General features: G+C 39.8%; 3 protein-coding genes across 5 annotated transcripts in view; 2 read left to right on the top strand and 1 right to left on the bottom strand.

Annotated features, from left to right (window-relative positions):
- Nucleotides 1-78, top strand: part of tbata (thymus, brain and testes associated) — a 9504-nt gene extending 9426 nt beyond the window's left edge. Inside the window, exon 9 of the mRNA XM_057359086.1 lies at nt 1-78. This exon is cut by the window's left edge and continues 479 nt beyond it. The gene's annotated coding sequence lies outside the window, so the exon portion shown is untranslated.
- Nucleotides 79-18445: 18367 nt separating this feature from the next.
- Nucleotides 18446-24628, top strand: star2 (steroidogenic acute regulatory protein 2). The gene is made up of 7 exons (XM_057358634.1): nt 18446-18509; nt 18580-18699; nt 21416-21546; nt 21630-21785; nt 23278-23462; nt 23530-23623; nt 23720-24628. The coding sequence occupies exons 1-7, from the start codon at nt 18446-18448 to the stop codon at nt 23837-23839; spliced, it is 870 nt and encodes a 289-aa protein (XP_057214617.1). The 3' UTR covers nt 23840-24628.
- Nucleotides 24629-25490: 862 nt separating this feature from the next.
- LOC130569222 (A disintegrin and metalloproteinase with thrombospondin motifs 14) lies at nt 25491-65636 on the bottom strand. Of its 3 annotated transcripts, none has more exons than XM_057358716.1 (22): nt 65368-65636; nt 64473-64837; nt 54704-54860; nt 50259-50455; nt 46825-46908; nt 44898-45054; nt 40156-40261; nt 39338-39481; nt 39129-39261; nt 38828-38941; nt 36676-36824; nt 36415-36587; nt 35540-35673; nt 34539-34662; nt 34164-34244; nt 32587-32750; nt 32312-32477; nt 31654-31786; nt 30820-31027; nt 28613-28742; nt 28433-28528; nt 25491-27234 (listed from the first exon to the last, which is right to left on the bottom strand). In XM_057358716.1, the coding sequence occupies exons 1-22, from the start codon at nt 65444-65446 to the stop codon at nt 26705-26707; spliced, it is 3624 nt and encodes a 1207-aa protein (XP_057214699.1). In that variant the 5' UTR covers nt 65447-65636; the 3' UTR covers nt 25491-26704. The 3 variants fall into 3 exon arrangements, with proteins under 3 accessions (XP_057214699.1, XP_057214700.1, XP_057214701.1); XM_057358717.1 differs by having other exon boundaries at nt 44907-45054; nt 65368-65635; XM_057358718.1 differs by lacking the exon at nt 39338-39481.
- Nucleotides 65637-72089: the final 6453 nt, after the last annotated feature.

Genomic DNA, 72089 nt, shown 5'->3' with positions numbered 1-72089 from the left:
AAATCAGATGCAGGAGATCTAAAGGTCTACACCGATCGCTGCAGGAGACAATAGAACGCATTAGAGCCACTGACTGGATTGCGCCTTTAGAACGCTAAAACAACGGCAGGAGGTGAAGCCACCGGTGTTATGCCGAGAAATGCTCCCCTGACAGATTTTGTTAGGGGCGGGGTTAGGATTAGCCAATCGGACAGCGTGTTATTGAAGGAGGTGCAGAATCTGGCAGGGGTGCATTTCTCGGCACAACACCGGAAGCGATCGCGCCGCCATCTTGGTATGCCCAACTGACAGAGAGCGCCATTGACTTACAGTCAACACGACCATCTGAAACAACCCGTTTTTCATCTTATTAGGCGCACGGTCAATTTTTATTTCAAATGTGTGTTTAAATTAATTGTTACTTTTGATGTTTTTTTACAATGTTTATATTTATTTTGAGCAGAATAACGAAGTAAAGAAATCAATATAGAAGGTGTGTGCTTTCTATTGCACACTGTTGTAATGTTTAGAAATAAAGCTTCATGACTTAAAGAACATATACAGCCTGTATTTATCTGTATTGAGACTTCAGAATAAGCACATTTGTCATATGTGGAGGTGTCTTGTTAGTCTGCTGATCTGATATGTGCGCTAACGTACTGAAATGAAAATGAACGTAACTCACTCTATAGCTAATAAGACGGGAACACTCCCGACTTTAAATGATGAACCATTTACATGCTTAAGACATTTGTGTTGTAAGAATGTACTGTGAGTGACTGTTTTATCATTAATACGTGATTAATTAACTTCCTATTCATTGAATTGAACGTTTGGGCATACTAACATGGCGGCGCGGCGCGGCAGCTTCAGTGTAATGACGTCATGAGCAATCCACTCATTACATAGATCATTGATTAGAACCCATTATAATTGTAAATTTTGTCCACACTGGATAATCCCATTAGAAGAAGCCGCGTGTCGTTTCGCGTCCGGTGTAGACACGATGTCAGTCTCAGCTCATTTGTGAGTTTGTGACCATCTGTTGGTTTTCTGTTTCTGAACCTCCATACCTGTAACCATGGTGATGGATTCAAGCGTCATGCATTGCATGTTGTTGCTGTTTCTAGAATAAGAAAACATTATTTGGATTGACTTTTTGCTGAAAGCACAGTTTCACGGCTGATAGAGAAATGAGAACGGTACTTCCACACGAAATGGAGGCCTGTCACATTCAACCTTTTCCAATTTCTTTCTAAGACCTGTCACTTACTGTATAATTATCAGTTATTATCAGTCAGAGACTTTCATACACCGACTGACTGCAAACTTCACACAGCATCTCTAAAGAACTCCAACATCACACATCAACAAAAAATTGCAGCATTCACTGTTGTAAACTTGTCTAAAATAATTCAACTTTAGTACTATACCATAGTTTTCTGTAGTATTGACTAGTGAATTGATGGACTGTAAAACTAAAGTAGGTTCATAATATCTATAAATTATACTACAAGTTATTATAGTACACTACACAAAAGTAAAGTCCTTTTTTAATGTCATTCTCAAGTTTCACAGCCTTGAATATGTAAAGCAGTCAAACTGCAGAACAGACATGCACCTACAGTCTCACGCATGCGTGTTGCAAATGGGAACGAGTGATGTCAACCTCAAACTAATGTCTTTCAAATATCATCATTAGAGTTGTCCTGATATGTCGGTTTTGGTCAATATCGTGGCATAAAAACAATGTTTATCGAGACCATGTTTTACACACATGATTATATCAAAAGTAATTCAGCATCTGTTTAAAGTTTTGCCTATAATGGTTAAAACTCTGTCTCTAAAAAAAGAAGAATTTGACTTATAGCATGTTTTGTTCATCTTTTTGAAAAAGTATATCTTTATAGTATATTCTTTTGACTTTGATAACCGTGGCGTAAAAATCTGATATCATGACAGTCCTAGCCCTACAGGTCACCGAAAGACCAAACTTAATTGATCTGTAAACAAACATTTGTTTCATATGCTACAGTAAGATGTAAAAATGGAGTGATGGAGACAGTGTGAATGTATTCGTTTTAATTTGTTTGTATGGATGTGTATACAATTTTCAGTTTTCTCTTTTGTATTCTCTTGCATTCACATTTTTTCCATTTGCGCAGTTAAGGTTTTGTAAACTTCACTAACAGCTTTTGAAAAGTGATGCATTTAAGAAACCTCAACTAAGCCAACTGAAAAATATAGATATTACCAGTCACTAGAATATTTTGAGTTGGGCTTCGGTTTTATTACAGTGTGTTGTTTGTAAAGTAACACTAGAGTAAGGAATAATTTTCAAAAACTAAATATACATCGCTGGGACTTTTCATTCAGGCACACATACACTGTAGATTTTTCTAATGTGAAGTTTCTCGCATCCCTGTAGGCAACAGTATGAATGATGTAAGCGTGTTTGACACAAGAGTGTCCTTTGCATTTCCAGACAGGATAGACGGTGACAACTGAGGTGAGATAGACACGAGATGCTCCACAAAATCACCCCCTCATTCATTTACAATGGACGAGACAGAGCTGAGGTGAGACAGATGATGAAGAGTGAGGGGAGACAGATGATGAAGAGTGAGTGGAGACAGATGATGAAGAGTGAGGGGAGACAGATGATGAAGAGTGAGGGGAGACAGATGATGAAGAGTGAGGGGAACAGATGATGAAGAGTGAGTGGAGACAGATGATGAAGAGTGAGGTGAGACAGATGATGAAGAGTGAGGTGAGACAGATGATGAAGAGTGAGGGGAGACAGATGATGAAGAGTGAGGGGANCACTGAAAAAAAAACACACACACAGACATTTCATAAGAACATCTCTCTCCGTGTGACACTGCAGTCAGCAAATAAATTACACATGCACACCTGCAGTCTGTCATTTCACCACCAACTGTCACCACATGCATATATTGCCCTGTCGTAATGCAATGCACAGATATGTTTGATGCAGCTATTAATATTTATGGTTACGTTTGTACAGCAGCACTAATTTAGACTCCTCAAAAATCTATTTACAATGGCTTTGTATTCTTTTTGAAGTGAAAACTTTAATTAAAACTCTGAAGAACACACTAGCAAAAAATTAATAACACAACTGCTCAGAAACCCAAAGGCTACTTGATAGTCTGGGTTGTCAAAATGATTGAAATTCAAGACGAGATGTATAACCTCTCACTATCTCAATATCACATCAATGAAAAGTGTAATTTTTTGAGCGTTTGAAATTTCACACACATTTTTGAAACAGTAAGACAGATGAACTATGGGATCTTGAAAGACAAAAATATAAACTGCAATAAGGGGTAAAAAGCAAATGCCACCAACATCTGAATGTATTTTTTTACATTTACATTTATTCGTTTGGCAGACGCTTTTATACAAAGAGACTTACAAGTAGGAGAGCATATAAACATTTTGTCAACACGCCAAACAGTACCGTTAGTTTACAAGGCCATGCTACTAGGAGGATTAAAGCTGGAGTAAACAAGGTAGAGAATGAACAACAAGAATTTCTTTTTTTAGACACAAGACATAGACAGTTATTGGTTAGTCAAATAAATGCGGAACGGGTATGTTTTGAGCTGTTTTTTTAAAGTTGTGAAGGATGCTGCAGTTCGTGTGGAGGCTGGCAGTTCATTCCACCACAGGGGAACTGAATGAGTAAAGGTTTTTGCAAGCGATTTGGTGCCTCGCTGTGATGGAACAACCAGGCATCGCTAATTTTCAGACCGAAGATGATGGGCGGGGATGTAGACCTGGAGCAGTGAGTTGAAGTAAAGGGGCGAATTTGAATCCGTTATCGTTCTGAAAGCCAGTGTCAGCAATTTAAACTTTAAATTTTAAAACCAGTGAAGTGAAATCAGGAGAGGTGTTACATGGGTTCTTTTAGGCTGATTGAAAACTAGACGCGCAGCTGCATTCTGGATCATTTGCAAGGGCTTGACTGCATTAGTTGGAAGACCGGCCAGTAGAGAATTGCAGTAGTCCAGTCTTGATATGACCAGAGCTTGGAGCTCCGACAGGAACGGCCTGATTTTCCTGATGTTGTAGAGCACATACCTGTAAGTTCGAGAGGTTGCTGCGATGTGAGAGGTGAATTTCAGCTGGTCGTCAAACATCACCCCCAGGTTCCTCACAGACTTTGTGGGTGTTATAGTTGAGGATCTGAGCTGAATGGTAGTGTTAGGTGGTGTTAAATTGATGGGCGGGCCGGTATAACCAGGAGTTCTGTCTTGGAGATGTTGAGTTGTAGGTGATGCTCTTTCAATTCAATTTCAATTTATTTTATTTATATAGCACTTTTCACAATGTGCATTGTTCCAAAGCAGCTTTACAGGAGAAAATAAGAAAAACAGAAAAACACTGTCATGACTCGGAGAGGAACAAGAGGTTCGGAGACTCAAATGCGGGAAAAAGGTCTTTATTGAGCAAAATATGTCCACAGCAGATCACCAGAGTCACTAGCCACAGGTACCTCGTGAGCCCGTGGGGAGAGAGCTCGACCCAGCGGTACTCACGGTAAGAAGCAGTATTAGAATCCGGACAGGAAACCTTGACTCTACCAGACACTCAGCGGGAGCAGTCTCGACCCGCTGGAAGAATCCGGACAATAGAGGTGATCCCTTGTGAGGAGGTGCCGGGAGGTGATGAGAGCGGAGGTCCGAGACGCCAGAGAACACTGAGGGGCACAGAGGAAAAAGTAGCAAAGAGCAAATGCACTGGAGCACTACAAAAACAATAAGCAAGACTAGGTGGTAACTAAGACTAAAATAAACAGAACAAGACTATGGCAGTCAGAGCTGGCATTTAACACGCAACGGTCTGACAAAGGACTGAAGAACAGAAGGAAATATAAAGGGAAGGAAATCAAAACCCAAACTAGAAACAGGAGGGGAGAGAACGAAGACAAAGAGCAAACCAGGTGAGAGTCATCAGGGAAACGAGGTAGGAGAGAAAAGAGATAAGACACTGATTAGTACCGTGAGCAGACCTAAACGATAACGAGGAGACAACAGGGTAACGAGGGGGGCGGAGTTACACCAAACTTAAAGGGAAAAGCACATGGCAAGCTGTAACCCATACCATGTGCTCAACAAGAGACAAAACATTGACATAAAGGGAAAAGCACATGGCAGGCTGTAACCCATACCATGTGCTCAAAAAGAGACACTTGACAGGAACCCTGACAAACACAGAAAGGTCAAACACAGCACAGTGCATGGTGTTTATAGACCAAGCAAGATATAAAATATCAATTCTATAATAAATAAATAAATGCTAATAAATAAATAAATGCAGTCTCCTGGTGAGCAAGCCAACACTGCACGCTCTGCTGTGGCGAGGAACCCAAACTCCAATGATGAATAAATGGAGAAAAAAAAAACCTCGGGAGAAACCAGCTCAGTCAGGGAGGGCAGATCTCCTCTGACGTGTCATAGCTGCACTCAGTGACCCCGACCAAAGCCACCGAGCAAACGTCCACGAAGAACAGGGAGAGCCCACGAGCGCGACCCAGGAAGCCCCTCCCGCCGAAAACGTGCAGGTCCAACCGGTCCCATTCCGATCGACACAGACAACAGAGGAACAACCAGGACCATCCAAGAAGAGATGTCCAGAAGGCAGGCAGAGACACGGCAGAGATGGTGGGGTCATCTGGCTGAAAAGAGAAATGAAGCTGTGTATCATCTGCATAAAAATGGTATGAGAACCCATGTGCCTTAATAATTGGACCCAGGGAGGTGGTATAAATAGAAAAGAGGAGGAGCAAGAACTGATCCCTGAGGAACTCCAGTTGTCAGCTGGTGAGATATGGATGTCTCTCTTCTCCAGGATACCTTTAAGGATCTGCCTGTGAGACAAGAGTCAAACGAGTTGAATGCAGTTCCAGATATGCCCAGTTTGGAGAGAGTGGACAGCAGGATCTGGTGGTTCACAGTGTCAAATGCAGCAGAGAGATCAAGCAAAATAAGGACAGATGACAAGGATTTAGCCCTTGCCTGCCATAGGTTTTTGACGACAGACAGGAGAGCGGTCTCCGTAGAATGTCCTTTCTTGAAGCCGGATTGTTGACTGTCCAGAAGGTCGTGCTGTGAGTGATAGGCAGAGATTTGGTTAAAAATTATCCTTTCGAGGGCCTTGGAAAGGAAAGGCAGGAGTGAGATTGGTCTGTAGTCGCTGACCACTGAGGGGTCGAGTGTTGGTTTCTTGAGTAAAATTATGGTTTTCCAACATCTCTAAATCTTTTCTCAATTGTCTGGAGCATTTAAAACAGTTTATTTTGAATCAGTACAGTTTAGAGGGTTTCACCTTACAGAACGGCCAAGACTTTGGCTGAAATTGAGCCTGAGCTGTTAAACATGCCCCTTATTGCTTGGAGTGTTTCCTAGAAACAGCCTTTGTATTTGGGCATCATTTGTATCTGTGAGGTGGTATAAAGTTTCAGATCTCTCACTGTGCAAGGACTTTTAGTAGAGCATTGTTATGTAGGCTTAGAATCTGGACACACAGATCGATACTGCAGCTTTGAGGCTCCTTTGTCATATTGCCCGAAATATAACCTCTGGATCTGTGCTGGGCACTCTATTTCAATATCACTTGCTTGTTCCAGATTTATTGGTCATAAGAACTATAGCTGTGTGTATAGGTTTAGGGCTCAGTAAAGAAAACAATGTACCGTATTGAAACTGACAAGTTTTTCAATGAGTCCAAGTTCCTTCTCCATAACCTGCATTAAGTAAAAGCCTATTAACAGCAAGGGTCAGATTTACTAACAGCTTGCGGCAGCGCAAATGCCTCTTTTGGCGTAAAAAACACTGTTGGTATATACTAAAGACACGCAGTGAAAATGAGCACTGAAAACAGCTGTTTTTGCGACTGACCTTATGCTTTTGTAGGAGTTTCCTCTTCAGGCGCAAACTTAATGGGAGATTTTGTTGTATTTAAATGAATCACGTAACGCGATTTACTATGGTTTGCGCTCGTCTTTGTCTTTTACAGCTTTATTTAAACCCTGGGCTAATGTGCGCTGCTCTTTTGCGTTAGTAACTATGGGAATGAGATATTGCACCTGTGTTTTTTAATGTGTGCCTTGTTAATAAATCACCCGCAGAAATTTCAACTCCCAATGGCGGTTTTTTGAAATTGCATTGTTGCAATATTTTGCCCTGTTTAGTAAATCTGGCCCCAACTTTAGCATGTAAAACGTGAACAACATGATTTTAAGACAAAACAATCAGCCTGATCTCACAGAAATTCTTTACTATTTTACAAGGTGGCTAATTCGTATGAATTTGTACGATGTGAAGGCATACTGAAGCCCCTCCCCTAACCGGCTAACCGCACCCCCCTTAACCTAACGTCAGTGGCACAAAAGCAAATATGAGAATATGAGTGTTACTCTCATAAAAAATATGAGATCATATGAATTCATGCAAATTAGCCACCTCGTAAAACAAATCACACGAATATCTGTGGAAATGATACTGTAAAGATCCATTTAAACTATTTTTCATGTCTGGCCCAGAACCACGTCATATTTTTTTTTTTAACACTTGACAAATATTAGAACAAAATACAACCAACAGAACATCAAAATGTTAAATGAACATCTTTAAGATGTAGTTATTTATGTAAAAAATAAAATACAAAAAGGTCTGTACTTTAAAAAACAAGTTTTAAGCAGGGTATAAAATATTTTATTATTAACAGTAACATTTTATTATTTTTAATATTTTTATCACCTGCTTAAATGTTTAATACAATGTTTTGGAGTGCTTTTTTGTATTTTCTTGACTATTAATTGGAACCAAATTAGCTGAGAGAATGTCTTGATTTTATGGAAATAAAAATATGAGACAGGAAGTGCTTCTGGAAGTTTTAAATGAAAACTTCAATAGGGGAAATTGAAATTCAGCATCCGGTTTATTTGTAAATACTTTTTCTAAAACAAATAAAAGCTATTTAGCAGCACTGGGCCTTAATATGTGTGTAAAACAAGAACAACAGGCAAAAAAAACAGAATCATAATGTTGTTAAGATGGTTCAGAAAAAGGCAAACATAAATGTAACCAACCAATGAACATGAACATCCTATAACTGAAACATTTAGCAAGCTGCGACAGGAATGTCTCTTTAAAGATCCCGTATCGCAGTTTCAAGTAATCTTGAGTGCCTATACAGTAGTATTGCACACGTCATATCTTCGAAGAGTATTTAGTTTGATCAAATTTATAAAAGAGAGATACAGCTGTACGATTATTTCCGGAAAAACACGAACTGCTAGTGGTGGGACTAGTGGGATGAGTGGGATGGAACTACAGCACGAGCAAGCAACACATCATCACATTAATCCCTTTATGTTTTATACATTATGCACGTACACGCCGATTGCCAACAAAACACAGATGTGTGACTTAGTTTGACTTACCGCGTGCAGTTCATGCATCTTTTAGCACTGGGACCGCACCATCTATCAGTTTCAAACGATCTCTAAATACAGCGTTATATCCACCGTTTATATAACATCCATCACTGAAATGCAGTGAACAAACAGACACATCTAAACTTCACTATCGCAAGAGTAACGAGCTGCAGTGCAGCGCAGCCCATCTTGACGCAGCGCAGATAATATTGATGGTAAGCGGGTATCGCTCGTGGGCTTTTTCTTTCGCCTTGCCGTGCTTTTCTGGGAAAATTACCCAATAAAAGTAATAGGATCCCTGTGACGACACAGGGATCCAGAATTATAAAAAACTTTCCGAAACAAGTTGGGAGTGCTGGGGGAGTGTATCAAGTACAGAAACACTATGTCATACGTCCAACTCGTTTTTTAACAAGTTGACCATGTTAAGCATGAGAAGCCAGCACGTTTAACAGCGTTAAGATGTCAAAATGCATGACATAGCATGATACCCGATCTTTAATGTTGTTCTAGCACATCTTTTACAACAGAGCATTCTTTATGTTGGTTTATGGAACTGATCTGTCCTTTGGTGGCTGGGCAGCACATGGCGCAGCAGCCAATCAATTCCTTTCTGCACAAATTAAACCATCCTGACTGGGTCAAAATGGGGGCTGACACTGCTGGTCAACACCCTGTAGTATGTGTGTGTGCGTGAAATGTGAAAATGTCAGCCGTCCCGAGAGATCGACTCCACAACTGAGAAACGATTCTTTCCATCATATTCTTTCTCATCATGCATCTCACTAACAGCAGTGACAGGGCATTTCATTTCTGTGTTCCCAACATGATGGAATTCCACGATACGGCCCCTTAAGATTTGAATGGGGACACACAGTGAAGCAGTTCTCTCTCTCTCTCCGCTTGCTCACTCACACACAGCTATACAGCGCCTGGAAGGAGTTTGGGTAGATAGGGGTTCTGTATGTGTGAATAATGACTTGTGTAGGGGGTGTTTGTATGAGTGCTTGTCCTGTGGGACCTTATATTTCTTTCTTTCTCTCTAATTCTCACTTTCCTTCCACCCACCATCTACTTCCTCTCTCTCTCCTGGGTCCATTGTTTCCCTCTGTTTCTATGCCTAATTTGGAACAATATCTTAAACAATAACCTTAGGCGGTTCTTATATTTCAGTCTTAGGTGGGTTCAAGCCCCTACCTGAATATAAGCTACTGTACCTGTATTATGGCTTAAAGGAATATTTCTTGCCTTGAGTGGATGCAAGTTCAGATCCCGTTTGGCTGTAAAGTTTGTTGGTAGATGTATATGAGCATATGGGTGATGATGAAAGCTGCCCCCTTTACTTTTTACGGCAATAACCATTGTTCTTAATTTTTGCTTGAACCTAATATGTTCTCTTGAGGTCTTCCCACCGACTTTCTTCTTATCAAACTCTAGCGGATTGAAATGTCAAGTTGTAAATATTGTGAGGGTTGGATCCTCTCAGTCGGTGGAATTATATAACTCGCTCATTTCACACAGCAAAACCTGCAATTTGGGACGAAGACATTGTGTAGCTCAGAGGGAGAGCCAAATGCAAATATTTGTGCAAGTGGAATGAGGGGCCTGCGTCTCTTCTGTATTGTGAGCGCATGAGAGAAACAGGCTTGATTCGTCAGAAATCATCATAACGCAAGAAAAATTTGCATTCTGCACTTTCCTAGTCACAAGAGAGGCTGTTAATTGCTCAGTATGTAAATGATCTGTTCACTGTGTTCGCCTGCTTTACCAAGACAGCTCACTCAGTCTCCAGAAGCTTAGTAAGCCTTGGGCTCTCATTTCAAGTCATTTCTCAGGTTAGTGGGCTCTATGTTCAAATGACTCTCTAGGCTGAACAGGTCAAATAAATAATAGCAGCATACAGCACCCTTCTAATAGTACTAAGAGGCATTGGTTTAAAAAATACAGTTTCTTAAAGGAACAGTTCACCCAAGCTCCTCAACATTTTTTCTGTAGGAACAAAACTACAAACATGTGAAGAAAGGTTTCATGGCTTAACAATGTAATATAATATAATATAGTATAGTATAGTATAAATTATATTATATTATAAAAATTATATTATATTATCATGGCCATAGCCAGGGTTGAAAATTAGTGAGGTCCGTAGTTTGGTGTCAATAATTATACCTAATATTATCAATAATTGCTATAAATCATTCAACTTTAATAAATATAATTAATAGTAAAGTTAACACATTATAAATTATTTATACCTATAAACAGGGCTTGATACTGTGGCTAGTGGTTTTCCAAAATAACTAACTGGTCCTACTCGAAGTGGGTCTCGTACCAGCATCAGTCCGGTATGGGAGACGAGCGCTCTAACGAGGATGCTAAGCATCTGTCGCTGGAGTCTCTCTTGCACAGCTCTCTCTCGCTGGCCTCCGTTACACTAGCAGTCAACAATTGTCAACAATTTTGTTTTGGGGAAATCATTTTATATGACTAAAGTTGACAATGGCCTGCTGTGAGATCATGCGTCAAAAACATGCCCAAAATAAAAACGAAAATGTTCCCATACGCATCTCCCCACTATATTAACTTCCTGAAGTGTGTCATTACGTGAAAACGGGAAAGCAAGTGTGTCATTACGGGTATGCAGTGCGGAGATTGCATACCCACGCACGCTCACTCACAACTCTTTCAATCGGGTGACGCAGCCAGCCTCCCGCATCAAGTGAAATGAATCCATCTTTTACACCACTGACAATAAACAACTTTGTAAACTGTATAGATGTGTAACGCAGACACTCAGAAGAGTTTTAAACAGCTGAATATTCATTCAGAGCTTCACATTTTATTTTTCTATGAAAAATGACCTAGGTCCGGACCTCGGTGACCTCATAGCTGGCTACAGCCATGAATATCATATCATATCATAATATAGTAAGTAAAATTTATTTATATAGCATTTATCTCAGCAGAGCTGGCCAAAGTGCTGAACAGAAACAGAGTTAAAAATATAAGACAAGCAAAAAATAAATAAACGATATGTTTTCAACCTTGTTTTAAAAGTTCAAATAGAAGGTGCAAGGCGGATGTTGGGTGGCAGTTGATTCCAAAGACAGCGGACGGCAAATGATAAATCCCTATAATATCTCTGTTCTGTGCATTCGGATTCTGAGACGTTCTTTACGTGAAAAAGTCTAGCGCAACCTCTGCCGCAAACCTCTGCATCGCTCCGTCAGACTGCCATCTAGTGGTAGGCCGTAGTTTATGCACGGTTGTGCGTGGATCTGAAGTTGTTTGTGTGTGGATTGTCCAATGCAAAACCGCGTAAAGAACGTCTCAAAATCCGAATGCACAGAACAGGATGAATGGACGCGCGCTGCAGGATACACAAATGCACAACTTCTCATTGGTATGCGCAAAATGATTATACATGAACACAAAATAAAACATTATATTCACAAATCTGTCTCTATTTGTACAAATCGCCTCATGTTTATTACAATCTAAATTGCACAGATTCAAATCATACGGCATTTGTTTGTGAATACTAAAATACAAGTGTAACTTGTATCACGTTCACGGATGACTGTGCATGCATTTGTTAATCATTTTGATATTAAATTCATCCCATATATAACCATTTGTTTTTAAACGTGAACGCTAGACAACTAAAAAAGCCCTGTCAGAAGATCTTAAAGGGGTCATAAGGGGTCAACCACACCCCCACGAATCTACATCATTTTGTGGTATGACTTGACTAAGACCGCCCAAATCTATATGCAATTAAGGTGGGCGTACTTGTAAATCTCATTGTATGGTCGCCGCCGCAGCCATGTCGTGGAGACGCTGTGTGTTTCGTTGCGAAAAGAAAGCCTCTTTGTTTGCCCTTCCAAAAGATGAGACAACTAAAAACGAGTGGTTACATTTCATTTACAACACTGTTCCAGAACAGTACAATCCGAATATTCAAGTGTGTGCAGCGCATTTCACAGATGATTGCTTCATGAACCTGGGAGAGATCAAGGCCGGCTGTGCACGAAAGCTTTGGTTAAAAAGTGGGGCAATTCCAACCATTACAACTTCGCAAGGACAGTCTGGCACTTCAGATTCACAGCCTGTAAGTATATTTTCATTGTAAAAGACTTTGTTACGGACTAACGTGAGTTGAGTTTGTCGTGTGTTTGTAGCGCATGTTGTTTCTTTGTGTGATCAGCAAATGCAGACACGCGCGCAACGTGAAAAAAGACAACATAAGTCCTAATAATCATAATTATGTTCTAACTAGAGGCAACAAATGTCGTGTTTATAATGGGGTTTATTGTCTATGTTGAGTCGCGACGAGATGTGGCGTAACACTGGTTGATCACTAACGGCAAATCTTTATAACGTCATATACAAAAGGTAAAACGGTTAGCTACAGTTTTTAACTATTTAACATAATATATTTTTTAAAAACCTTACCAATCCTTTACATCCTGCTCAAGTCACGCTGGCAAAGTTGATGTATCGGCTTGATCATCTTCATTTTCTGGATCAGATTCAGGCTCAAATTGATAAGGAAAGTACCGATGACATTTTATCACCAGTCAGTACAATTGCTTGGGAAGATGATGTTCCGAATATGGTAAGAGGCGTTAAATTTCCATCACACGCTTGCAGTATTCGACCAATCACTACGCACTGGTTAACTGGCCAATCATAGCACACCTCGCTTTTCAGAGCTATGATCTTTGTAAAAAATCTTCGTGTTTCAGAGAGGCGGGGCAAAGAGGAGATACAAACATGCACGGTATGTGGAAAATACAGCGTTTTTCAACCTTAAATCTTGTATACACACTGCATTACATTAGATTAGATTAGATTAAACTTTATTGTCATTGCACATGTACAAGTACAAGGCAACGAAATGTGACCTCTGCATTTAACCCATCCAGAGAGTAGTGAACACACGCACAGCAAGTGGTGAACACACGTACCCCCGGAGCAGTGGGCAGCTATCACTGCAGCGCCCAGGGAGCAAGTAGGGGTAAGGTGCCTTGCTCAAGGGCACCTCAGTTGTTACCCGCCGGCCCTGGCAATCGAACCGGCAACCTTCTGGTCACGAGTCCCCTTTAAATATCTGGAGGATGAACGAGGAGTAAGAACATCTGCAAAATAAGATGGAGCTTGACCATTGAGAGCTTTAAAAACGAACAGCAAGATTTTGAATTTAATTCTATAACAGACAGGGAGCCAATGTATGGTGGCCAGGATAGGTGTAATATGATCAGTTCTCTTTGCCCTGGTCAACAGCCTTGCAACAGCATTCTGTACTAACTGTAAACGTGAATTGGATGACTGAGGGAGTCCCAAATACAATGAGTTACAATAATCAAGGCGAGAATAATGAAAGGATGAATGACCTTTTCCAGAAAAGACAAACATGTTTTCAGTCTCGAGATGATCCTTCATTGATAAAAACTGTTTTTAACAACTGAATTTATTTGCTTAGTCAAGAACCCAAAATATCACCAAGATTCCTGACCTGTGACGAGACTGAGGAGAAGTGATTGCTAAGCTCCTTTATAACAATACTTCTCAGCTTTGGAGGGCCAAAAACAATTATTTCTGTTTTTATATGTTGATATAATATTAGGGCTGCTCGATTATGACAAAAATCATAATCACAATTATTTTGGCCAATATTGAGATCCCGATTATTTAACACGATTACTCCTTAACGTTTGAAACAACAGAACAATTTAAAAGCTTGGCTTTTAATATATGAATTCAACCGAAAAATAAATGTAAAGAAAATAGCGCAGTTGAACCACTATAAACGAAAGTCCGCCTGTGCCTAATCAACAAGACAAGGAGGCATCTGCAAATTTGGAATGACCACCAATAACTACTACAATTTTTGTTTGAAAATTGTTTTTTGAAGTGACAGATGATGAAGAGTGAGTGGAGACAGATGATGAAGAGTGAGGGGAGACAGATGATGAAGAGTGAGGTGAGACAGATGATGAAGAGTGAGGGGAGACAGATGATGAAGAGTGAGTGGAGACAGATGATGAAGAGTGAGTGGAGACAGATGATGAAGAGTGAGTGGAGACAGATGATGAAGAGTGAGGGGAGACAGATGATGAAGAGTGAGGTGAGACAGATGATGAAGAGTGAGGGGAGACAGATGATGAAGAGTGAGTGGAGACAGATGATGAAGAGTGAGTGGAGACAGATGATGAAGAGTGAGTGGAGACAGATGATGAAGAGTGAGGGGAGACAGATGATGAAGAGTGAGGTGAGACAGATGATGAAGAGTGAGGGGAGACAGATGATGAAGAGTGAGGTGAGACAGATGATGAAGAGTGAGTGGAGACAGATGATGAAGAGTGAGGGGAGACAGATGATGAAGAGTGAGGTGAGACAGATGATGAAGAGTGAGGGGAGACAGATGATGAAGAGTGAGGGGAACAGATGATGAAGAGTGAGTGGAGACAGATGATGAAGAGTGAGGTGAGACAGATGATGAAGAGTGAGGTGAGACAGATGATGAAGAGTGAGTGGAGACAGATGATGAAGAGTGAGGTGAGACAGATGATGAAGAGTGAGGTGAGAAAGATGATGAAGAGTGAGGGGAGACAGATGATGAAGAGTGAGTGGAGACACCGTCTATCTTGTCTGGAAATGCAAATGAACTCTTGTGTCAAACACGCTTACATCATTCAAAGTAATGTAAATTGACAGATGATTGACAGATGATTGACAGATGCTTCATGCCATCCAGAACGGAACTATATTTTTACTGCTGATGGGATGTGAAGCACATGATGGTAAGTGAGACATTGTTTTTCAGTTTTTTTTTTTTGACATTTAAGTCAATGTGAAATAAGAATGGAATCCATTTATCTTCTAAATGCGCATTCCAGCTTTTATTGGGCCTGATTCATTGATGCCGTGATTTCAGAGTCATTTTTGTCCAGTTTTAAGCTGTAGTGCAGAATCTGGCAACAGTCAATGCAATTCAGCGCAATGTTCAGATGAAAGTTTTGCAAACAATTGATTTAAAACAGTCAGTGGAGACGATTGTGGACTTCAGGAGAACCCCCTGCCCCTCTCACCATCAGTCATTCAGGTCACTGGGCACCACCATCTCTCAGAACCTGAAGTGGGACGATCCCATTGGCTCCATTGCTAAGAAAAGCCCAGCAGAGGTTGTGCTTCTTACATCAGCTGAAGAAGTTCAACCTACCACAAACTCTATTAAAATAGTTTTACTCAGCTGTCATAGAGTCTGTCGTCTGCACATCCATCACTGTCTGGTTTGGCTCAGCCACGAAGTCAGACATCGAAGACTACAGAGGACGGTTGGGACTGCTGAGAAGATCGTTGGTGCTCCCCTGCCCACCCTCCAAGAACTCTATACATCCAGAGTGAGGAAAAGGGCTCAGAACATCACCCTGGACCTCTCACATCCAGAACGATCATTTTTGAAAATCTAAAAGTGCAAAAAGTGTTCTATGATCTTTAGGTTTAGGGATAGGGTTAGGGATAGGGGATAGAATATACAGTTTGTACAGTATAAAAACATTACGCCTATGGACTGTCCCCACGGGGATAATAAACCAGACATGTGTGTGTGTGCCTGCGTGCATTCATGTGTGTGTGTGTGAAAGAGAGAATTTGAGCATGTGGTCAGTGGGTGAAGTTCAGTGTCAGCGTCATTCACCCCCACACAAGGACACCTGTTCAACACTCACTGATAACACAGAATCAAGCCTGTATCATCTGAGATGATCTCCGCTCTCTCTCTCTCTGATTTACTTTCTCCATCTTTTACTTACACATTAACAATAATTGACACTGTTTTAGCAGTAATTATGTAAATCACATTATAACTGCCTGGTTTTCATAATGCTGTAATAACATCAGGGATAGATTGCTGTGAATGATCTCAGTAAAGTGCATGTGGATTGTTGATGAGATGAAGGATTTAGTGAGAAAAGGGCAGAAATGGTGAGTGTTTGTCTGTCAGTGTTTCTGTGTACAGGTGTTCCCAGAGATCCATGCAGGTGCACAACAGACCTGTAACTTCTAATAGAATGTCATAACACACACGCACGCACGCACGCACACGCGCACGCGCACACGCACACACACACACACGCACGCACGCGCGCGCACGCACGCACGCACACACACAGAAGTGGTACACATTTGTGGTACAGAAGCTGTTGGGTTGCAGGTTCTCTGCTGTGTCTCAGTTGAATATTCTCTTTTATTTTGAGTGTGTAATGAACTCTCAGACTCCATAGATGATGCTGTAAGTGGGCGAGCAACTCGTGTGTGTGTGTGTGTTTATTGATCGCGTGTTTTTGCTGCTGTGTATAAAAGTGTGATGGGTGACAAATGATGTGATGTTCTGATGTGGAGAGAGAAGATGTGAACTCATGGAGTTCTCAGTTGCCTTTCATTTAAGTCTCAGATGTTTGTACTGAAATTGTATGTAAGAAATAAAAATCAATTGTTGAGACACATGAAGAGACTGGAGGTGTAAATGAATGTAGATTGTCGAGGTCAAATCATCTGGATTTGAGTAAATGTGATGAGAAATGTCTGAGTTCACATTGAGATCTTCAATAATATTGACATTTGATCGCAGACGAGACGAATCTGAGCTCAGTGATGTGATGAATTATTTCTGAAATAGATTTGAATGTGTGCATTGGTGAAATTGAAAACATTCAAAAGTTTATCATGCGGTGAAAGAAGCACATTTAGTCACACAGAACCCTTCTCTAAGCTTTAAATGCTTTGAGCATCATCCCTCAGCGGGTGTTCTTTAATGTTTGCTCTTTACAGAAAGATTTACTGACTCTCAATATTAAACTGGGAATTGAATGTATTTGCTGTTTGATTTCACACTTCATCTCGTCATCTTCACGTCAACAGAAAGAACACATAATGTGACATGTGAGTGCAGAAAAAAATCATTCTTGGGATGGTGAAATAGTTTTCTATATGACAGGTGAATGACGGGATATGTGCATTCACAAATAATACCCTCTAAAGTTCCCTCTGAGCGAAAGTTCTTTCTGATGAAATCCTGAGGCCAAATACACTAGCAAAAATATCCAGTTCCCCCTTAAAATAAAATGTTGAATTTCTTTTTACCCTGACAGAAGTGCATGAAGTTTTTTAAGATTGAGTTCATTCTGCTTAAATAATCTTTTCAAACTTCATAACAGATGACAAACTGCTTCTCTCTCTCTCTCTTTTCATAATCTCAGATGTTTTGGCTGTAACTGTTTCATGCATCCTAATGTTTGTGATCTTGTTTAAATGCTAAACTGTGATGTGTCATTCTAAGCCTGTTCGTCTTGTTTGGATTTTTAACATTTGTCTCAAACATTACACAGGTTCAGGATTCTCAGATGAGGTCGTGTGGAGGAAGGTTTCTATCAGGGTCAGTGTTTAACAGAGGTGATGGTCAGTGTTTGCATCTGCACATGTTCCGCTTGACTTTAAAACTTTTGTTGCCAGCATTTCTCTCTCTCAGATTTGCGTTGAAAAAATGATTTGCTCATTTGATGTTCACCAGAAGACAAAACACCCACATGTCGAACATTTATACGATCAATGACAAATCAATGACAGTTTTGCTTAAACAGCTCTTGAATCTGTCATCCTATGGAAGCAGATCAGTCTCAAAAATAATACATTTACAAAACACAATTCATTAATGCACAACACAATTTACATTTACAAATTCATGAATTCAAAACACAATTTATGAATACAAAAACATTTTCCATCATCCTCCGGATAAAACACATTCCTGTCATGTTTTTCTATCACTTCAAGCGTCCCAAGCTTCTTTATTCTCTGCAGATGTGACCTTGGAGTCAAAGCTAAGCAGAATCCTATCTTGTAAATGAAGTTGTTATCAGTGTTGTGTCCTTCAGCGGTCTCTATAAAACCCATGTGTCGGCCTTCTTCTCTCCGGCCGTCTCAGAAGGATACATCATGCTGCCGGCTGTGGTGAAGCTCTGCTGTGGAATCTCATATCCACATGTACGGAGCATGACGGGTAAGCGGATGACATCACGTCGTGTGAACATGAGGAGCATGTGTGATTTATCGTGTGTTGTTTTCGACAGGACTCCGGCGTGCGGCTGTGGCAGCGTTAGGACAGGAGCTCTCTCACCTGCAGAGCGAGGGTCACATCACCTGTCCTGTATGGAGCTCCATGAGACGGTCCTGGAGTCAGAAGTTTTACAGTGAGTGTGTGTGTGCGAATCCACATTTGAACCTGCATGCTATCTTAGTTTGTTTTCTCTTTTTACCTACTGGAGCCGAATAGTTTTCGTGTGATATTATCCTATAACCATTGTATAGACGGTTTCATTGGACGCACGCGCATGGCCCGAAGTTAACTTCCGGTCTGTGTTTTCAATTTATTTTCAATTTCATTTATATAAACAATAATAAATAATAATAATTCATTGTATATTATTACACGGCTTGATTCTGATTGGCCAGTCGCAACTTTTGCAGGTTCGTTATTCCCAAATAACAAATGCTCAAAACCCGTTTTTAACACAGTAATTTTGACAAATTAAAAAGAAATATGTCTTTTCATAACATATACGACATTATATTTACAAATGATTAAACCAAATTGCCTGTTCGTGACGTTTGAATTTCGTTTCTTACCTTAAAACCGAAACTAAACGGCTTTTCCTCACGGAAGGTCTGCATTCGGTAAAAACGAGCGAATAAAATATTTCAGATTCACATTTCATGTCAATTTTTTTCTCATGTGGCAAGTAGGCGTGTAATAAGTGGGATAATGAGCAGCCGGCTGTTATCGCCAAATAAGCCCCTTCAGTCAGTGTGATACAAGACCCGATCACACACTGTCGGGGCTTATTTCTGCGATAACAACCGGCTGCCTGGACATTATCCCGCTATTGTATTAAATTAAAACTACTCAACAGTTATTGATTCTTTGCGGAGGTCTACCTGAAGTTAAGTTTGTGCCACATCATTTTTGTTTATGTTGTCGCCGCTGAAACTGTGTATAGCGTTCATGTTTTTGTTATTCAGCTGATGTTCATGGGTCATGTGGACCCACGTAAAATTTATGTAAAACAACTTTGGCATCTGTTTACATATGTAAATAGTATTACTTTCATTATCGTCATTTTATTATTACAATTTTTTTATATACTTCTATTTACACACTTACTACATCTATATTGACATTATTTTAGTTTTTTATGTCTACATTTATATTATGATTTAAATCCAACTTTAACAAATCCCATTTAAGAAAAAGTGGTATTTGTTTTTTTAATAGGAAAACGAAATCTATTAGATATTGTTAGAAACAAGTTTATCTTTGTTTGAGGTTAAAAAATATACAAAATATAAGGCAATTCCATCACCACCCAAGAAAAAGGCGACCATCTGGCCGGCCCAGCTCAGACAATTCCATCCCCAACCGAGAGCAAAGACGGACTACCTGTCACATAAATGCTAAATTTACAATACTTGGTATTTAATGCTAAATTTGGAGGTAGCTGGGTGGGTGTTGTAGGGAGTGGGGGGGCTTGTTGGTTGTGGTTCGGGGCGTTTCATTGTTGGGACTGTGTGGGTCTGGTCTGGTTGGTCTTGTTTTGTGGTCGATGTCGGACAACAGAGGAATAAAGTTAATTATGCCATTACTACTTTTCCCTGGTTGTTCCTCTGTTGTTGATCGCGGAATGAGACCGGGTTGGACCTGCACGGTTTCGGCGGGTGGGGCTTCCTGGGTTGCGGCTCGTGGGCTCTCCCTGTTCTTCGTGGACGTTGCTCGGTGGCTTTGGTCGGGGTCACTGAGTGCAGCTATGACACGTCAGAGGAGATCTGGCCCTCCCTGCTGAGTCTGGTTTCTCCCGAGTTTTTTTTTTCTCCATTTATTCATCATTGGAGTTTGGGTTCCTCGCCACAGCAGAGCAGTGCAGTGTTGGCTTGCTCACCGGGAGACTGCATTTATTTATTTATTTATTCATTTATTTATTTATTTATTAGATATTAGATATTATTTATTATAATGATCTTGCTTGGTCTATAAACACCATGCACTGTGCTGTGTTTGACCTTTCTGTGTTTTTCTTATTTGCTCCTGTAAAGCTGCTTTGGAACAATGCACATTGTGAAAAGCGCTATAATAAAATTGAATTGAATTGAAAAAATATACATTTTTGTTGGTAATCTTTGAAAATGGCTCCCACAGACTCCAAATATAGGTTAACATGAGATCAACAATCACTAATGTTCATTTCACAATTTTTGTCAGCTCCAGTATATTGAGATACCCCTGTAAAAATGAAGTTGTTTCAACTTGAAAAAAATAAGTTACCTGGCTGCTTTAAAATTTTGAGTTAATGTAACTTAAAAATACTAGCTATTAGATTGATTTAAAGCAAATTTGTTACTTCAACTAATATTTATTAGGTTTACCTTAAAGGCAGTGTGTTTGATTTCCGAATTACGCTTGTTTAGACAAAGTCGGGCCGAGTACCAAACAACCTTGTAGCCCATCAGCAGTAAGGTGCACAGGACGGACATTAGAGGAGCCGAGCGCTGACCAAAGCGACAGATGGGGGTAGGGGTGTGTCTGTTTTGGTGATTTGAACATCAACAACGGCTAAGAGAAAGCGGACACCCCACCTTTAACTTATATTATCAAGTTAAATTAAGCCAAAAACTTTATCACAAAAAACCTTATGACAAAAACTTTTATAGGTAACTTAATTTTGATGATGTTCACAAGTTTGGTATGGAGTCATAAATTCAAGTCCATAATGTGACTCATTTCTGAATGAAATGACAAATGTACAGATATAGATTTTCATCTATGGGGAATAGATTGTATTGTGACATTACACATGAGAAAAGAAGCAGAGGGGTGAACACAGCTGTTTATTGAGAACGTCACGTTTGAGACAGACCCTGTGGAGACACAGAGCGCCGCTGTGGGACATGAGGACGTGTTTTACCTGAGACAAGGTGAAGAAGCTCTAAATGAAGCTCTAGAGATCGTGGAGTCTACAGACGGCTGGAAACTGGACCTGGCTGAGGTTATTGTCAAATTTAAAATGCTCTTCACTACAGCGAGCCAAACGCACTTTACTAAATGAAAAATGTTATTTTTCTCCAGAAGAATGGAGACGTGATCTACAGCAAAGTGCTCAAGGGTAACCGGAAAGTTTTCCGTCTGGAGGCCGAGCTGGACGCGTCTCCTGAGGAACTCTATGAGATTCTCTTCTTGAGAGTGGAGGAGATGCATCGCTGGAACCCCAGCATCACATCCATCAGAGTAAGACACGCATCACTAGTTTAACATTCTCTCTTCATACACATCTAAATATGCGCAAAACGCAAAATAAAGTTAAGGGCTTACTGTAAATCGGGACTAGACGCTGTAGAGATAATAAAACTGACCTCACACAACTTTTGTGTTTTAATTAAAGAGTTAAAGTTCGTGTTCACATAATATAAAGTATGTCTGTGTAATGTGCATATTCATTTTGTATTTATAAACACATACACATCAAGGTTATTTTAGTTTACTTAAATTACAATTTTGAAAATGTTTCTGTTCGTTGAAATCAAATCAAATAAAAATAATGAAAAAACTTAAATTGAAATGATGCCTCGAAAATAATCTGAAATATGTTTAAAGCACTAAAATTATAATAATAAACAAAAACTGAAATAAGACTAAATTAAGATAGAAACTAAAAAAATAAAAGCTCATTTAAAATATGAATGAAACTAAAGTCAAAACTATAATGACTATGATACACACATATATATATATATATATATTTAAGAAAAATATAAAACATAAAAATTAATAAATGTTTATTTATCATTTTAATTATTGGTAAATATAAATCGATAAATCTAAATATTTCCTAAATGTACATACATGTTTGTGTGTGTGTTTCTAAATACAAAATAAATATGCACAGGAGACATTATGTAAACACAAATTTTTATTCTGGATTAGATTAATCGCAACTAATCGTTTTTATATTGATATTTTTTATAATATACACCTCTATACACACATACATCTATATTAGCATTAGTTTTGCTGTTTGTGTTTATTATGATTATTGTGGTGGTTGTTGTTATAATTTATACATTATTCCATCTTTCAAAGTCACTATGGTTTATTTTCCTTCACATGTAAGGAAACATGTTTTCAGTACTTTATGTAGTAAGTACTTATAGTATATTAATACACGGCTCGTTGGAATGCTTGCTTCTGATTGGCCAGTCGCGACTTTTGCAGGTTCGGTATTCCTAGATAACAACCGCTCAAAACTAATAACACACGGTAACCCGGATGCAGCAAATCATTTCGACAGGTTTTTTGACAAATGAAATATAAACGTGTCTTTTAATAACATACATGACATTATATTTACAAACGATTAAACCAAATTGTCTGTTCGTGACATTTGAACGTCGTCTCTTTGACGTGGAAAAGTGGTCAGCGCCACGTCAGGGTCTGAGCAGACTGAGGCACTTTTGCGTGTCCGAGTGCTGCAGGTTTTTGGAAATCTCTTGCCGCTCGTAAAGGATTTGGACGTTGACAGGTGCTCTTTTATAGCTCAACGACATTAACTTGTTGACCGGGTCTACAGCACAGATTTCTCTATATTTACAAATATTCCAGTTTGATATGTGGCGTATGAACGTGTTTGTGAGACCTTAATCTGAACAGCATCCCACATTTCATGCCATCCAGAGCAGCTGCTGTGTTGACGTCATGAACATCAGATATGTTAATCTCACAGGTGCTGAAGCAGGTGGGGAGGAACACCGTGGTCACGCATGAAGTGTCGGCAGAAACGGCAGGAAATCTCATTGGCCAGCGAGACTTCTTGAGCGTCAGACATTCGTCCAGGAGCGGCTCGCGTGTTTATTTGGGCGGAGCTGCGACGCGCTTCGAGTCTGTGCCTCCTCAGCCGGGCTTTGTCAGGTAAACTCACGGATGAATGTTGTTTGATGGTTGTCGCGTTCGAGTGTGTGATGGTGTTTGTTTGTAGGGCTGAAGACGGACCCACCTGTATAATCCTGCACGCGCTCCCGCATCACTCCGGGAAGAGCCGCTTCATCTGGCTGCTCAACATGGACGTCAAGGTACCAGACGCGATCAATCCTCCACATCCTGATCTCAGATCAGCAGTGTGTTTGTGTGCGGGGAATGCTCAATGTCTCTCTCGTGTCTGATGTCAGGGATGGCTGCCGAAGTCCCTGGTGAACAAAGCACTTCCACGAGCTCAGCTGGACTTCACCAAACATCTGCGTCACCACCTGACTGCGCAGACGCAGACGCAGGAGAAGAGCAGAACGTGATGAAGACTGCACTGCCACGGTTGACAGAATGAAATAGGAACAAAGACTCGCAACATACACCTCGAAATGACTTGATCAAAACAAAACAAAAATGATATCAAGCAACCAATGAACTAACTGATGATGACATCATCTGATCATCAACGACGATACAAAATAAATGTATCTGTGACTTTGAAATCCCGGCGTGAAATGATGTGTGATGTATTTCAGAGTAAAGAGTGATGTTGAACATCTGCTGCTCCACTGATGCACCCTACACAAGAGTATATACTTCAAGTTCATTTCATGAAGTGTACTTAAGCAAAGTTAAAGAATAGTTTTAAGAATACGCCCTAATGAAAACTAAATGCACTCAAATGTGTTTGAAATACGTTTATTTCATGTTAAGTATACTGCAAATCCATTGACATACTTGTGTACTTAATAAAAATACCCAGCGATTGTACTTTTGGTATACTAAACTCTGCTTAATTGAACCAACTCGTTTTGTACTTGAATTGTGCTGAAGTAGTGCTGACGTCCAACTAAAGAAGTATATTAGATTGTGCTAAAGTGGAACTATTGCTTCAGTTTAAATATCTTACATTAAAAGACTTTTATCATTAAAAACAACATGTAAACTAAAAAAGGGTACACGTGTATTGTATGTTAAAAATACATGGATGGCTCCGTCAGCACAGACGTGTAACCAGAGGGGAACCTACATACGTGCGGGGCACAAGGCAAAATTATTCATATTATTAATTATTCATATTATTCAGTGAGGCCCTTCTGAAATGATTTTGTGAATATTTATTTGTCCTAAAAGTAGAATTGCACACTGATCAAATAAAAGTATAGTCAAAACACGTGATATAACAAAATGTTTACTTTTACAACTTTAAATGGCACTGCCCAAATATTGATCATATATTACCAATGCATTGAAAATTAAGAAATGCTCCTATCTATAAAGTTATGGTTAGCATCTATTTTGTTTGACACTTTTCTATTTGAGTCTTAATAGGTTTATATTATTTATTAACTTAATATACCTGTATCATCCCTTTCGCGTTAAGTTTAACAAATTGTATTATTCAAAGGGACATCCTAAGCCCAAATCCCTCTATCACATGCCACAATCTGCTGCTGAGTCATTATATATCAGGAAGGATTTTTTATTTCTTTGCATTCGACTCTGATAAGCACTTTATACGAGTGCTGTCTGTCTCTTCTGTGCAAGACTTTGAGTTCATGCAGAATAAAATGTTTTAAATGAAAATAAAAGTAGCATCAGGATCGTTTTCTAAAGTATGCCTTCATGAATGTGAAGCACTTTATTCAGAGGTATGGTCAATGGTCAGCCCTCGGGGTCCGCCTCAAAAGCGGGGCCCCAGGCACTTGCCTGCCCTATTCCTACCCCTCCGCGTGTACCAGCGGTCACGCACAAATCATTTGAATTGAAAAGAAAAATAAAATGACACAGCATGGGTCCATTTCATTTCATTTACTTGAAAAGGGCCGGCGACACGTCTGACAGGTGACATGAAACTCCGCTGCAGAATCGACTTAAAAGTCCTTTTAATGGGTTATAAAGCTCTGAATGGCTTGGCACCTTCTTACCTTACTGATCTTTTGGTGGAATAAAACATGACAAGGAAAAGTGCAGAAACTCTATTTTTAATCACTTTAAAGCAAAGTAATGAAATGATTTAAAATTCACCGTCATTGTGTTTGAAAAAATATGCATTCCTATTTATATAGATATTGTCTTCAATGAATGTCAAGAGTGACAAAAAAAACTTCAAAAACGGTCAAGAAATGAAGATTACGAGGTGAAATCTGTCTGAGAAACAGGTTAAAAAAAGAGAAAACAAATTCTTTTTTTTATGTGTATATTTTCCTGTATTTCAACTTCCTACAACTTAATGTAATAAATATTAAAACTTAAAGCTCTCATTCACGTATATACAAGTACTATACAATACAGAAATCAGATGAAACCACAAAGAGAGAGAGAGAGAGAGCGGACCCTCATCCAGACCACCAGACGCTCCTCACATTTATTTACACTATATACATCACCTGAAAAACTCAAACATTAAAATATCAAAACTTTTTTCTTTGACTTTTAAAGCGTACACACACAAAAAACAACAACAACAACACTGCAGGACATGCATTAGAGGTGCTTATCATTTCACAGGTGAACAGATGCGTCACATTAGATTCATTTGATGCAAACCAACAACATGTCCATCAACATGAAGGCGACAAACTCAAATCCACTGCTTGCTTTCTAATGCTCAAGTAGTTTTGTGTAGCAACACGTAATGACAGCGCCATCGTTGCCATGAATTATGGGTAATTCTGTCATCACCACAGAACAAACATTACATAGCATCGTAAACAATGAACAAACAGAGGTGACGAGGGTGACATCTGTCGTCGAGTCCAAACAGCAGATTGAAAATCAACACCGATACTGACGCAGTCAACCCCGACACCTTTGAAATAACAGCACCTGCAATTGTTTTCCGTTTCATTTAATTCCATATAAAGCAGAGAATCGTGGGAAGTGCAGTGGAAGGGCTAGATGACATCAAAGACTTCTGAGGTAACCAATCACGGCTCTGCATCCACACGAGAGATGTCACGGATGTAAAACATACTTTGTGTTCCAGTAGAAATATCGAAACATCCTTAAAACAACATGCATTTACTCCAGGAGGACATTTGTTCCCGTTTTACTTCACATGCTCTTTTTTCAGCTCTAAATGCAGAGGGATTTAGAGATCATCTTCAGCCATGCTTTGAGCAAATGTATGTTGTTTTTTGGATGATTTTACTGATAAAGAGAATATTTGTTGCTCCGTCTGGTGATCATGTGACCGGTGAGTTCATGTCCATCGTGTCCGTCTCGTCCGCCGCCGAATCCTCCCTGTTTCTCCTGCTGGTAGGGACGGAGTCCACCGTGCTGTTCTGGGCGGGATGTGATGTGCTGTTCCCACCGAGCTCTGGAGGTAGAGATGAGGTTGAGTTCTGGAGTGTAAATGAGGCATTGGTGGGTGCGCGGAGAGAAGACGCCTCGTCTGGTTTAGGGCTCGTGATGGCAGAAGTGAGGTCCGGCCGGGTGCGTCTGACGCTTGCTTTAGTGGTGTGGAGGAGTGGAGCGGCTGTGGCCGGTGAGGCGGACGTCTGTCGTGTGGGAGCGGGACTCGTCTGAGGTACAGAAGGGAAAGTGAAATCTGGGAGCCAGGAGAACGGAGGGTGAAGGTCTGGAGAAACGGTGCTGACACCTGACTTCCTGTTACAGGACTCGCAGCACAGCTTGTGATAGCCCGGGATAGAGCAGTACCGCGCCAAAACCTCCATCTGACAGAAGATGGATTTATCACCCAGACACGGCTCATCTGAGACACAACGACAACAAATCAACATCTTAAAATGAGGTGGTCAGAAAATCTTTTGGAATCTTATTGGTTCTCGGGAATATTATATGGAGTACATACACATATAATTTACTACAAACATCGCCTTTTCTGTTTCAATCTATTATTCGGGGAAACAGTTTGTCTAACGCAAAGAACTTCTTCAGATGAAATGTGAAATGAACGCAGAAAAAAGCACAATGAAAATCTGAGCGATGATGTCATTTAGTGAATTACCTTTAAAAAAAATCTGTAAAAAATCATATCTTCTTACACCGGACGCGACGCGACATGACAACCTGCTTGTTCTTCATGGGTTTGTAACATCGCACTGCATCCGGTGTGGACAAAATGTAAAATTATAATGTGTTCTTTTTTTGTAAAAAAAAAATGCTGGCCGCATTTGGTTACAAACAGCAGCCGTACGCCATGACTTCATCAGCATCTGTGCACGAGGGCAGCCCCGAGAATCAGATAGGCAGCGTGATGGAAGTCTATTTGAATTACAAACAGAGAGCGTCTTTGCAACAACTAATCACATATTTAAAAACTACATAATTTCTCCCTAGAAATGCAATCAGAAGTTGTTGAAAGTGAAAATTAAACTTACATTTATACAAAACTATGCTCCAACGGGCGTTTCGGCCACCATTGAATTTTTTCGAGCTTGAGCCGCCTCGACCAATCACGTTATGGAAACGACAGGTCTCTGTCATTGGTTAGGTGTGAAAAGGAGCTTGACTTAGGGCGTTTTTTTTCTGAAAAGTTTTTTCAACCTCAAAAGACGCTCTGAGCTGCAGAAAAAGACGCCGGCGCTGGCGTTTAGAAAAGCGCTCGGGACGTTTTTTGAAAACACGGTTTACTCCACAGGATTATAATGTCAAACAGACGCTAGCAGCTTCGAAAAAGAAGTCAAGTCTGAACACGGCCTTAATCAGTGTTTTTCATTAATATCAAAAGTCTGTAAACATAAATGCATTTAGGTGGCAGAAAATTGTGCAAAATATTAAGACTTAATTTCAGAATCATTTTTTTCATTGATTTAAACAAAACTCGAGTATGAAAGATGTGTTGATCACTTATGATCATCTCTGATGTCAAACAGCCCTCTTAAATCCTGTAAAATCAAATGTGCCTGTCAGAAGAATCATGAGCCGAATAACATCCATCAATCACTTACTGGAGATTTTATCCACAGTGTTTTCTGGAAGTTTCTCTCCATCTGCGGTGAAATTGTCCAGTAAATCTGTCTCAGCAGTCGGAACAGGAAACTCCCCTAAAACAGAAGTCATTTCCCGTCAAACAGGAAGTGAGTGTACAGCTGAAAGATGACTTTAGAGAATGATGTGAGACTTCAGACCTGTGCAGGGTGAGAGTTTACAGACGGACACAGATTCTGGTTTCTCTCCGTCACAGCGAGCCGGACTGCTGTCTGCCGCTCTACAGATCACCTGACGCTGTCGAATCCCATCTCCACAACTCACCGAACACTACAGTAAACACATCACACCCGCACAATGTTTACATCAATACAACTCTTTATTTACAGCTTCTCAAATAATGACTTTTTTAGATATAAAAATGATATTTATTTGAATTCTTTAATCAAGAATTTCACTCAAAGGCATTCAAAGGCTGTTTTGTTAAGAATTAGATGATGTGTTAGATAACAAGAGCCAACAATAAACAACACATTTTAAAAACAAAAGTTGGAACTGTTAACATTAGTTAATGCACCATGAACTAACATAAATAATTGTGCGTTAACAAGCATTCATTAAAGATAAACAGCTACACTATATTACTCATCGTTAGTTCAGGTTAGTTCATGCATTTACTAATGTTAACAAAAACAAGCGTATTGTAAAGCGCGTTATCAACTTTTTAACTGGTTAGGTGTTATGTATGTATGTTAATTGCTTTCACAAAAAATACAGAATGAAAACATCAAACAAAATAATCAAACAAAATAGTTACATTGATTTGTAAGAAGTGCACATATACAGCCATGGAAAGAAATACGAGATTGTTTCAAAATTATTCTCACTTTTTCTAAATTTACAACATTGTTTAGGTAAAATTATCATTTTTGTTTCATTCTCTGAACTCCTAAAAATATTTCTCCCAAATTTCAAGTAAAAATATTGCTTTGATGAGAACTGGAGAAACAGGTGAGAAATAACAGTAAAGATGCTCCGTATTTTTTTAGACCTCAAGAAAACAAGTTCAGACTCACTTTTAAGCAAAACAACTGTCATATTTCTACATGTATTTAGGAAAAGTTCAAAACAATTGTTTTATGTGATAATCTGGATTCTGATCTCAGTTGTCACGTGTCTTGTCATGCTGTCAGTCTGCTGGATGACTTTATGTCACTCCTGAGGTTTGATTTGGTTGAAATTCAACAAACACTGGACTGAAATGAGCACAATACATCTAGAAATGATGATTAAATTAATATTTAGAAGGGTGTCTTTATTTTTTCCACAGCAGTATATGAATTTATAAATACTTACATACACTACACACTAATAAAATATATATATATATAAATATTACAACTGTGAAGCGTTTAAACTTTTTAATCTAATTAATTACAAGATGTTGCGATTAATTAATCTAATTAATCGCAACTTAATCAAACATCACTTTGGGGCGAAAATATTATTTAAAGCCATAAAAAGACAACACAGAAAGTAGCTTCAGATGTTCAGAAGCTAAAACGGCCATAATTTCGTTCTTTTCAAAAGCTGAATTATTATAATTAAAGACCAAAACAGTTGGGTTACTAACATTCTTAAGAAATATCTTCCTTTTCCCCCAAAGAAATAGTCATCCAAGTTTGAAACGACATAAGGGTAAGTAAATGTAAATAAGCCATTTTTTTATTGGGAAAACCATCACCAATTTATTAGTATTGTTATTATTTAACTTTATTATTTTAATACTGTTCAAATTCTTTGAAGAATTAAACGCTGCCAGTAGGTGGCGATAACTGTCATTAATTCATTAGATTCACTGAATTCCTTCAGGATGCTTTATGAATGAACGAGCCACTGATTTATTGACTCGCCCAATTGATTCCTGCAAGAAACATATTCATTTAGAAAGGAAACCAGCTGTGTGTTCCTCAGAGACGCGCAACACCTCTCCTGAGGCTTTCTAGGTCATATTTTTGTAGAAAAATCAGCAAAACAGACAATGTTGTCCATAAAATATATCTTACAATTAATTTCTTATTTAATTAACTGTTGTATAAAATCAACATGACTTGAAAATCAACACTGCTATGATATTGCGCTTGTGTGATTGCATAACTAAATAAATATAAGTCAAAAGCTCATCCAGGGTGATTTTTGCACAGATATCTTTAATTGTAGGTTCTATTTAGATAACAGTGTTGTATTTATCAAACAGATGATTCTGACCCTAAAGTGTTTAAAAAAGCAGAGGAATCACCTCACCTTCTGTGTTAATGCAGGTTTCTGTCTTTTACACGTCCACAGACGGGCAGATATTTCAATGTCTGGTGTTGTTTACAGTATATATGGAGTAATCAACACACACCTGTGACCAGGCTCCAGTCCTCCATTGAGACGGGCAGGTGGTGATGTTACAGGTCCGGCGGTTCTCAGGACGTTCACTCGTGCAGTATTTCGTGTGCACGGCTCTGTTGGTGCCGTTCTGAAGCGGCTGCATACACTGAACCACACGAGTCTGATGTCCCAACTTCCCACAGGACTTACTGCACGGACCCCACTCCTCCACAGCCCACCTGAACACACACACACACACACACACACACACACACACAGAGAAAAACGGAGCTGTTGATCTTTACAGATTTTAGCTTCGCAGCGGGACAGTTCATTTCTGTCATCATGTATTCCTCCTCATGTCATGTCAAACCTGCATGAGTTTCTGCATCAGAACACAGAAGAAGATATTTTGAAGAATGCCATTTTTCCCCGGACACGTCCTGGTCAGGATCTCGGGTGCGTCCTCTGGAGGTCACGCTTGTCCGCCGCATACCTCATCGTGGTTTATTGTTTCAGATTTAATTTCAGAAAAGCAACCGTTATTTTTTTAAGGTAAGAATAAGAGAAATAAATGTTCAATTGATGCTTTTTTCACTGAAATGTGGGAACCTCGATGACGTATGCGGTGGACAAATGCGACCTCCCCAAAATCCTGACCAGGACGCGTCTGGGAAACATGGCACGTGGGTCACCATAAACAACACTGAACCCCGTTGACTTCCATTATATGAACACAAAACCACTGAGACATTTCTTGAAATATCTTCTCTTGTGTTCCGCTAAAGAAAGAGTCCCAAGCAGGTTTACAAACACATGAGAGAGAATAAACGAGGAACGGCAGCAGATCATCTGATGGACTCACGTGGGTTGGCTGCAGTTGTTTGTGTTACAGCGTTTACGGATGGGTTTTGGCTTCTTGTTGACCTCACAGAAGTTCCTGGGAACCAAACGTCCGTCACTTTTCCTCCGACAGCCGTATTTAGTGTACTGAACTCCTGACAACAACACCAGAGGAGAATGTTATTTGGATATTCTCAGATGTTATCAGATAGCTCAAGAGATCTGATGGAGATCTCAGTTATGTCTCATTTAAGTCTCAATTTTCTCTTTGGAGAAATGAAAAGAGAAACAAGTGAGAGTGTGATTGCTGAGACACACGAAGAGTCTGGAGGTGATTGGAGAGGTGAAATCATCTGGATTCGAGTCAATGTGATGAGAAATGTGTGAGTTGATATTGAGATTATTGAGATAAGATTGACTTTTGATTGCAGACGAGACACATCTGAGCTCAGTTTGACACACTGTTGACATCTCTTCTCAAACTCTCACGACACACACATTTGACAGATTTCTGACTCTTTTCTCAGGAGAAACATCTGAGACGCAGATTAAAGCAAAGAGTTACGTTTCCATTCGCTCTCCATTTAATCTCATTGATGTCTATGCAAATGTTTCTTTTCCTCACGGACACTCCTGTCGTCACATGATCAAACACACGTCACACACACACACACACGCACCTCCTCCGCAGGGTTTGGAACACTGTGACCAGCTCTTCAGTGCCCACTCATACGTGTCGAGTTCAGAGAGCAGCACGTTGTTGTTGTTGATGACGGGCAGGAGATCTTCATGAATGATGTATTTGTAGCTCAAACTGATCTTTGTGTCCTCCGCCTGCGGGACCACCTGCTCACACACACACACACACACACACACACACACACACACACACACACATCTTCACCTGAACACCTGACGTACAACACAAACATCATCCCATCTGTGTCTCACTCACCAGAACCACGATGCCTTCATGAAGCGGTCCGCTGGTTTTCAGCGATTCTCTGTGGTTTGCCAGGGAATAGTCCCACTCCAGACCGTTCTCGATGAAACTCTTAGATTGTGTTTCTTCACCTTTAGCGTTCAGGATGAAACTGCCAGTCACCTGATTCTTAACGGCTGATGAACACACAGAAGAATTACAGCCGAGAATAAAAGTCTCTCACACAGGGTTTATCAGAATTCCACGAATGCATTTCATTTGTTTATTTGTGAAGCACACGCTTGTTTCACAAAGCGCTTTAAATCCAAAAACAACAAACAACCAGTTAAAACCAAACAAACAAGACTACATCAAAAACAAAACAGCCTGCAACTGAGCTCCACCACATGTCACATGACAAAACACTTGAGTGTTTTAGCAATCACAATATTTTGTTAATATATACTACATTAAATGTAGTGAATACCATAGTATATTTCAACATGTACTATAGTAAACTATAGTATATTATAGTAATCACTACACTTTGTTCATGTCTAGTATTCTGTGTCATAAACACTGTAGTGTACTTGAATATTTACTATAGTAAACTGTAGTAATCACAATATATACCTAATAAACTCTAGTAAACACTGTAGTGTACTTGAATATTTACTATAGTAAACTGTAGTAAACTTTAGTATATTATAATAGTTCATACACTGTGTTAAGGTTTACTATAGTATTCTGTAGTATTAACCCTAGTGACCAAATAAACTGCAATAAATACTGTTGTATACTTATAGTAAATGGCAGTATACAGTACTAATCACAATATGTTGTAAATATATACAGTACTACGGTAAATGCATTGAATACCATAGTACATGTCAACATGTACTATACTAAACTGTAGATAATTGTAGTCTTCTGTAGTATATTATAGTAATCGCTACACTTTGTTAATGTTAACTATAATGTTATGTACTCTAGTGACCTGATAATCTGTAGTAAATACTGTAGTGACATTAACTATAGTAAACGGAAGTATACTGTAGTGTATTACAGTACTCACAACATTGTGTTAACGTACACGGCAGTATTGCGTAATATTAGTGTAGTGAATACTATAGTAGAATTTAGCACTTACTATGGTGTGATTTAAAAACACTAACAGGTACAGTATCTAGGAGTTTAACTACTAAACTGAATACTAATGTTTGCTATAGAGACCCCTGAGGATGCACCGGAGTGGAAAACACAATAACAGAACTGAAATCCCTCTTGTGTAAAAGTGTTTGTGTGCATGTCACTGCGTCGAGTGTGTTTAATTCAACATTACACGCAGGGTCACGATAACACATGAAGAGTTTAAGTGGGATGGCAGCCGTAAATGTATGACATCATAATGATCTTCAGTGCAGGCCGAACAGATGAATTCTGGGAGATTTGAATTCACGTGTGTCTGACTGCACAAACTGTTGTTGGACTTCTCAACACGAGCTGATTTGAGCTCAATTTTCACGTGATCGGACGACTCTCACTGAGACATGAAGTCTGATCTGATCTCCACTAAACTCTTGTCACTGAATCCACGAGTATGAACTCACCGATCATGTGCGGGGACGTGTCATTCTCTTCGATCACGATGTGCCGCGCTCCCACAGGAATGTCAAACATTTTCAACAATCCTGACAAACACACACGTACACAAAGACATCATATCAGATGAACACAACTCACAACAAACGTCATCATGTCACGCAAGGCGACTTAAACATTTCTCAAATAAAGGAAAGTTTTATAATCAGAATCATATTCTAGGCTGTCACTATAGTAAAACCAGGATTGATTTTCAGAACAGCTGGTCTGCTGCTTCTCACATCTGTTTGTGTGTCACCGTTCACGCGTCAGGACAGACAAACGAACTCTTCCACGGTGAAGGAAATGTGTGTTTGTGAGATTGAAGGTTTTGGTTTGTTTACCTGTCTTCTTGGGTGTTTTGGTGAGCATGAGTTTGACGGTGCGACAGTGTGAATTATCCCCTTCACAAACACCGCATTTATCTTCTTGTTTATAAGAGCCAACCTCCTTATCACAACCTACGTTCTGACACACACACACACACAATATATATATCATTCATATTCATGTCAGTGTGTTCATGACTCTGTGTAAACCTTTCTCTACAAATCACACACATACACACACATCCACTGTGTTTGTGTTTATTTAGCTGTGATTTATAAAACAAAATTGACTCCAGAAGTAAATTTGACCAAACAAATAGTTATATTTGACTAACTATCAACCGCTAATCACGTACATTTTTCAAGTTTCAAAGTTTTCTTTCAGGATTTGAGTTAGTATCTTTGAATAGCTTGTGTGTGTGGGAAGGGTAAACCCTACGGTACGGGGACAAAATGTCCCCACAAAGATGGCAATATCCAAAACCCTTGTCCTTGTGGGGACATGTTTTGGTCCCCATGAGGAAACAAGCTTATAAATCATACAGAATGAACTTTTGTGAAAATGTAAAAGAGCAGACAGTTGTGTGTGATTGTTAGGGGTAGGGAATATGAGATACAGTTTGTACAGTATAAAAACCATTGTGTCTATGGAATGTCCCCATAAAACATGGAAACCCAACATGTGTGTTCGTGTGCGTGTGTTGTGTGTGTGCATGTGTGTTGTGTGTGTGCGTGTGTGTGTGCGCGTGTGTGCGCGTGTGCATGTGTGTTGTGCGCGTGTGTGTGTGTGCATTGTGTGTGTTGTGTGCATGGGTGTTGTGTGTGTGCGTCCGTCTTTGTGTGCGTACGTGTTTGTGTGCGTATGTGTGTGCGTGTGTGATGTGCATGGTTGTGTGTGTGTGCATGTGTGTTGTGTGTTGTGTGCATGTGTGTTGTGTGTGTGCGTCCATGTTTGTGTGCGTATGTGTGTGTGTGTGTGATGTGCGTGTTTGCGTGTGTGCACGTGTGTTTCTCACCAGACATTCTCCTCGTGCACACACACTGAAGAGGTCAGAATAACTGCAGCGTGTCCCGTCGTGCATCACCTGATTCATGAACACAACCTCATCTGTCTCTTTAGAGCGGCAACTCATCTCACACTTATGAGCCTCTGACACACACAAACACACAGACACACACGAGCCTTTAGACATCACCATCATGACTTTGAGTAAAACACAAAGAGAGAGAGAAATATGTTCACTGTGCGTTTACTGCGGTAAAGATCCCAGAACAGAATTTTCTACATTCTGAGTTAATGACAGATTTCTGTCACCGGACCATTCATCTCTACTGTACCATCTGACATCAAAGATAGAATCTGACGAAATGATTTGACTAACGTTACAGTGAGACGGTGCATCATGTTTAAACACATTTCTTTCAATCTTTATTTTCTCTCTCCTGTTCTGCCAAGAACATTGAGTTCCTGTGACTTCAGCGTCAAACTGAGTCCAGAGGTTTATCTGACCACATCTGCACAGAACTCAACTTCACCGGACATCACGCTCACGCATGAAACCAGACCAGAGGAAACATGCAGAGATCTCAGTGTGTTTCATTTACATCTCAGATGTTCCTCCTGAAATAAGAGAATCAGATGAGAGTGGGATTGTGTGAACACACGAAGAGTCTGGAGGTGATTGTAGAGATAAAATCATCTGGAGTTGAGTAAATTTGATGATGAGAAATGTGTGAGTTGATACTGAGATTATTGAGATAAGATTGACTTTTGATCGCAGACGAGAGGAATCTCAGCTCAGTTTGACACAGTGTTGACGTCTCTACTGAAACTCTACTGACGGAGAACTATCTGAGACGCAGATGAGAAACCGGGAGAGTTTGACGTTACCGTCAGGATGTTCATATGGAAGCCAGGTGTGTTTGATGTTATTGTAGTATTTGTTGCTCCTCTGGATGCACTGCTGAGCTCTGAAGTCTTCATACGGACCGGGGCAGTCTTCAGCGTTACACATCTGATAATCAAACGTTGAGCCGGGACAATCACGACCTCCGTACGCCGGACTGCAGAGACACACACGAGACGATCGTGAGCAGTTCAGTCACTCACGAGCTCACAGACGGACGGAGCTTGAACACACACGGGACTCACGCGGGGTTATTACACTGCCGACTGCGTGAGCGGACGCCTCCACCGCAGGTGCGAGAACACGAGCCCAACTTTCCCCATGAACTCCAACCTCCGTCATGACCGTACGGCTGATGAGACGACCTCCAGATGCAGTGACCCTTAAAACACCACTGACACACACACACACACACACACACACACACACACACACACACACACACACACACACACGCACACACGCACACAACACGTGCATGAGCTGCAGTAGTACTTGAACTAAACCTAACGTGGATGAAGTGCTTGTAGTGCTTCACACTTCATCGCTGCAGGTTTGTGATGGTAAAGGCGAGAGAGAACAGTGTCAATGATGTGTAATGATGAAGAACACAATGTTTCTGGAGCCGATGGAAATTTCTCTTCTGTCTCAGTCTCTGAGAACTTCAGTGTAACTTACAGGGGTTTTACCCACTGATCTATGGAAATGAGACAACGCTAAACCAACGGCAGGAAGCGATCGCGCCGCCATCTTGGTATGCCCAACTGACAGAGAGCGCCATTGACTTACAGTCAACACGACCATCTGAAACAACCCGTTTTTCAGCTTATTATGCACACCATACGTTTTAATTTCACGTATATGTTTAAATGAATTGTTACTTCTGATGTTTTTCCAATGTTTATGTTTATTTTGGGCAGAGTAGCGTGGTAAAGAAATCAATGTGTAGAACTGTAGAAATGTGTTGTACTGGCACGTGTAAATGTTTAGAAATAAAGCTTCATGACTTAAAGAACATATACAGCCTGTATTTATCTGTATTAAGACTTCAGAATAAGCACATTTGTCATATGTGGAGGTGTCTTGTTAGGCCCGATTCACATTTCGCCTCTAAAACTGTGCAGAAAACGCGGTGCGAGCGCGGCACTCTGAAAAGTTTAACTATTTCCATCTCGATGCGGCGCCGACGGCCACTGCACCGCATGCACGTCGCAACCGCGTCGCCCCCTATTTGCGCACGCCTGTCACGCGTCTACATTTAAAATAACGAATATGCACGCGGTAAAGACAGGAAATGTGAATCGGGTCTTAGTCTGCTGAACTGATATGTCCGCTAACGTACTGAAATGAAAATGAACGTAACTCACTAATAAGCTAATAAGACGGGAACACTCCCGACTTTAAATGATGAACCATTTACCCGCTGAAGACATTTGCGTTGTAAGAATGTACTGTGAGACTTCATTTATAAAAACGGGGACTTGTAAGTGACTGGTTTATCACTAATATGTGATAACTCCCTATTAATGTAATACGTTTGGGCATACCAACATGGCGGCGCGGCAGCTTCAGTGGAAAGACGTCATGAGCAATCCACTCATTATATAGATCCGGGGTTTTTACTCAAAAACAAATCTTATATTTTCCTACAATATTTTTATCAATTTAACGGTTTTATTTTGCAAAGCGACTCAATGCTTTGGAAGTTTTTTCCAAACTTAATTATAAATCAAACTTTTAAACCGACGGTTCAAACGATAAATCAAATTGTATCAAATTGATTTATTAAATCCAATTCAAAACAACAATTTAGATGAAAATCACTGACATGCAATGATATTTTGATATAAACATCAGCTTTATGGGGAACATTATTTTATATAAAGAGAAATTAATCTGATTATGATACCACATTACTTTATAGTTTAAAGGAATAGTTCTCCCAAAAACTGCTCCCCATTTTTGTCCATTTATTCCAACAATTATATGTATTATATATGAATTAATTATATTCACATGTTATAATGTTCATTGTTCTGCTGCTTTTAAACTGAAGCTGTTTTATATGGTCATTTTTTACTTCAAACATTTACATTTTTTGCACGTGATGTGTTGAATTTTACACCTTGTCCACTTTAATTAATTCGACAATTTTATCAATTTAATTATAAAAGCTTTTGTTCAGTCATCTGACTCGATTCTTTTCAGTTAAGCCAATTATTGTCTCGAGGTTTTGCTCTAAATAAACGAAATACAGTCGCGAGAAACTCTATGACGATGACCTCAGACATGACCTTCTGTCACTTTCATAACCCACGAAATCTTCTGCGAGAGAAAAGTGCTCTTCCTGCTACACAGGGACATCTCAGAAAGCCCTTTAAGCGCGACGGGACTCACTTTGCCCGGAGCACATTCTGTCCCGTCCACCGGAGGACCTTTCTTTGTCTTACAGAAGTATTGATTATCAGGATGACTGCACCACAGCTGTTTACACGGGTCGAACGTGCGGAACTGGACACAAAACACAAACATATTCAGTCAATGATGTTCGCTAGACAGAAGCTGTCCAGTGATTTCTACCATGACAGTTTTGATTTTACGATGGCATCCAAATAGACTTTACACATGTCAGATCTGACACTAAAAGCTCTCATATGCTGCCCATCAGATATAGACGTATACAGAACAGAAGACTCACAGCTGTGCACATCTTATATCCCACGCCGAAGTCGAAGCGACACTGCTCATCCATGGAGTAATTTATCCCTGGAAGCTCTGTGAGTTTGGGCCATTTCAACTCGAACGGATCGTCCAGCAGACAGTCGTACGAGCTGAAAGAGAAACTCAACACTGCAATTCACATTCGCATCTCTCCGTCTATTCGTGTTGTTGTTTTGGATGTCTCACTGGATGTATCTGTTGAGCTCTTGTTTACTGCAGCGTGACCAGTGATATCTGTGGAAAGCTGCCTGAACCAGTGGAGCCATAATACTGCCCATACTGGTCTCATCAGAACACCGGTTCCCCTGACCGTCATGTTCCATACCCAACCTGAGCCAAACAACAACAAACAATTACACAACTGAACCACAGAACACCCGGACACTAAAAACCCACGCTTTTTAGCTATCAAGTAGCTTGACTTCGACTACATAAAACTGACAAAATACCATTTTAAATGAAGTGAAAGACGGATGAATCCTGTAGATGTTGTGTATGAAGAACGAGACCACAGTAAAGAATAACAGAGATGAGTTAGGGAGGAAGAGTTTGACCTCACGGTGTAGAAAAACTAAAACCATCTTTGAAAAGTGTAAGAATGACATCTCAGGATGTCCCACCTACAGGGGGCGCTGTTGTACACCACAGTCTTTATCATGTATATGTTATCACATCACGTGTTGAATGCTGGGAAACGTAGTAATCACAGATTGTTTTGTTCAGTGTCATGTTAAGGGTGTGAAAATGCTCAAAAACTCCTGAAGCGCTTCGAGATCGCGGTGTGTCTTATGCGTCAGACGTTCAGCCAACGTTCCCATAACCAACATGAAACATCTCCCAATATGCTTCCTAATAAAATGTTCTACAGCTTGAACTTGTTGTGAAATAGCTTTAAGGATTACATTACAATCTTTAGTAGAAATACCCTTTCAAGAGAAAGACAAAGTAAGCAAAATAAAGTTGACAATGGTTGCCGCACAGAAGGAGAAGCAGGATAAACTCACACGTGTCCGGTCTCGTGCGCCACCACAAACGCAGATGAAAAGCCGTCTTCATGGTTGAGCGTGCAGCTCCTCAGCGGGTGACACATGCCCGTTACCGGCGCGTAACCTGGGCAACAGAGATCAAAGTGAAACGATGATGGGCTGGAATGTGACACAAGGTGAGACGTCAAAGGTGAACTCAAATCTTCTTGACGCAAGCACTTTACGCTGCACACTGAGAGCTTTCAACTACATCAGATCAAAAATGTTATACTACTGTACAAGGAACGACTGGGACTTCTAGAAACATCTTTCTACTAAAAGACACCATCAGGGCCGGCCCAAGCCTTTACGGGGGCCCCAAGCAGAATTTAATTTGGGGGTCCCCTGTGTCCCCAATACAATCGACTATTGTCAATGTTTGATTATTTGCACGCACACTTTAAACCTAACACACACAATTCTATTAGTTGAAGCTGAGCTTGGGATGTAGGGATGTCATAAAAACAATAACACATGAACCTCGCATGACAAGTGTGTTGTGATTGTCAAAACATTTGATGATTTCTTTACTTCCAATTTTAGGTGAACTGTCCCTTTAAATTTTGAGCACAGACCATACAAAGGTTGTGGAATTTATTGTTCAATGCATTTAACTATTTGCAAAAATTTTAATTTTAAAAATCATTCTTATTTTATTTCAACCACAACCTATAAACACCCTTTTAAAGCCACACAGCCCTTGAGGATGTTTTATTTTTATTCATTTTTTTAATTAATGTATTTACTTGATAACCATTAAATTACTTTACAATATGCACACACAATTATTCTTCACCTTATCCCAAATAAAACTCTGAATCGACAGATAATTATAAATTACACGAATCACGTAAATTACATATATTTAATCTAAATCAGCATTTTGTCATTTGCATCAGTGAATACTGTCAGAAGTTCAACATTTTTACCGTTAAACACTAAACAGTTGTTAATTATTGAATGTTTTTAGTCACTTACAGTATGTCGTGTGTTGTACAGCACTCTTTCAACTTTAATACCGAAGCGTCTTGCTGAACTACAGCTGAAGACGTGACAGTAGCTCCGTCTTCTTTGATTTGATTGGTCAGTGCTCGGCTCTGTAACCAGTAACTCCCGCCTCCTTTCATCTGATTGGCCACCTCACTTATTTTGATATTGCAATGTTGCGTTTAGTCAATAATTTCACAAATTTTGACACACACCACAGAAAAAATTTTGTGTACGGCCCTACGTGAGAAAATGGATGTGTGTCGTGATGAACATATCACAAAAAAACTGTAATTTCATGTGCTCTTAAATTATTCTTTATAAGAGGAATTATAAATTGAATCATTTTCATTTTAAACAAACTAAACCATCATGTTGTTGATAAAAATGTCGCCTTAGCAATAAACTTAAATAAGTAATTGAAAATAAATGAAACAATTATAAATAAATGAAAGTTAAAATGAACTCTAAATGAACTAAAATTAACATGAACTTCAAAAATAAAAATAAATCTAATTCAAAATATGAATAAAACAACAAAACAACAAAAAATACTACACTTTTAACAAAATAAAACCATCCCACATGATGAAAGCTGTAGTACATTGCAGACATTAGTTCTGTAGTACTAACTATAGTAAAGTTATCAACTGTAGTAAATACTGTATATACAACTATTTAAAACCCTTTTTAAAACTATTTTTGGCACTGTGAGGGTGCAAAAAAATCAAAATATTGAGAAAATGGCCTTTAAAGTTGTTAATCAGAGGCGCTGTAGCAGGCCGTTGCTAACTCTATTGGCTTACCGCTGTAATGCCGTCGTGGAGAGGAGATGAACCCGAAAGCTTTACATACATACCAAACTTGAGCGGGTCATACCTAAAGAGCGACAGCAGCGAGTGATGTTTGTAGGCGTTTCTGTCCATTTTTGTTAGCGATTTTGCTCCATCAACTCACAAAAATATTTTCGGTAGGAAATTTACAAAATATCTTCATGGAACATGATTTTTACCATCGATATACTGTATATAACTAGATGCCGCATTCATGCGCTCCATGCACGTAGACGTGTCCGCCATCTTGGAACAGTCCACTGACGTCACTCACAGTTTGCAAGAATGGCCCAACACTGCGCTGTGCAGCCATGGCTGGGAAAGCCACGGGGATTTAAATTCCCACAAAATGGGATAACCTTTCATTGTTGTAATGTGTTAGTGTAGCAGATATAATGTTTGAGTTTACACAACAATAAATATGTTTTCATAATCATACACAGTCGCACCGTTCCAATATGGCGGACGACCTACGTATAGCGGCCCATAGAAACAGATGCTAATGCGGCATCTAGTTTTTATATCTATGATCTTTACTTAATATCCTAATGATTTTTGGCATAAAATAAAAATGGATAATTTTGACCCATACAATGTATTCTTGGCTATTGCCACAAATATTGCCATGCTACTTAAAACTGGTTTTGTGCTCCAGGGTCACATTTTTACAATAGGAAGTTTCAAAACCACTATACTACAGTTTACCAGAGTAAATACAATAGCATACTACAGTATTTTTCCCTGATGGTCAAGATTCATTCTTATAGGGGAATTTTCTGAAACTGATTTCAACAAAGACCAGATGTGTACATGTGCTGTTTAGTTTATATTTTTATAGCTCTGAGTCTCCGTCAGGAGCACAAGCAACTGTTAAAATCAATCCCACACAATACAGAGACGCTCCTGAGACACACAAACATAACAACACAACACAACACAACACAACACAACACAACACAACACAACACAAACAGAGAAGTCCACTCGATCAAGAGATGTGCAGCGCTCGAGCACAGCTTAAAGCCCAGTCCAGACTCATCTCAATCATTCATGCGAATGAAACGGACAGTCTTTGGCATGCAGATGAAAAGCAGAAGATGCAGAAGCTTCCCTCTTGAAACAAACAAACTTAAACTCTCTAAGGTGGTTTGCTGTTCCGGGCTGGTTTAGGCTAGTCTTCTAAACCAGCAATCCAGACCAGCTTTCACCTTAGATGTGATATATTAGCAGTTATGAAGCGCTGTGCTTTTGTTAAAGCACCAAAAACAAGTCAGCCGGTCCAGCATCCCTCCATCACATTTCTGATATTTTCACTTTCTATGAGCCATAAAGGATGCTGAAGGTTATTGAATATTTTACCTAACAAGATCAGAAAGTCAAACACATATTTAGGCAAGCAGGCGGTGTTTGTGTCAGAAAGCAAGCTAGCGCTGCTGACCTCAGATAAATAAAACTCAAGTCGATGTGAGCTTTGCATTATTCAGCAAAAGCGATGTTGTGTAAAAGCGGAAGTCATGTAAAGATAATACTGTGTACTAAATCTGTCCCACAATCGACAAGTGACAAACAGATTAAGACAGTACAACAACAGAGCTTCAGCCCTGTTACCACATCATTTCACACTCAGGTTAATGACACTCAGAAAATAATGATTCAACAGTGTGATGGAACGACAGGTTAACAATGCCATTCAGTTTCTACACAAACTAAAGTTTTACACAAATGTTCAATGCAAAAGTTCAACTCTGTTACTGTACGAAAAACAACTCAACGTGCACATTTCCCAAACGCGTTCACATGTATGTTTTTGAAAGCGTGCGTCTATATTTGGCCTGAGGGTTAAATGTTGAAACGAGTGCGTGATGTTTGCTCACGGGGGCAAAAGGTTGAGGTTTGAATACTGCGGGACGCACCCACTGCCATGTTATGAGCACAACACAACCCGCAGTCATAGTAACAGCAGAGGAAACAGGTATACATGATCGTCTTTTAAACTTCACACAAACATCTTAAAACCTACAACATCCATCAGAAGAGAGTCTCAGGACTTCAAAGACAAGAGGTCACGTCTCAGTGAGCATCGGGGGTGAAGATCGGGGTGGACGTCAAACAAGGACGTGACCTTCATTCATTCTGTCTTTTTTATTACACTCGTCCCAAAAACGCTAATGGAACACTTGTAATGGGACAACAACTTCATCAAACGTTATATTTCTTTAAAGGTTTTTAAATTACATAAGCACAGAAAAACACAAACGCTTATTATACTTCGACATGCACTTCATCTCTTGTATAAGTTGTATTTTATTCAGTTGTGCACTTTATCAGAAGAAAGATTTCATTTGAAACAAAATTGAGGCTGTGAGGAAAATAACATACGTTCTGTTTAATAATGTTTCTATTGGAAATGTTTTGGTTAGACATCATTGAATTCATTTGTCAGAAATAAAAAAATGTAAATGTACAGTACACCCTGACTGTACGCCTGTCAATCACAGCCCTCACCGCATTCATCACAAATGAAATCTACCCCGAATAAAGGCCACAGTTTAAATTGATTTAAACGAATAATTTACAAACTATTTGTGTTTATAAACCTACGTAGTTTTAAAAGCATGCAAAAAAAACAATTCAAACATGAGAGAAATAACTAAGAATATTAGTACACTAAATGGATGATGGGATGTCGCAGCTACCAAAAATACTAAACTACCAACATTTTTCTTCTACATGCCAAAAACTCTCCTTCGCAACACGGCGGTAAAAGAGTATTTTTGGTTGTTACGGGTTGGCGTCACTGTCCGGTTCACGTGGTGTCCCGGTGTCATGATGCCAACCGTCAGAAGAGAATTAGTGTGAAGCACTTACTCTGCACAGCCTCGATCGAGAGAGACACAGTACCTTGCATACCTGCGGGACCAAAATCTTGCCTGGTGAGGAAGATGGCGTGATCGTGATGTTCGGCGTGATCGGGGTCCAGTTTCTGCTGACTGTTTGCCCAGCGACACACCTGCTCCAGACTCCGAGACGGATTCCCGCGTTCAATCAGACTCACAGACTAACACACACACACACACACACACACAAACATTATGACTGTTGAGTCCAGACTGGTTGAGTTTAGACCCTCAGCTTCTGGACCCTGAAGCAAAACCAGATCTCAATATAAACTCACGATTTCTCATCAAACTTTCCCGAAACCAAATGATGTGAGCTATATGTGGCTTTATCCTCTTACTTCATGTCAACAATTCACAACAAATGTGTGTCTATTTTTCTTTCTCTTTATGAGAACATCTGAGACCTGATGAGTCATGAAAGAGCAGAGAGGACGTCCTGTGTGTATTTTAAGGACATGGAGTCGGTTGTTTATCAGGATATACTCCCAGAACAGCCCACGTGACCAGATGTGATGCTGACAGACTGTGTTTGTGACTTTGTGTTGAGCTCCAGACTAAACACACGAGACCCCGGACAACCGGACCGGCACAACCATCAATCATTACAACTGACACATCTGATATTTCTACAATCGGCGGCTAAAATCCCAATCAAACGACATTTTTAAAAACAACATATAAAAATGACGTTAACTGTCCCATAACGTTTGTTTCCTATGATAAAACTGCGCTTAAAAAACATTCTTTTTCATTTTGCTGTAGATGCTAAGCATGTGTAGGGCGGCCATATTGAGCGTTGCGTTCCTCCGCATTCATTTCAATGGCAGTGACGCATCTTGTTAATATTAATATCTTTACTATTGAGAGGGTCCATGAACTGCCATGACCAAAGGTAGCCAATCAGCAGTAAGGGGCGTGTCCACTCATGTTGACGGAGGGAAGAGAGCAAGTGGGCATTAGAAAGACTGTGGAAAAAGCTATGTCTTATTACTTAAAGCAAAGGTTCTGTGGATTTTAAGTGTGAAAATAAGTATAAATGTCAGGCAGGAGCTGGGACCCGCATAAATATCATAAAGACTTTCCAGCGGAAGGCGTTCCGGCTGAGAGACGTTGGAGAAAAACATTGTCTAATTTCCAAATTTATAATAACAACAACAATTTTTTAGAAACGATTACCCTGCCTTTAACGTAGAATCTTTTAAAGGGACAGTTCATCCAAAAATGAAAAATCTGTCATCACTTACTCACCCTCAGGTTGTTTCAAACCTGTATAACTTTCTTTGTTCCAATGAACACAGAGAAGATATTTGGAAGAATGTGAGCCATTTTCAGTTCTGGGACATCATCCACTACCATAGTAGGAAAAAAATATTGTATTTTTTGTTCTGTTGAACACATAATGAGCTATTTTGAAGAATTTAGGAAAACAAAGAGTTGTCGGGCTCCTTTGACTATCATTTCATTCTTCCTACTATGGTAGTCAATGATGTCCCTGAACTGAAAATGGCTCACATTCTTCCAAATATCTTTCTCCGTGTTCATCGGAACAAAGTAATTTACACAGGTATGAAATTTCATGAGCGTGAGTAAATGATGACGGAATTTTCATTTTTGGGTGCACTATCCCTTTAACTGTGTGACACACACACACACACACACTACAGAATACACACACTACAGTGTTTCCTGTGAGATCATCTTTGAAGAATGTCACTGTATATCTCAACGAGTTTTAATATCATAAATATCAGTGAGCAGATGTTGATCAGAATAAAGCAGACTGAACGTCTGATGTTCACAGTCTGATCTCTGCTGGACGTCTATTAGAAACTTTTAACTCCTGACACTCTATAAAAAATCCATCTATGGACTTTTAATATGTCGTGTGTCTCTGTCACTCTTCAGAAGGATTTGAAGTGCTCGCTCACCTGACGATAACCCACCAGTATCATCCGGACCAGAACAATGTTGATGTTTGTTCCCAGAGATTCATCATGATAGATTTCATCTACCTGTGACACACACAACAGAAAACAACAAGTCAAAAACAACAAAATTCTGATTCAACCTCGACCGACAGGAAATCCATTCAACGTCTTTAACCTGCTGCATTGTGAACAGAAACACTACAGATGTAGAATATACAATAAAACCCATGTTTGTGTGTAGGAAAGCACAGGACGGAGTGAGTCTGAGATTGTGAAAACGCTGGCATGTGTCGACGTTTCTCCAAATGAAATCCTGCAGGTGTGTGACGTGTAAAACAGAGAATAAAACACCAAGAGCTGTGAGGAGAAACACCACCGGACACACCCACAATCCACCGGCCAATCAGACGTGTCCACACAGAAACATCATATTACAGACGTAAAAAAGACACTGAGCTGATGTTCAATCCTTACACATCACGGCCCAAAGAACTCACAATAACAATATTATCACAACAAAACACAATAAAAAAGAATCAATAAATACTATTAGTAAAGTCATGGATCGTGGTTAATGTCCGTAAAGGGACAGAAGACAAAAAATATAATCTGACTGTAAATTCATTGGATTCTGGTGGTAATTACGTGCAAAGTCTTCTTCAAACATCTGCCAAAGTTTGTTATTATGCAAAGCCAAAAACATCTGAGCGACTAAAAATGAGTCTGGACGGTAGGCTGATGTATAACACACACACGCTCACACAGTTAATGAGGCTCTTGTGTGGAATTGAAAGAAAACTCTGCAGCACATGAATCTGAACGTGAACCGTCTGCACAAGCCCACAGTCCTGCTCCGTCTGACACACACAGCCAAAAACAAGAGACTTTTCCATTAATCAGGAGGATTGAATGACAAAATGGGGTCGTGGAGTTTACAGATGTGTTGTGGTTAAACTCGAACATCACTTCCTCTTTGTGATGCATCTGCGGCCAGAGAGCAAAAAAAAAACATTTTTATTCTTAATTTACTTTTAAAGGTACAGTTCACCTCAACCTCTTGTCATTTCAAGCCTGTGTGACTTCCTTCCTTCCTTCTGCAGAACACAAAAGAAGATATTTTGAAGAATGGACCCCATTCACTTGCATTGGGGTCCAGTGCTGTTCGTCTACCAAAATATTTTCTTTTGTGCTTTTCTGCAGAAGAACAAAAGCTCATAGAGGTTTGAAGTGACAAGAGAGCGAGTAAATGACAGAATCTTCGCTTTCGGGTGAACTGTCCCTTTAAGAGTGTCTGGAACAAACAGAAGAAAAGTCAACGAAAGAAAAACCGGAAAGAGCTGTAAGAAAGTAAAGCAGGTTGATTTGGTTTCATTAAGATCATTCAGGAGGAGATGTTAGACCAGAAACTCTTCTCCATCTGGTGTGGTAGACGGGTTGTTATTATGTGTTGGTTTGTGATGACACGATCCTCGTCCTGCCGTGCTGACACTTGTCTGGAATGATGTCAGCGTGTTTTCACACATGTGGAATCTCTGAGGATCGGGTTCAGGATTCAAGAAGACATGAACACTGTGAGAATCATGCATCTGTAAACACGTTTTTGTTCTTTATGAGGTGCGACCTCACGAGAGCCCCGTTTTCTGTTCGTTTATCATCTCACAGACTAAACATCTGAAAAACATTTCTGTAAAGGATAGAACCACTGATGACTTTTGCTTTAGTCTCATCTGCGTCTCAGATATTTCTCTTTCTGAGAAAAGAGTCAGAAATCTGACAAATGTGTGTGTCATGAGAGTTTGAGTAGAGATTTCAATGTGTCAAACTGAGCTCAGATTCGTCTCGTCTGCAAACAAAAGTCAATATGATTGAAGATCTCAATGTGAACTCAAACATTTCTCATCACATTTACCCAAATCTACAAGCTACGTTCCTTTACACCTCCAGCCTCTTCATGTGTCTCAACAATTACACTTTCATTTCAGTCTCTTTTTTCTTCTCCAAAACATCTTGCGTTGAGACTTAAACTTAGATCTCCTGAGCTTTAAAAGACAAACGTGTTCCATGAGCGTTTTGACAGACACGCTGGAAGTTTCATGGTTCACTGCAAACACATGTTGATTTTCTGGTCATGAGAAGTGCAGCTGTTTCTGGAGGTGTTGAACATCACCGGTCGGGTTCAACGTCACGCCAACACAAGAGAAAAGCTGAACCACCACTCCATACCATCAACAACACGAAGCGGACGTTCAGAAATCCCTCTCCGGTGAGTCCACACCCACAAACGTGAGCAGTCTGTGTATACACGCAATGTCTCAAACACACGCCGAGGGTTAAAACATCTCATCATTTCATCAAACACAAAGTAAAGATGCTCAGATGTTCCAATCCACTAGTCAGCGAAATAAAAAACCATTAAAGCAAATGTAAATTGTGTCGTCATTCAATCATCCTCATGGCAGTCCAAACCCGACTGATGTCATTCTGTGTTCAGCCATATGGGCTTGAAATGACGTGAGGTGACTTTTTGGGAATGCGATTGTTTGTGGAGCCGTGAACTCTGTTCTCCATCACGGTGGTCAGTGTCTGATCGGACCTCCTGACCGTAACAGTTACGCCGTGAAACCGGCTCCCTGACTCGAGGGATTTTCTCTTCATAAGCAGATTAAGGTGGCAGGAGCTGGTGGAACATGAATTCGTCAGGTTTATTCCTCTCTCTCTCTCTCTCTCTCTCTTCACTAATCCCAGAGCTTTTATTGCTCAAATGTTTCTCTTTCATAGCTCAGGAGATCTCAGTTGTGTTTCATTTACATCTCAGATGTTCCTGAAATAAGAGAATCAGATGAGAGTGTGATTGTTGAGACGCATGAAGAGTCTGGAGGTGTAAATGAATGTAGCTTGTCGAGGTGAAATCATCTGGATTTGAGTAAATCTGATGAGAAATGTTTGAGTTGATATTGAGATTATTGAGATGAGATTGACTTTTGATCTCAGTTTGAGCTCAGTTTGACACACTGTTGACATCTCTTCTGAAACTCTAATGACAGACACATTTGACAGATTTATGACTCTTTTCCTCAGGAGAAACATCTGAGACGCAGATGAGACTTGAGCAAGTGTCTCCATTCACTCTCCATTTAAACTCCAATAACTGAGATATCAAAGAATGAAAGAGTTTAAAAACCATTCACCTTTCCAACAGTAGACACGGGGAGGCGAAAGTGAGACATGGATGAGACATGAATGCACACTTTTGAAGGACATAAAGTAAAAAAATAATGTTCCTCTCCACAATGATCTCATCCATTGCAAGTCGTTCTTTCATAAATAGTTTCACATCATTTTACAAACTTATTTCGATTGAAAACCAATAAACGGTAGCATGAGAAGCCTCTGTAGCATGACCAGTACTGATGTTTACAGCATCAGTCACTTACTATGTTCATGAGTGTTAGGACGTAATTCTGCACGTGTTCTTTGCCATGGAAACGCACGACGGAGTCGTCCACCGCAAGCAGCACCTCAATGTTATAGTTTTCTTTCTCTGCATGTCTGCGTGTGCGCTGCGTCTCTGATAGCTTCTCCTCCAGCGTGTTCACGGCGTCCGGCAGCTCAGCGACTCCCACATCTGCCACTAACAACACAAACACAGTACATCTGGATGAGACGTTTATTGAGTTCATCACTGTGAGTGTTGTATGAGAATCCTATGAGCTTCTATAATACATGAGCTACACGCCAATGACAATCCGATTATTAGCATATTAAAGATGATTTGAGAGACACCATCCTTGGTCAGACAGTCCCTTTAATACCATGTTAAGTTAGTCAACATTCAGGATCCGCCCTCTGTTCACTGTTATCAAACAAAAACCATCAATTGTAAAACAAAGCAGCGTTCCCTTTTTAAGACAACAAACCATCTGGTGTCAGAATAGAACGAGATTAAAAAACGATGTTGACTGGAGGATTACAGATCCTGTTATTCATAAAGCTGTTCTATTAAAACAGAAGCGGGAGGTTGGAAATGAATTAAAATGAAAGAACGTCATGAATTTTACACAGAAGATCAAAGCCAATCATCTTAACTTGGTCCGCCGTAACATTTAAAAAAAAAACGGAGAGACTTTAAATGCACGTCCTGAGACGCCACGTGTTTGAAAGTCCAAAACGCTGCTACATTCAATAGGAAAGTAATTTCCGCCGCTCCTAATGATAAATTGACGTTAATAAAGTAATCTGATCGGTCTGTCCAAGAAACTTAATGTTATTTACAACGTTATACTCAGCAATCCACAGCCACAGGCAGTCGGTTTGCACACGCAATAGATCGCGTTCCCAATGTAAAGTAACTCCAGGAAGGGTACAGATAAGGGAAACACGGTGTTGTTTTTATTACTGCATTCATTATGTACGAAAATACAGCTATATTTACGAAAACAGCTGTTCATATCCCTCCAGAACTTGCACTTCAAAGGATCTGACCCGATTCACATTTCGCGTCTTTTCCACACGCACTTTACACCTCACACCAACTCTGACATTCTCTCTACACAACACCTATCACCTTCAGTCACCCCACCTCCTGCACTTCAGATCAGTGAAGAGGATGTGTGCTGAGTCTTTAGGAAACAAAAGACAAGAAAAGCACCAGGCCCAGATGGTATCTCCCCAGCCTGTCTTAAAAGCTGTGCTATTCAACTGGCCTTCATCTTCTCTCAGATCTTCAACAGATCACTGGAGCTGTGCACAGTTCCTTCCTGTTTCAAGTGCTCCACCATAATCCCCATCCCAAAGAAACCCAAAATCACAGGACTGAATGACTACAGACCCGTCGCTCTCACATCTGTGGTCATGAAGTCATTCGAGATACTGGTACTGGCTTATCTGAAGGACATCACAGAACCCTTACTGGACCCCCTGCAGTTTGCCTACAGAGCAAACAGGTGTGTTGAGGATGCAGTTAACATGGGGCTGCATTTTGTCCTGAAACATCTGGATAGACCAGGGACCTATGTGAGGATCCTGTCTGTGACTTCAGCTCCGCTTTCAACACCATCATCCCATCACTGCTCCAGACAAAGTTAACCCAGCTATCTGTTCCTGGCTCTATCTGTCAGTGGATCACCAGCTTTCTGACAGACAGGCAGCAGTTAGTGAGAATGGGGAAACTCACATCCAGCACCCGCACAATCAGCACTGGCGCCCCCCAGGGGTGTGTTCTCTCCCCACTGCTCTTCTCCCTGTACACAAATGACTGCACTGCCCAGGACCCTTCTGTCAGACTTCTGAAGTTCGCAGACGACACCACACTCATTGGCCTCATCCAGGATGGTGATGAGTCTGCGTACAGACAGGAGGCTGAGCAGCTGGCTGTCTGGTGCAGTCATAACAACTTGGAGCTCAACACGCTTAAAACAGTGGAGACGATTGTGGACTTCAGGAGAAACCCCCCTGCTCTCCCCCCTCTCACCATCATGAACAGCACTGTGGCAGCAGTGGAGTCATTCAGGTTCCTGGGCACCACCATCTCTCAGAACCTGAAGTGGGACGATCCCATTGGCTCCATTGCTAAAAAAAGCCCAGCAGAGGTTGTGCTTCTTACATCAGCTGAAGAAGTTCAACCTACCACAAACTCTATTAAAATAGTTTTACTCAGCTGTCATAGAGTCTGTCCTCTGCACATCCATCACTGTCTGGTTTGGCTCAGCCACAAAGTCAGACATCAGAAGACTACAGAGGACGGTTGGGACTGCTGAGAAGATCATTGGTGCTCCCCTGCCCACCCTCCAAGAACTGTATACATCCAGAGTGAGGAAAAGGGCTCAGAACATCACCCTGGACCTCTCACATCCAAGCCATCATCTCTTCACAATGCTGCAGAGCACTGAGTACCAAAACAACCAGACACAACAACAGCTTCTTCCCTCAGGCCATCTACCTCTTCAACAGTTCAATGTTTTACACACCGTGAAATTAATAACTCTGTGCAATAATAATTAAGTGCAATATTAATTATATCCTCCAGATAATACACTATCTATTTTTATACAACTTTTTCTGTAAATTATATTTCATTCATTCTGCTGTATATAGCACATACCTTGTACTACAATAGTCTATTCTTATTTTTTACTTGTACATATTTACATACACACATAGCTTTACACTCTCTATATCTTTATCTTATGTTTATTGTATTGTATTTCTTAATTGTTTATACCCATAGGCCCTTATTTAAATCATTGTGTACTGTATTCTATTGTGTTATGGTCTCTGTGTACTGTTGTTGCTGTTTCTGTGTTCTGGATGCTCCTGTCACCAAAACAAATTCCTTGTATGTGCAAACACACTTGACAATAAAGCTCTTTCTGATTCTGATATTGATATTCGTTATCTTAAAGCGGCAGTCCGCAAGTTTTTTGGAGTAAAAATGAGCTAAAACCAATTGTTGAGCAAGTACATGAAAGAACGGTGTTTAAAACTGTGTCACTACCCTTGCTGGATTCACCACGGAAAGCTTGTAATAATAGGTTTGTAATTTGCCCTGTCGGGTCGTCTTTCCCGGAGATCCTTATATGGTGTCTTTCGTCTGTGCGTCATTTCGTCACATTCGTACACAGAACGAAGAGGATCCAATCATACGGACTGCCGCTTTAAATGTAGACGTGCGGCAGGCGCGCGCAAATGGGGGGCGGCGCGATCGAGATGGAAAACTTTTCAGAAGTGCCGCGCGCGCACCGCGGGTCATTTGAAGAGAGAAAGAGGCGGTTTTAGACGCGAAATGTGAATCGGGTCACATGATTGCGATTGACATGCACCCGAAGATGCGACATTACCGTTCAGTTTCTCGCACAGACCAACTGATTGGCTTTATAAAACTCCAGTTTAACACCAGAAGGGGCAGGGATTACTTCTGTGCTGAATGTATTAGCGTTTTTTACTTTTATTGATTTGACTTTCATTGATTCAACCAAATATCTTCACAAAAAAACATCTATAAAAACCAAATACTGGATGCAATATGTGTGTGCATGATTTAATATATGACCTATAAGTAAAAGCAACAAAAACAGTATAACACTGGGTTCACACCAAACGTGAATTAAGCGATTCGTGCGAGTAAATTACATACAAAGTCAATGCAAAGACGCATATACTGTAGATGCGAACTCGCAGCAGGCAATGCCAATGACGTGAATCGGGCGGCGCAACGGCTGTGAACGCTCGTCAATCTCGTCTTCCGCGAAGGTTGAAAATATTTGTCAGATCGCGTCACTCACGCGAAAATAACGAACTTTTTTTCCGTAATAAAGAGCGTGGAATGTTTGGTGTGAACCCAGCATAAGGGGTTTTGCGCGATGCTTATGTGCGCCGAGCGCCGAGCGTTTTTGCCTCCTGCATCGCCTCGTATTTTTGGTGGAGCACTCTGAGCGCCTGAAGTAAAAACTCAACTCTAAGCAGAAAAGTGCTTGACATCATGTGCCTTTTTTCCCATTGTCCAATCGAATGAAAAGAGAGGCGGGCCTTCCGATGTGGTGACGAACTTTACAGTTGCTTGAAACCTCCGGAGACTGCAATGATGAAGGAGAAACTTGTGTTGGCTGACGCGGGTCAACCGAGCAAGCGCCCTCTGCTTGAACCTTTTTAAAGTTTCTGATCATTTGACAGTGCAACTAGAGCGCTCGCGCTGTAATCCTTGATGGACAGGACAGCTGTTTCGGTGGTTACCTAGCAACATAAAAAAACCGCTGCGTGCTTCTCTTTTCAAAGAGTCAACCAAAAAAAATCTAATCATATCTTTTCATATTACATTTATTATTTAAATATATATAAGTCTGTTTTTACGCACATGAACTTGTGTCACGTGACCTCGTCTCACCTTCATTCTGAAGGTCATCTCTCCTCTGACCTCCGTCTCTTTTGATGGCTGACCTTCTGTAGACCACATGAACGCGACCTTTGACCTCCACCTCCTGCTGGCCTTTCTCCAGAGGCTCGATGAAGAACTCTTCATCATCAGTGCGGATCAGACCGGCCTGAAAACACACACACACACACACACACACACACACACACACACACACACACACGCATCCATCAGACACATACAGTACTGTCTGTCATCATCCTCTTCACACTTACTGTAACTACAGCATGTGCCAGATTTTCCCTTTAATGTTAAGAAGAGACCAAGCAGAAATGTCAAAGCACAGCTCAGATACTTTGAATATAAAGCAAGTTTTCCACGGAAAGGTCAGATTTGACATGATTCCTCCGATTCTCTTTATTTATTTGAAGCAGGATCAGAATGATGAATCTTTAGTCTGACACTTGAATACAATTCATGCCAGTTTAATGAAGACTATATGAAATGATGCTTAAACTATGGCTACTGTTGTGGGGCCGTGGTAAATTTGTGGTTACTATGATTTTACTACACACTAATGTGTTGTCCTTAACTAAACGCTTTTCGTGTTACTTTTAAAACAACTTGTGTGTCCCTTTCATTTATTTCACAAAAATCACGCACACACACACACGCACATCACACACACACACACACACACACACCCACACACACACACACACACACACACACACACACACACACACACACACACACACACACACACACGCACACACACACACACACACACGCACACACACACAACACAAAAGAGCACAGTCTAACATCATATTATTTTATAGTTATTTACTCATTACTTTACTTGTTGTTATACATAAACTATGAACTATTACTACAGACGGTCAAATTTAATCAAACTGATTGGAGTGCTGACGGATGTTCGGCCTGTTTTCGTACCAGAGGTCGATGGCCTTTCTGACTGCGGCCCCTCCTCCGCTGGCCTCCCGGCGTTGTCTTTGGTCGATATTAATTAACGTTTCATTTCGACAAATGAGAATATCCTAAACTTCAAGCCTGAAGAATAATCTGCGTGCACATGGGACTGTTTAACGTGGTGCTGTAAATGGACTCTCTGATCGTAAATGGACGGTCGCTGATGTCGTTAATGTGACGTAATCACCTCAGGGGTCACGATCCAGAGGGAGGAAATTCCAAAGGCTGATGGCTTTTCATTTGCAGGGTTTTATTTGTAACTTAACTAATATTTTTATATTTTGATTTCATAGTTAAATCATGAATCATTTCTGTAAGCTGTGTTGTTGCGAGGATGGAGGAGTGGGTGTTCTGACACCAACAAACACAAAACATCGACTTCCGTCGAGTCTCAGGCACAAACAGAACACTTTCATTTTTCCAGTCTAAATGTTAGATGTTTAATAATGCAACACAAAGGAACATATGTTCCAGTCAACAAAAGCACGATGACCTTCAAAAACATCTCTACCTGTCATTTAAAACTGTATTTGTTTGATATAAAACCCAAAGCAGCGAATGAAAGACGGCGCTCATTGAAAGCGTTATAGAGGACCGTCAGCGTGACGCTGGGAAACATTGCGTTCCGGGTTGAAATTAAAATGAAAGTATTTGTGCAGACATCTGCCCAACATCTGGAAGAAAGCGCGAAAATCATGTTTCGCTGAGAGACGTACACGAACAAAAGCAAAGGAAAACACTTTCATCTGCGCTACAAACACACATAATAGAGAGCAGAAAACTCCCTCATTATTTCAGATTATTGTAATCTCTGCCGCCGGACTCAAAAACAGTTTTGCTTTTTTATTTCACATCGGCGTGTTCAGCTTTGAGAGTAAAACACACGCTCAGCTTCAGTTTAAAGTCCCAGCGAAACGGCCTCGGAACGCGCAGCAATTTTTTTATGCGTGCAACTCGCGTGCAACCGCTCGCATGACACTAAAGTGAAATTAAGACTTGAATATTGATGTTCACACTGTCTGGATCATCCCCTACCTCCCATCTAGTGCACTATGCCTCATTCAGCATGTAGGACATAATCAATGTGCGAACAAGTGACTGATTTGAGGCGCTGCTTCTGCAGCTCTCATGGTGAAGGGGGTGGGACTCTTCCGATTCTAAAGCCAATTTGATTGGACGAGAACCTTGACGAGAGGCTGAAGTGTAGCGTGATGTCATGGGATTTGTAGATTTGTTTGGGCGCACGTGACAGACTGTCAGTTTTGAACGCTTATATCTTCTAAATGGGAAATCTGTTGGCGCGCAGGAGCACATCAGTTTATTGACGTCCTTACAAATTATTTTTAATAAAAGGAAAAAAAACTTCTCATTTTGATTTCACTGGGGCTTTAAAGTTCTGTAGAACATGTTTAAATCATCACAAGAAAATCACAATAATCACAAATTCAGACATTTGCAAGCAAACATATATTTCTTAATTCTAATTCTAGAATTAGAAGTTTTACTTAAAATGAATATTGCATATAGTAATTTATAGTCTGTTTAATATTTGACTCTCTCCTTTATCTTAAATGTGTGCTTCTCAGTGATAACCACTGTGTGTGTTTTCTCGGTGTTTTCACCTTTTTTGTTTTTACTTTTATAACTTTAAATGTTTTGCTTATAGTCAATATGTTTCATGTACAGCTGCTTTGTAACAATGAAAATTGTAAAAGCGCTATATAAATACAGTATATAGTGTATATATAAAGGTGACTTGACTTGACTCTTACAGCTAAAGTCATGAATCGAAACCTCTAACTCTTCCATCGTCTTTCATAGCTCATGAGATCTAATAGTTCTCAACTTAACTAGTTTCTCCAAAACTGCTCAAGAAAATGAAATGAGAGTGTGATTGTGTAAACACATGAAGAGTCTGGAGGTGTAGAGGCAAAATCATCTGGATTTGGGTAAAATAGATGAGAAATGTTTGAGTTGATAATGAGATCTATAATAATATAGAGCCAGGTTCAAGTTCAGCCTGTGGGGTCACAATCTGCCCATCACTTCCGTGTGCCAGCGCGATCTGTTCCTTCTGAGAAAATTCCTATAAAAGGAAAAGTGACACCTGTTTGAGAGCAAATATACACTAAATTCCACATTTCATCTCGACGGAGTTTGAAGGTGGATATTTATATATCCTCATACTGCTGTTGGCGTTTCACGCGGGTCAGCGAGAAGATTCACACAAGAGCCAAAGAACAAGAAAAAAACACATTGAGCGTGTATTTCATGCACGTATGGAACAAATAAACTCGATGTGCATTTGCTGAAGGACACAACAGCGTTTGTCTGCGTCTCTCATCAGAATGTTTCAAGGTAAAAACTATTAAACAACAGTCGCTCGTGACAGACACTTTTATGAGAAAATCTCCACAAAGAGCCTCTCTGACAGTAAACATGAATGTTGACTTTTTCAGCGCTGCTCAGCAAACAAGAAGACAAAGAAAGACGAGAGTCCAGCAAACACTGAAAGAATCCCCCCAAAAAAGCTCTCTTACCGTCCTGCCACGACACAACCTCTCATTTGAGGGAGATTGTCTGTCAACCTATAATTTGTAGTCAAAAACTCAGACTGCTGTTTGAAGTAAACAATCCTGAAGACCAAATCAGTGTGCCATAATCTGGATATATTTCCATGAGTTTGTTTGTTAATAAAGTATCTATACTGACTGATGATACTGTTAAAATCACATTAACATTCACGTCTCTGTTGAACTAATTCATCACTAAACCACCCAGAACACCATACCAACACATTTACAAGACTAAACCCTCTAGCAACCACATAGCAACATGCTAACAAGACTCAGAACATCTGTGTGCTGTACAGAGACAAACACCACTGATCTGAATCTAAGAACCTCTTTAGAAGAACTTCCTGTTTCACTGCACAAACCTTTCAACAAAACACAAGCAAAATGTTAAAGTCCCCATAAACCAGAGGCTGCGATCGTTTTTACTTCCGTATTTTGACGCATTTCCGAGTGCAATGGAATTTTGAGTGAGAAAAATAGTGGGCGTGGCTTTCGTTTTCTCTGCGATTTGATTGGATGTATAAAAACAGCCGTTGCATTTTGAAATGGAACTGGCAGCAGACTGACAGTTGAAGGGGAGGAGTTAACGGATGCTCCGCCCAAGCCGTCTAACATGCGTCATTTCAGATGGATAGTCATTACAGGACAGAAGTGCATTTTCAGATTTTAACTAAAAATTATGAGGACACACAAATTTAAAAAAAGAATGACCCACATTGATCAACTATTGCTATAAACGCTGCAATATTTCATGAAAAAATTGAAATTGAAATTTTTAATTTCACTGGGATTTTAAACAAATATCTTTAAGATGTAATCATATATGTAAGATAAAAAAGAATTACTTTAAATATAATTAAACATTGAATATTTTTATCAATTCATCTAAATTAATGATAAAGTAAATATAAATAAGAGGTCAAAAATAAGATATGTTTTTAAATATCATGTGTAACACTTATGGGTAGTATAAAGAATATATATTTTACATTGTATTTTATGTAGAATTGAATGCATTACGAAACAAGCATCTATAAAGAAAAGAAACGTCTGTACATCAGTTTTCTAATGAGATCTCATGTCAGGGCATCAGTTGATTGACAGGTCTGTTGCCAGGTGACCTTGGTTCTTTTTAACTGATGGAAACACAAATAGCCGCTCCACCCGGCCTGTGTACAGTTAACACTACAGTTTCCAGCACAGACACAATTAGATCATACATCATGACAGCTGCATTCACACGCATGCACACACACAAACATGAACGTACACACATCACACATCACATGGAAACACATGAAGGCACACATCATATGCAAAAACATGCACACACGCATAAACGCACACATCGCACACAAACAAGACACACACGTCACACACAAATAGTATATGCACAAACACAACCCTCACACGCAAACAGATGCACGCACACACACACACACACACACACACACACACGCATTACCAGTGTTGGGTGTAACTAGTTACTAAGTAATTAGTTACTGTAATTTAATTACTTTTCCCTTGAAAAAGTAAAGTAAGGGATTACTCTTATTTTTTTCTGTAATTTAATTACAGTTACTTCTGGTGTAATTTAACTAAATATTGTGTAATATATTCAATAGTAGAAAGACATCAAAATGATAAGCCTAACTTTAAAGTGTATGCTTTAATGTATCCTTCTCACAATTATTAGAATAATTTATGTAGTTATTTATTTGAATGAATTAAAACAGCCGTTTCAAGTCTATCCTTGGAATTCATTCTAATCAAGGTTGATATGGTATATAGAAAGTAATTAGTAATAAGTAATCAAATACTTTTTGGAGAGAGTCATTTGTACAGTAATCTAATTAGACTATTGAATATGTAATTTGTAACTAGTAATTAATTACTTTTTCAGAGTAATTTACCCAACACTGCACATTACACACTAGGGATGTAAGGATTCACTCAGCTCACGATCTCACTACACGCTTCATTCAAGGTTTATTTCTACAAAATGAGTTGAGACAAATTCGAAATGAACAACTGCCCTTTTGTTTTATTTCTCCAATGCTGCACATTTCTTTGTTAAATAAAAATATCTTTTAAGCTTCGATCCCAGGGATAGCACATGCTTGTATAGTACAATGCAATGTAAGTTGCTTTGGATGAAAGTGTCTGCCAAATGCATAAAACATTTCAAATGTAAATGTCAAACAATAAAACTAAACTGCAATTATGAAACAAATTCCATATTACAATCGATTTTCAACCGGCTCACGGTGAATCGTCACATCCCTATTACACACAAACACATGCACCTACACACACATCACATGCCCTCACACGCACACAAACACATGCATCCATGCGCACACACACATCACACGCAAACAAACCTCAAACTACATTAAACTGAGACGGCAGAAAGTCGCCCAGAATCACACGCTACACTTCAAAAACATCCTTCATAGATTCAGTGTGAGACGGGAAACCTCTGTGAAAGCACATAAACAAGACTACACGGCATCGATGGCAGGTGTAGATTTCTCACAAGCGGGAGGTCTGACAATATTTAGCAGGCGTGAAGAGATGGAGAAGATTGACAGCATTCCACGTCTCCGTGTGTACTGTAAACTACATTTGCCGTGGCTCTACCGTCTGAGCCGAAGACTAAAATACTGAAGGCGTTCAACAAACAGCTCAAACGACAGCTGTCAGATTGAGTTTGTAAGAGTGTAATACTGCACGCTCAGCGTTCTCTGTGCATGTTGCATCTCTACACGCCTCACAGTGCTCCACACGCAGCTCCTGCAAGCCAAGACGTGCCGCTGCTGATGTTGGCGCGCTCTCAATCGCACGCGTGACAGCTGATCGCTCATTACCGTGACAGGCGAGCTTCCTCTCAGCCTGCCTGATACCACTGACCTCATTGGCTATTCATAAAACCTTGAAACGGCTCCCTGCACGACCGCAAAGCCTCGTGGGTAATGCGCGCCTCTTATCTGGCAGCAGCTGTCTGGACGTTCAGGAATTTCTGCAGGGCGCATTTTGAAATCACATGGACCTCCATCAGAGGCTGTGTGTCCGATAACCGCAGGCGGATAAAGCGGAAACAACTTTCAAGTGGAGCTGAAAACTCATCGACGCTGCGCTGCGCCATCGATATGTTTTTCTGCGCTGGATCATTTACGGTCAGCGAGAATGAGGTTGGGGTTGAGGCTGCCAGTCAATATGGGCATATAAACTCACAAAACAACCAGAAACCCTCAGAGAGCACAACACAGTTTATCGCGATATTTAACATGCACAATAAAGTTAATTTATTTAATATTATTTGTGAATTAGCCTATAATTTAGTTTCTTACAGCTAATTAAGTTTTAAAAAAACAATCAAATTTGTTTGATTGTTTCAAATGAATTAAAATACCACGATAACCGCGTACACTACAATGAAGTCCTGTTAATTATCGTGATATGAAAGTAACGATGCGTCTATATGCGATAACCTGCTTAAAAATGCAATGTGATATGATAATGCATAAAGCTTGTAAAACCAATTTAAATGATCGTCGCTGTCCTTCTAAAAGCCTCGCATGTCTGAATTCGCCGTTTTTCAGAAAACAGAAAAAACACTGTACTCGTTGAATGATCACACACTGTTTGGTCACTTTTTAATACTTTTTATTGGTTAGATATTTGCAAAACCCAGTGACAAACATAAAGGGTGACTAATACTAATGATTTATAGCAAAAAATCACGAAATATGGAGATACGAGGTTTCAGAAGGACAGAAGCGTTGTGTTAAAATGTATTACAGTAACTCTTTTAAAACTGATCACGGCAGTCGTGACGATCAACAGAAAACAGGTCTAACACAAAACCTTGCATGCGGTGGCGTCTCTACACATGCACACAGTGTGAAGACTGCAACCTGTTCATACGCACACGTCCGCTGCGCTGCAGACGTGCTGAAGACGTGTGAAACGGTCCGAGACATTTGGACGACCTCACGTAAGTCTCACATACACATCTCAACTTTCATCAGTGTGTCAAACTGTCAAGCCAACACCAACATCATCACTTACAATCTCCCATAAAGACATACATATGCTTCATAATTCTCCCATTGTTACACCATCCCAGAATAACCCTTTATAACAGTCTCGTTCGTAACCCAGGAGTCTCTCAGATGCTTCTCTTAAAATTCCAGAAGAGAAACGAAAGCGAGTCACAATGAGATGACATACACGTTAAAAAACAATACGACCTCAATCACATTTACACACCGCCTCCGATATTTTCGTCCGTCATAAATAACGCAACTGCACACTTTAGCATTTTGTTTGAGACCTCTTCTGAAAGGATTTGTCTCACATCGGTCGTCTTAGGCCCGATTCACTTTTTTCCGTGCGCATATTCCTTATTTTTTATGTAGACGCGCGGCAGGAAATAGGGGGCGACGCGGTCACAACGCTTTTTTTCAGGCGCGTCGGCGCCGCATCGAGATGAAAAAATCTCAAATTTTCAGAAAGCCGCAAGCGCACCGCAGGTCATGTGACACAACCAACCAGCCAATATAGACGAGCTCAGTGAAGATGGAGACACAGATGATCACAGCATAATCTAGTAGCAGAGTTATTGCGAGGTATTTTCAGTGCATGTAATCCATATATCCTTTGTTTATACCTCCTCGTCTCAGCGGCTATCGTGGCCCATGGTTGCTTAGCGACGACAGACGCCAGGAGAGCGCAAAGTCCAGGCACTTTGGGAAAAAAGCTCGCGGTTTTAGACATGAAATGTGAATCGGGCCTTAGAAGAACAATATTTAGATCAGAAAACTGCAGCAATTTACTCTCCAGCCGATCTCACAGCTGTCCATGAGAAACAAATGAGACTCAGGAGATCTCGTGTGTCCTGTCTTGGTGTGTTTTCCCAAAGACTGAGCCGTATAAATCACCGCTTAGACAGACGCCGCCGACACAAAACATCAACAGCGTTCTCAGACTCATTCCAGGCGTACGCCTCACAGAAGAGAAACTACAGATGATGAGATCTCTTTCATATCTCCGTTGTTTCTCTTGACGTCAACAACATGTTAAACTGAGCTCAGATTCGTCTCGTCTGCAATCAAAAGTCGATCTTTTTGAAGATCTCAATATCAACTCACACATTTCTCATCACATTTACTCAAATCCAGATGATTTTATCTCTACAATCCACATTCATTTACACCTCCGCACTCTTCATGTCTTCACACAATTACTCTGTCAATTCGTCCGGAGAAACACCTGAGACATAAATGAGACACAACTGAGATCTCTTGTCTTGAGCTGGGATGCCGTCACTTTCATTTTTCAGTCATCATTTTTTTCTACAGGACTCTGTGAGCACAGAATGTGTGTTGTGTTGTGGTGTTGTGGAGTGTCAGGTGAGGTGCTGCAGTATCGGTTGCAGCGTCGCAGCAGACAGCGTGTCATTGTCTTCGTGGCTCTGTAAGTCATTAGCTATGAGAGATCAATGCGGCTCTAGTGAAAGATCTCATTGTGTGCTCGTCCGTGCCGGTGAACAGAGACGCTCTGTGCTGCCTCTCACCGCCGTCCCGCCGCCTTATAAAAGCAAAGCCGTTTTCATTCAACCAATGACAGCGACGCGAAACACAGACGTGCTGTCAGAGAGCGTCCAGCGTGCATTGTGTAGAGCGCAGCGACGCCGGCAAAATATAAACACGTCAACACGGCTTGACATAAACACATTTGTGCCCACAGCCGGATTCTCACTGCGTGTGATTTCAGAACCGTGCACTTACTCGTGAGGGGTGAAGTTGGAAGGGTCAGAGGTGAAAGGTTAACAGAACGTTCATGCACTTGGGCTTTGGGGAGATTCGGAGTGAGTTCAGTCTGTGACCTTGTGGAAAGCTTCCAGATGAAGAGCAGAAGTAGCATTTGTTGGCATCATCAGTGCCCTCACACAATGATGCCCAAAATACTTCATGTACCACTGACTCCCAAAGTCTCCTGAGTGTGGAGCGTGCCCGTGATGAACAAAAGCACTTTTTATATCTAGACCACATCTCCAGCATGATGCCCAGAAACGTCGTCTATGTTTGGAACACACCTTCCATGCCAAAACCTCACACCCACATGTGGTGCCCTATTCATGCCCCTCATTAATGGCCTCGTGGTGCCGACGTCACCATCCAGGTTTTCATCTTGCAGTCACTTACCAGTCCGTCGCAGTTACTGATGGCCACGGAGGCCTTCGGCATGTCCGTCACATCTCCGGTGAACAGGCAGTCTCCGTGGATGCGCTGCGTGTCCACGCGCTGAAAGTCCTCCTGCCGCTGAACAAAAGCGCCGGGGGCCACGAGCCTCCTGTTGGCCTTCAGGCGCAAGTGCAGCTCGCGTCCAAACACGGTGACGTTGAAGAACAGCTGCTGTCCGTTACCGGGCGCGGGGGCGTCGCGCGGGACCCGTTTCCGGCCGCTCGGTGACGCCCGGGTGGACAGCACGTGAGAGACGAACCGGCCGCGCGCGTCGCTGCTGAACGGGACAATCAGACCGAATTCACTCAACTTATCGGAGACATTTCCTGACAAAAGACACACATTACCATTTACTTAGCGACTAAAATGCATTTAAGATAGATAGATAGATAGATAGATAGATAGATAGATAGATAGATAGATAGATAGATAGATAGATAGATAGATAGATAGATAGATAGATAGATAGATAGATAGATAGATAGATAGATAGATATAGATAGATAGATAGATAGATAGATAGATAGATAGATAGATAGATAGATAGATAGATAGATAGATAGATAGATAGATAGATAGATAGATAGATAGATAGATAGATAGATAGATAGATAGATAGATAGATAGATAGATTTAACAATGAATTTAAAAGTTAAGTTTAGGAAAATAAATACCTATACAATCATGCATAAAACTGAACATGCATTCACGCAATATCTGCAGTTTTAACATTTCGACGATTTTAACGTGATCGAGCTTCTTTTTTTCTCATGCAAAAAGTTTCTTATGGAAGTCTATGCAGTATCCAGGTGTTAAACATTACTCTCGTAAAGTTTTATAAAGCAGCTTGACTCACCATGAGATCTTGCTGCATGTCTATAGTCCAGAAATAAGAGACTTACTGTACAGTACACGACTATATAAATATAATCCATAACTGCAACGCGTTTTCCTTTAAACGACACTGAAAGCGTTCACGAGGAATCATGTGTTTGAGAACGCATTGTCAATAGCCCAACTCCACACTGACGGACAGAGAGTTTTTCCAGACGTCTGATGGACTGAACTGTACTGGGATCAGATGGGACAGCCCCATCATTGAGAGCTGATGACGACAGAGGGGAAAAGCGACTTTGATATCCCACAGAACCGCTCGAGACAAACGTCTTTAATCGGTCGAAATCGAAACGTACGATGTCCGAAAGTTGCGTTGTGAAGTCTGTGTGATGTTTCTGCGCAGAACGCACAGCCGCACCTCACTGGGGGAAAATTCTTATTTTTAAAATAGTATTTAAAGGGTTAGTTCACCCCCAAAATATGAAAATTCTGACAAGTCATTTATTCGCCCTCACGTCCACCGCGACTGCACTATAAAGTATTGAAATAAACTGCATCTTTGCAACTTTACATGAAAGAACGGTCTGAAGTGAACAGAAAATGCAGTTTGATTCACTGCTCCAGTCAATTATGGAGGACTAAACCTGCAAAAATTATAAATAAATAAATGTATAAATAAATAAATATATAAACGAATAAATGTAATAATATGAAAATAAATAAAGGAATGAATGGTTTGATAAAACAAAATAATTCGTTTTAGCTATTATTGATCTTAGCTTTAACTTTTCTTTTCATTTTTTAAATTGATTTATTATTTTTTGTGTCCATTTTTTAATTATTTTTAATTATTATTATTATTTATTTTTAGATTATTTTATTTATCATTTCCTTTTATTTTTAATTTATTTATTATCGCATGTATTTATTTCCACTTTTATTTATTTATTCTTGAATTTATTCTTACTTTTCTGTGTCTTTATGATAATTAGATGGGTTGGTCTTGCCTACTATTGGTTCAGCGATAGATTGAAGCGTTTGATCGATTACTCTTGACTTGTTTTGGACTAACGTCACGTCACTCACTGATCGTTTGCTTCGTGTATAACGTTAAGCTAACTAGTGGCGGGCGCACAATTAGCTAGAGAGTTACGCATTTAGCCAATGAAGTCGATAACCATGCATGAATGCAGTGGTGTAAATTGGAGTAAATGTACTTAGTTACTGTACTTAAGTATTTTTTGGCTACTTTGTAGTTGTACTGAGTATTAAAGATATCAGCAACTTTTACTCTCTACTTAACTACATTTTTGAACAAGTATATATACTCTTTACTCCACTACATGTGTAATGACTAATGCAGTTACACATTACATTTTGCATGGCACCATCCATTTTTTCGTTTATCTAAAATTAATATGTGCCATTTACAGGGCATATGCAAGGTACTAAATCTTGTGGATTTTGCCCTAACTTACTAAAACTTGTCAACATGTCTTCTTTATGTACGAATACGAGTGCAGTATCAGGTAGATGTCAATCGCTGGCGGTTTACACACGGTTAGCCCTTACCCGCTATTTCTACAGTAATATATTGGCAACACTGTTGCCAGCTAGTTACTGTAGGTCACACATCTACAAAAGCTCTTGTTTTTAAAACTAACTCTTCCTAAATGTGCTCTAAACATGTTTGCTCAAAATTTGACCATGTGGTGGGACTATTGCCATGAAGTGATGTAAACCAGTAAAAAGAATGTATAGTATTTCAATTTTCAAAAGTGCTCTCACACTATATAGACAAAATATTAACCTATAGAATGAGTCGGACATAGAGAAATGAACAATTCACATATGAATCTCAACAATGGTGACAATCAACTGAACAGCTTCATGCTGCAATGCATGCTGGGTACATAGTACAAAACTCATTCATGATTGTTTGTCACCATTGATGAGGTTTGTATGTCAAGTGTCTAACTGTGTCTCAATTGCAAAGAAAGATTTTCTGACAGAGATCTTTCCATTATAACATGTAATCACTTTACCAAACATATCTTAATAAATCTTAAATGCTATATTATTATTATTTAATGATTGAATTCTTTCAGATGTATCTTCAGTTACTAAGCAAACATAAAGTTGCGGTTCCTGTAAAGTCCCTTCAGTGTTATTGTATAAGTGTACATTTTAAAGCTACAAGAAAGTCAAAGAGTCCAACCAAAGCAAACACTGATCGCCATAATGGTGACTTAAAACATAATTGAACCACTATGAACTAGAGTTAAATCTCAATAAGATCTTACACAGATGACAGAAATAAAGTGAAAGTGGTGTCTGTAATATGTGAAGATGTTATTGATGTTTGTGTTTAATTCTCCTCTGGTGAAATCTTGACAGATTTATTGTGTTCATCTGTTATTTACACGTGTTCATCTAAGACTGTGTGACTTAAGTGCGTTAATAGATTCTTTATAATGTATCTTCAAACAGCCATTGCAGTAGTTTACTGTAAAACACCTACAGTAACTAGCAGGCAACAGTGTTGCCAATACAGTATATTACTGTAGAAATGGCAGGTAAGGGCTAACAGTGTATGTGAAATGAGGACATGACTGCAGCTGGCCATGAGGCCCAAACCAGCATGTCCAGTGCAAAAAGGCTTTGACTTTTTGATTTTACTTAACATTACTTTATTTATCCGTTATATTGAAGAGACCTTTTTGAAGGAGTTTGGTTTACTTATGAGCACTTGAGCTTAAATGAGACTTAGGGTGTTTGTAATGACGTAGGTTATGGTGTCGACCATGATTTGTTGCAATTTTGAGGTGTTCAGTCTTATTATGATTTAAGAAAATAAATGCGATTGCTCTCCTCACGAATCATCTGTTTCTTGTTTTTCACTGACGTGTCTCTTAAGCTTTCAGTTAGGGATGTAACGATTCACCGTGAGCCGGTTGAAAATCGGTTATAATGAGCGACGATTCAAATCGGTTGAGGTGTGAACTGAATCGCAATACATTTTTTGAACAGCAGGGGCCGCTATTTTCACTGCAAACCTAAACGTGGATGCTGATATTTCTTTAATGCAAAAAAATCCAAGAAAAGCACAGACAGTATTAGTTTGTTTATATTAAAGAGACTTTTTCTATTATTAATTTGTTATAAAATTGCAGTTTAGTTTTGTTATTTGAAATAAAACATTATTTTATCATACAAAGAAACGTGAAGCATTTAAGAAATAATGCAAGGGACGTTGTTCATTTCTAATTGGTTTCAACTCATTTTTTCAAAATAAATCGTGAGTAAATCGTGAATAAATCGCATCGTGAGATCAGAATAGTGAATCGCATCGCGAGCTGAGTGAATCGTTACATCCCAATTGAGGACTAGTGCTGCTTTGAGCCTACATTCAGTATGAGTAAAATAATCAAGTACTGTTCAAATCAGATACTCGAAGACTTTTACTCAAGTCGTTTTGAAATTGGTGACTTGTAACTTGTAATGGAGTAATTTTCACTGCAAGGTATCTGTACTTTTACTTAAGTATGGTTTTCAGGTACTCTTTACACCTCTGACAAAATGACTGTGTGTCATTCAGATTAGATGCATTTATTGATGATTTATTACAGATTGACGGCGAGATAAATGACAAAGTTCTCCCTCGGTTGTTAGCCTCTTTGCAGCACATTCAAAGTCTGTGCGAGTCAGAGGGTGCTATGGTATGGTGGCGTTACAGTTCAACTGGTGAAAATCATAAAGCACAAAATGTAATAAGGTTTAACTACACAGATGAGCTTGTAAACCGAAGTCGCAAGCTAACGCTTTGTCAAAGTGATAGTTATAAGCAGCCTTTCGGTTAGAAAAAGCGTAAAGATTTAATGTAACATGATGTAACATAATGTAAATGAATTGAGACATAGTGAACTTAAGTCACAAGTTAACACGGTAGTAATGAGCATCGTTCTTTCACTACAGGGGCCATCAAATGGAAACCATTCCTTCTAAAAAGACGTGGTTACTAAACGGTACTCGTAAACTACATTCCATAAGAGATAAATAACACAGAGGTCACAAGTTAAAACGGGCATATTCCCTTGATTCATCCAGCTGCATATTGTTGTGTGACATCTTGATATTATTGCAAAGATCCGCAGCAGCTAGCATTGCGAAATAGCTTAGTGTAATTGTTACCGTAGTGACACGCTGCCTCGCTTTATTGTATGGGTACGAATCCCGTGTCAAATCGCTTTATTTATTTTTTCACCTCGCTTCAGCCGTTACGGGCGATCATACCAATAATTTGCAATCTTAACAAGAATGTCAAAATCATGTAACAAGAAAGTCTGTGTTTATTAGACATCTTAATATCAAGTCGTCTTGTGCTTTCAGAATCGACGAATCTGCTGAGGTCGTTCATGCACCTCTTTGGCAGAGGACCTGTAACCGGAACTTGGTCACCACCTTAGCACCCCCTGACTCGCACGAGATTTTGAAGAACTTTGTCATTTATCTCGCCGTCAATCTGTAATAAATCCTCAATAAGCATCCTAATCTGAAATGACACATAGTCATTTGATGCATGGTTATCGACTTCATTGGCTAAATGCTGTAACTCTCTAGCTAATTGTGCGCACGCCTATACTAACGTTATACACGAAGCAAACGATCAGTGAGTGACGTGAGGTTAGTCCAAAACAAGTCAAGAGTAATCGATCAAACGCTTCAATCTACGCTGAACCAATAGTAGGCAAGACCAACCCATCTAATTATCATACAAGACACAGAAAAGTAAGAATAAATACAAGAATAAATAAATAAAAGTGGAAATAAATACATGCGATAATAAATAAATATAAAAATAAATAAACGTATAAATAAATAAATGTAAAAATAAAAGGAAAGGATAAATAAAATAATCTAAAAATAAAAAATAATAATAATTAAAAATAATTAAAAATGGACACAAAAAATAATAAATCAATTTAAAAAATGAAAAGAAAAGTTAAAGCTAAGATCAATAATAGCTAAAACGAATTATTTTGTTTTATCAAACCATTCATTCCTTTATTTATTTTCATATTATTACATTTATATATTTATTTATTTATACATTTATTTATTTATAATTTTTGCAGGTTTAGTCCTCCATAGTCACTATCCGCTTTCACTGCATGGACAAGTGTCAAAGTCAGACTGGTGGTGAGTTAATATTCCCTCAATTTCTGTAAAAACATGTCTTGGTTTAATAAGTTCACATAGTAGACTAGTTAACGTTTTCGCTCGCTTGCAAGCTAACATATTTGTTCTCGACTTTGAATCAAAATGTTGTTGAATGATGTTTAAAATCAGTTTGAAGTGCAGCTCCTCCTACTGGACAGAACATCACTAACTTTTTAGCTGAAGGGATAGTTCATCCAAAAATAAAACATATTCCCTCATCATTTATTCCTCCTCATGCGTTTGTAAATCTGTATGCGAGTCTTTCTTCGGTGGAACACAGCAGAAGATATTTTGAGAAATGTCTCAGTGGTTTTGTGTTATACAATGGAAGTCAATGGGGTTCAGTGTTGTTTGAGTATCGACATTCTTCAAAATATCTTCTGTTGTGTTCTGAAGAAGAAAGAAACTCATACAGGTTTGGAATGACATTAGAGTGAGTAAATGATTTTTTCAATTGAATTTTGAAATGAATTTCATTTTGGGATGTAAAAGTATAAACCAATGAAAACCCATGCTGGTTAATATGTTCAAATGACACATTGAATAGAATTGAAAGAATAAATGTCGTTATTGAACACACACAATAGCTGAAGGAAAATTCATCAAGGCATGTTGGCATGAGAAGTTCCTCAAAAGCAAGATTGAAACACGAGTAACATCACGAGTGGGTTCAGCAGACTCATGTCTGTCCTTCATATAATATGACACACGTGTGCGATCGTGGAAACCTTTCTGTCTATTAACAGTTTCTCACATATATAAATCAGAGCCGACAGAGACAAATCCTCCTCCAACATGTCTACGCTGAGCCCTGTCAGACTGTGAGATATCCAACTACATGATAAATCTGAATGACGTCTCTGGAAACGCTGTGAAGCGTCTCTGTTTTCTGTGGATGAGGTGTGACTCAGTTGTGACTCAATCGGGTCTTGTTAAGACTCTCAGACACAATATAAAAGCCGAATCAACTCATCTCCGCCAGTCATTTTGAGTCATATGTGTAAACCTTCATCTGTTATGTCTGGAATAAGCATCCCATCATCTTTACTGCACTTATGTTAGCCATTAAAGGACCAGTTCACCCAAAAATGAATGCTTTGTTAGTTACTCTCTCGGGTCATTTCTTCACTTTCTTCCTTTTGTGAAATACAATTTGTGAAGTGTGCGGCTCTCTTACTTTCAAGCTTTTGTACTTGAACACACTGTTTTTTTAAAGGTGCAATTTGTAACTTTTTTTGCAGTAAAATATCCAAAAACCCACGCGGCCAGTGTTACATATTTTGTTCAGCTGAGTACTTATAATATCTCAAATGTTTCAACTATTTGTAAATTGTGAGAAAATCGGCATTTTAACCAGTGACACGGGCCGTGTCTGGCTGTCGATGGCGTCACATGCACGTTACCAAAGACACGAGATGGAAAGCCTGCAGCCTTCAGTGGAATGCAGGAAATGAGACTGGAGGCTGTTATATGATTGGCTGAGGTGCCTCACGTGATTCGTGTAAGCCGTTACGCTTTCTC

Source organism: Triplophysa rosa, linkage group LG18 (genome assembly GCF_024868665.1).
Source record: "Triplophysa rosa linkage group LG18, Trosa_1v2, whole genome shotgun sequence".
In the NCBI taxonomy this organism is placed as follows: Eukaryota; Metazoa; Chordata; class Actinopteri; order Cypriniformes; family Nemacheilidae; genus Triplophysa; species Triplophysa rosa.
The sequence above is the reverse complement of the archived record's forward strand: the minus strand, read 5'-3'. Positions and strand labels throughout refer to the sequence as shown.

Bases quoted from the DNA above. Each gene is read 5' to 3' on its own strand.
- star2 (XM_057358634.1), top strand. From the start codon at position 18,446: ATGCTGCCGGCTGTGGTGAAGCTCTGCTGTGGAATCTCATATCCACAT. The intron at 18,700-21,415 runs GTGAGTGTGTGT...CGTTTGAGACAG, and splicing joins CTGGAGTCAGAAGTTTTACA to ACCCTGTGGAGACACAGAGC. The intron at 23,624-23,719 runs GTACCAGACGCG...GTCTGATGTCAG, and splicing joins TGCTCAACATGGACGTCAAG to GGATGGCTGCCGAAGTCCCT.
- LOC130569222 (XM_057358716.1), bottom strand. From the start codon at position 65,446: ATGGATTATATTTATATAGTCGTGTACTGTACAGTAAGTCTCTTATTT. The intron at 39,482-40,155 runs GTGAGTTTATCC...TGTTTGGCTCAG, and splicing joins GCGCACGAGACCGGACACGT to GTTGGGTATGGAACATGACG. The intron at 34,245-34,538 runs GTAAACAAACCA...TGTGTTTGTCAG, and splicing joins CAAAACACCCAAGAAGACAG to GATTGTTGAAAATGTTTGAC.